Consider the following 55,051-nt stretch of genomic DNA (forward strand, 5'->3'; position numbering starts at 1 on the left):
CCAGCTGCTGTTAGCATAAAAAAGAGCTAGTATAAAATAGGAGCTGAGAAGGGCCTAGCACTTAGCACGTGCTCAGCGAGCAGTACTTTCTAGTGAAGGTACTTGACGTCACAGCCATGTCTGAGGTCTGTCCAGTTCTATATTTATTTACAGGATGGCCTTTGTCTCAAAGCCTCAGTTAATTCTTTTGTAAGACAGGATGTTAGTATCTATTCTGTAAGGTTGCTATCAATGTTGCTATCTGAGAGCTTGGCATTTGGGAGGCACCAAAGCAAAAACACTGGCCTTTCTTGTGATAAACAATTTCTCTTCTAAACACTGCAGAGAAATCTGTTAAATGACAATGCAGGACTTATTGACCAAATTCAACCCACTTAACGGGCTTGCTTCGCTATCTCACCTTGGGTCCCCTTCCTAATAATATTTCTTCTCAATGGTTCCAAGGCCTCTGAGGGCTTTCTTAGGGGAGAATGGCTCTGACATTCTCTTGACTGAGACTCTCCATTCTTCTCCAGAGAAAAAGGAAATAAATGTCTTGAGCCCCCAGTTGTGCCAAGAGCTTTACAACATCATCTTATCTAAATCCCATAGAAGGCTACAAGATAAAGTGTGATGTCCTTTTTAAATATAAGGAAGCTGAGTCTTTGAGGAGCTAACCAAGTTTCCCAAGAAGGGCTCTAAAGGAAATAAGCAAGATGTATCAGTTAGTTGTTGCTGCGTAAGGAACCACTGCATAATTTATTGGCTTAAAGCAATGATTGTTACTTAATTCATGATTCTGTAAGTTGCAATGTAAGCTGGGCTCTGCTGGCCAGTTCTTCTCATCCCAGGCAACCTCAGATAACTTGAGCTGGGTCTTCTCATATGTCTGTGTTCAGCTAACAAGTTGATGAGGGGCTGGCTGGCTAGGATGAACATAGCCCTCATCTGTGTGGTCTCCCATCCTCCACCTGAGTCACCTGGGTTTGTGCACATACTGATGGTTAGGTTCTGAGAGAGAGCAAGGGAAGGAGGGAAGAAGAGCAGGAGGGAGGGAAGGCAAGAGGGAACACTTGGGAGCAGAAGGACACAATTCCTCTGGAGATCTGGGCGCAGAGCTAAGACACCATCACTTCTGTCACGTTCTGTTAGTCCAAGCAAGGCACCTGGTCAGCCTAGATTCAGGGGGTGGGCCGGGGGGTGCAGACAGACTCTACCTCTTGGTGGGAACAGCTGCAGACTCCATATCAAAGGATATGGAAGGAGGGAGACTATTAATGACATCGATGACATTCATCTCCCACACAAGGTGATTGTCATAGAGGGTGGCTGGGTGGTGAAAAGGGAGAGGATGGGGCTACTTCCGATGAGGAAACAGGGAAGGCTTCTCTGAGGAGGTGACATGTATGCTGACGTATGGAAAGGAAAAGCCATTCCATGAGAGGGCAAGGGGCTTCTGCTAAGATGCAGTTATAAAATATACAGTCCCCAAAGCAAAATGTCCGTGTCCTGCACACAGACCTGTTAGATAGACATATAGTAAGTAAAGGACCTACCAGCAGACGCGGGAGAGCAGCATAGCTTAAACATAGCATCAGACTGCTCATCCCTTCCCCTCCCTCCCCCCCCCCCCCCACCAAAGGGCTGCAGAAAGCCTGAGGGGTTTTCAGTGGCTGATATTTTCATGAGGTGGTTTTGGTTCCTTAGAGAAAAATGTCCCTGAAAATAAGGATGTAAGGTCAAGGAGGAAGCAGAAGGAATATGAATGGGAAATGAAGACAGGAGAGAATACTAAGAAAGACAAGGGTAGAGAAATCTCCGGCATGTGGTGAGTCCTTGTAGATACTCGTAGAATCCATGAATGGATGACGTCACTGTCTGCAGCATAAGATAAAGCAAGTTACAAATAATCTAAGACAGAATAAGAAAATGTCATGAGCTAAATATATGTGTATGTGTGTGTATGTGTATGTCTGCATTCATGTAATGGAGGAATAAGGGAGATGAAGGGAAATGGAGACAGGCACTTCTGCCAATGGGGACAGAGAAGCTACCTGTCTTCAGAAGGTCCTGTTACCCTTTGAACATTAAGTGATGGACAGTCCTCCAAGAAGTTACATGGAAGCCTGAGGGGAGGAGATCGTGGGAGAGAAGGCATGATATTAGGAGGTATGAATGGCTTCAAGAATGCCCAGAGGCAGGAAGGGTTTGTTTCTGTTTGAATTTGGAGACGGAGTAAAGTGAGTGGGTTTGGGGAAGTATTCCAGAGTTAGGGGGACTTGGTAAAATATCTGCTGCAGGAGCTTTGGGAGGAGAAACAGAATTATTATAAGCAAGACTCTGTAAAAAAGATAGCAATTCAAACCTCCTCAGTGACAGCCTTGACTTATTAGCCATGTTCACAAAGGCTGGAAACACAGCCTACTCCAGGCCTGTCTTCCAAAATAAAAATGGCCAGAGCCGTTCCTCTCCAATCTTTTTAAACAAGATTTGACAACAGAGGGCTCAAGGGATGACGTCACACAGACCCAGCTCTTTGGCCCACACCACGCCCCATCTTTGGGGTTTATCCTTGTGGGTAAACCATGGGGGCTTATCCATGACTTCATCCACAGACATAGCAGAACCAGCTGCAGAGAGGCTGGGTCCCCCACCCCCTTCCTCCTTGGCCCCTCTGCGCCCCACAAGTGCCCGTTCTCTCAAGCCCCTAGGCTTCAGCTTTCACCCAGGAAGATGCCCTGTGGAGATAAGTTCCCCTGCGGTTGAGAGCAAGTCGGTGAGCCTGGGTCTGCCAACCCCTTCCTACCACCTGGTTGCTCCTCTGCCTCTGTCACTAGCAGCGTCGATGAGCCCCTCAGATAACCCCAGACAGGGGCCACAGACAGACGTCACTTCCTTAGGTGGGTAACGGATGAGCAGGAGCCCAGATCCCCAGCTCCTACCATAGGAAAGATTCCTGCAGGAAAGAGTTGGTCCTGAAGCCGCAGACCAAGCCCCTGCAGCCCGTGAAAGCCAGCCTGCGAAAGCCAGCCCACAGCCATTGGCTGGAATTGTCCTTCTTGTTATTAAGCGTCTGGCAGATCTGCCTCACTTTTCTGTCTTTCATCTTTGCCGTTGCAATCTTTGGGGGCTTCACTCCGTTTACTAAACATGTGTGGGTGTTAAAGTCACGCTATGGAAAAAAAACCATGCACGCACGCACACACCACAGGCTTTTTTTTCCCTCCATTTCTCCGCCAGTAGATACATTTATAGCTTTTTGCAGTCAAGCAAACTGTCTTTTGCTACTTGCTTTTGCAGTTTCTCTTTGAAAAGGTGTTCTGCTCCTACAAACTCAAAAGAAAAAGACAACCCAAAATTTAAAATGTGCAAAATTATGAAGAGGTAGCTCCAAGATGAGGGAAGACAAACACCTGACAAGATGCCCTAAATGGTCATCAGGGCCTGCAAGTTAAAGAACAACAACATTTTCAGCCTTCAAATAGGCAAATCTGTATGAGTTTAGTAGTGAGCATTGGGGTGGGGAACTAGATTGCCTCACACTCCTGAGAGTGTGTGAATTGGTTCAGCCATACTGGGAGGGGATGGCGGCAGGATCTGCTCATGTATAAAAGTTGCAGCAGTTCCTTTAGAGACTATCCATGAATGCTCTCAAGGAGGTATTGCAGCAAAGGTACTTGTGTTGGTGAAAATGGAAGACCACCCACATTCCCATCAATAAAGCAAGATTACATCAGTTCAGTTCAGTCGCTCAGTCGTGTCCGACTCTTTGCAACCCCATGGACTGCAGCATGTCAGGCTTCCCTGTCCACCAACAACTCCCAGTGCTTGCTCAAGCACATGTTCATTGAGTCGGTGATGTCATCCAACCATCTCATCCTCTGTCGTCCCCTTCTCCTCCTGCCTTCAGTCCTTCCTAGCATCAGGGTCTTTTCCAATGAGCCAGTTCTTTCCATCAGGTGACCAAAATATTGTAGCTTCAGCTTCAGTATCAGTCCCTCCAATGAATATTCAGGACTGATCTCCTTTAGGGTGGACTAGTTGGATCTCCTTGCAGGCCAAGGGACTCTCAAGAGTCTTCTCCAACACCACAGTTCAAAAGCATCAATTCTTCTGCACTCAGCTTTCTTTATGGACCAACTTTCACATCCATACATGACTACTGGAAAAACCATAGCTTTGACTAGAAGGACCTTTGTTGGCAAAGTAATGTCTCTGCTTTTTAATATGCTGTCTAGGTTGGTCATAGCTTTACTTCCAAGGAGCAAGTGTCTTTTAATTTCATGACTGCAGTCACCACCTGCAGTGATTTTGGAGCCCAAGAAAATGAAGTCTTTCACTGTTTCCATTGTTTCCCCATCTGTTTGCCATGAGGTGATGGACCATATGCCATGATCTTAGTTTTCTGAATGTTGAGTTTTAATTCAGCTTTTTCACTCTCCTCTTTCACTTTCATCAAGAGGCTCTTTAGTTCCTCTTCACTTTCTGCCATAAGGGTGGTGTCATCTGCGTAACTGAGGTTACTGATGTTTTTCCTGACAATGATTCAAGCTTGTGTTTCATCCAGCCTGGCATTTCACATGATGTACTCTGCATATATGTTAAATAAGCAAGGTGACAATATACAGCCTTGACGTACTCCTTTCCCAATTTGGAACCAGTCCGTTGTTCCATGTCCAGTTCTACCTTTTGTTCTTCACCTTCATACAGATTTCTCACGAGGCAGGTAAGGCAGTCTGGTATTCCCATCTCTTTAAGAATGTTCCACAGTTTGTTGTGATCCACACAATCAAAGGCTTTGGCATAGTCAATAAAGCAGAAATAGATGTTTTTCTGGATCTCTCTTGCTTTTTTGATGATCCAGTGGATGTTGGCAATTTGATCTCGGTTCTTCTGCCTTTTCTAAGTCCAACTTGAACATCTGGGAGTTCTCAGTTCACATACTGTTGAAGCCTCTCTTGGAGGATTTTGAGCATTACTTTGCTAGCATGTGAGATGAGTGCGATTGTGCAGTAGTTTGACCATTCTTTGGCATTGCCTTTTTTGGGAATTGGAATGAAAACTGACCTTTTCCAGTCCTGTGGCCACTACTGAGGTTTCCAAATTTGCTAGCGTATTGAGTGCAGCACTTTCACAGCATCATCTTTTAGGATTTGAAATAGCCCATCTGGAATTCCATCACCTCCACTAACTTTGTTCGTAGTGATGCTTCCTAAGGCCCAGTTGACTTCACATTCCAGGATGTCTGACTCTAGGCAAGTGATCACACCATCGTGGTTATCTGGGTCATTAGTATCTTTTTTGTATAGTTCTTCTGTGTATTCTTGCCACCTCTTCTTAATATCTTCTGCTTCTGTTAGGTCCATACAATTTCTGTCCTTTATTGTGCCCATCTCTGCACGAAATGTTCCCTTGGTATCTCTAATTTTCTTGAAGAGATCTCTAGTCTTTCCCATTCTATTGTTTTCCTCTATTTCTTTGCTTTGATCGCTGAGGAAGGATTATATAAAGATTACATAAAGATACAAGGTTATGTAAAGAATGGCATATGCATTCTGCTGAATACTGTGCATTGGTTAGAAAGGAGATGGGTCAATAAGTACTAACAGGAAAAAGTCCCCACAATATGTTTCTGAATGAACAAAGCAAATTGTAGATAATGTGTTCAATACAATGGTATTTCTAATAGAAACAAAACAGAACATCAGAATGACATTAGCTGTGTTTCTGGGGATGTGTTCATGTTTATAACTATAGAGAAAAGACCTTGGAAAGATTTATACCCAGCCGGCCACCACACTGCTTGCCTCTGGGAAGAAGTTGGCGTTGGTATGAAGTGGTTAAGGAGGAATTTAGCTGTGTCTGCAATCTCTGAATATTTTACAGTGAGAGTGTTCAGGAGTAAATTGCATAATTAACATTAAACATTTTAGGATTCTAACAAGGGTTTATATTGAGTAGCATTAAAAAAAAAAAAAACTTGTCCCATGTCTTAAATGTTAAGTAGCCTTTGTATACATGCAATTATTTCTCTTTAGAAAGTTATTCTAAAGTCATTCCATTTGTCAGAATCTCTCGTTCACCTGAGAGTTAAAAACAAAGCCAGATTCTCTGTCTTCAACCACAACCACACACATAAACAAACACACACACAAACACACACACACACACACCATCACTCATCCTGGGCATAGCAATTTCCACCCAATGCCACATTGTGCTAACTTTCAGGATATCTAAACCACATCCAAGCAGGCCTTTCTGATTAACTGATAGCTTTGTTTCCAGGCTTCCGTGCCATCTGATTGTCAACTCATAATTTCAGAGCTGCCAAAACCAAGAGACACCTGACTTGGTGGTGGTGCCTGGGTCTGTGGGCGTAGCCTGACAGTCAGGCACCTGGTTTCCTGACCCCAAACCACACAGCTCCCCATGTGGCCTCGTGAGCATCCTTGTAACATGCTGCCCTGTCCCTCCCACCAGTCTGAGCTTGAGAGTGGGCCCTGAGGAGATGGTGAGAGCCTAGAAGGCTGCCGGTCGGAGAATTCATCTCAGGAGTATCTTCATTACAATCCTCTGATCTGTACTCCATTGATTGAGGCAGCATTGTAGAATGGAAAGACATGGAGGAAAATGTAAAACCAAACATCCCTGGGATTCATCTGTTTTTGTTGGCATAACCACTCCCTCCGTCCATGGGTCAATCCAAAGGAGCAGCCAAATTGTAAACCTGTAGGAAATGCTTTTAGAGCAGAGGTTAGAAGATGATGTAAATGTCATCTTGGATTCTTCCAGACGGTAGGGGTGACCTCATCTTTCTGGATGAGACATACGTAAATTCCTCTTTATTCCAATGAGATGGACATTTTAGGGCTCCAGAATCAAAGCTTACCTGGGATCTTCATTTCCCACCAGGCCTCCTCCAGGCGTTATTCACACGGTTTCTGGCCACCTCCCACTGAGGAGGGGCTCATCTGTGGTAGGAACTATTGCAGACTCAGAACTGGCTGAATTTCGTTGAGCATTACAGGTGAGAGGAGGTTGGCTCCTTGGCAGGCCTGTGTGCCGTCCCCGACAGGGGCAGATAGAACTTGTGGGCGCAGGGTGACATCCAACCACTTCCTCCATCGGAGACGTTGACCGTGTTCTCTGGGAAACATAAAAGAATAGGCACATGGGCCTTGTCAACGAAAAGGAGCTTTACGTTGATACCTGGCAGACATGACATCTTCTTCGCCCTGTCTTCAAGGAAGGTCTTCATGAAGGCTGACAATAAAAAGGGATCACAGCCTGCCTATCCCAGTAATCCAGTGGTCTCCCATGATCGACGTGCAGTGTCTGCAGACCTGGCTGCCTCACGTGTCCCTGGCTCAGCAGGCCTGGCCTTGCCCCTGGCCTTTAGCCACAAGCCTCCACCCCTGAGCTGCGCTGGCCTTGTGTCTCAGTGGGCCTCCACTTTGCTCGTTTCTCTGTCCCTCCCTGCCGGACCAGCCCGCTACAGTGCACACGTGCTTTCTTCAGCTCTTCAGTCAGTATCACACAAAATGGACTTGCATGGGGGACACTGTCTTCCCAGTAACTCCGCTCATCTCTGCTCATCACTTGATGGTTGACTTGATGAGAGGGCGTTTCAGACTTGAATGTGCCTACCAGCCACCTGGGGACCTTGTTCAGATGCAGGTTCTGAGTTGGCAGGGCTGCCTGGAGCCTGGGAGCCTGCATTTCTAACAAGCTTCCAGGTGGTGCCCCTGCTATTGGGCCATGACTGCACTTTGAGTAGCATGCCTTCAGAGGACAGTCTTATTTCCAGGTCTGGGAGATGTGGAGAGAAGCCCTGCCTTATAGTAGTCACCCGAACAGCAGAGGATTGTCAGGGCCCAAAGACAAAACGTACCTAGAGAACCTCATAAATTGTGGTGTGAGGGGAAATTTTTGGCTGTTATTGTACTTTATATTATATAAATTATATACTTACTCTGGATTTCACTGCATGAGGGTTGAGCCAGTCAGTCAATCTCAGTTTCCTTAGCTGTAAAATGGGACAATATTATTTAAGGAAAGATACATTTGCAGATATCCTGAGTGAATGTAGTTTCTTATTCATCTTCTCTTTGTGAGCTTCCCAGGTAGTACTAGTGGTAAAAAAAAAAAAAAAAAAAAAAAACCACCTGCCATTGCAAGAGACTCAAGAGATGTGGATTTGGTCCCTGGGTCGGGAAGATCCCCTGGAGGAAGAAATGGAGCCCACTGCAGTGTTCTTACCTGGAGAATCCCATGGACAGAGGAGCCTGGCGGCTACAGTCCTTGAGGTGGCAAAGAGTTGGACGTGACTGAGCTACTGAACAGATACACACACTTCTCTTTGTAATCAAAATGAACAAAGGGTGTGTGTGTGTGTATTTATTGTGTGCCTATGTGTGTGTGTTTAACTCACTAAACATTTCTGCTAAACGCTGAGAATCTGGAACCAGCACTTGGCTAAAAATCCACTCTAAAACTGTTCAGTCAAACAGCTCTGTTAAGAGCCATCTGGTTGTCTAAGGTTTGCAGAGCTTCTTAAGGAACCCAGAATGATTTATGGCTTGCTACCACAACTCTGCGAAGCTAGCGGTTTCAACCAAATTTCACTTAGCCCTGAAATTCAGCGGAAAGCTAGGGAAAATCCACTCGAAAAGAAAATTGCTCCTCTGAATCTCACTGATGACCAGAGCTATCAGGGCCAGAACTTGGGATCCATTCCACTGGGACCAGCCTTTATCTTTGGCAGAAATGAGTTTTCTAAAGAAGTACTAAGTAGTCGTGCTTGTAATTTTGTCTTTCATTCTTATGTAATTGCCAGATTTTCTGTATTAAACATGTATTGATCTTTTAAAAAAACAGATTCATCAAGATATATAATTGGCCACAATAAATTGAACCTATTTAAAGCATGCCTGCATGCTCAGCCTGGTCTGACTCTTTGTGACCCCATAACTATAGCTCGGAAGGTTCCTTTGTCCATAGGGTTTCCCAGGCAAGAATACTGGGGTGGGTTGCCATTTCCTTCTCCAGGGACCTTCCCAACTCAGGGATCAAACCCACATTTCCTCTCTTGGTAGGTAGGCCAATTCTTTACCATGGAGCCACCTGGGAAGCTCATATTTAAAGCATACAAGTGGATAAATTTTGATGTACTGTGCATCATTGAGCCTGTCTCCACATGAAGGTGATGAGCTGTCCCTCATCCCCAAAATTCCCCTGTGCCCTTTGTGACCCTGACCACTCATCCCTCCCCGTTCCAGCGCCAAGCTGCCGTCCCTCGTTGTTTGGTTTCAATTTCTAGAATCTTACATAAATTGAAGTATATAGCACACATTCTATTTTGGCCCGGCTTCATTGTCGTTCTGAGATCCATCCAAGCCGTGTGCGTGTCAGTAGTTGTCTAGCACTGTTGAGCAGTATTCAGTTATCTGGCCACAGCGCAGTCTGTCCTCCAGTCACTGGGTAGTGGGCATTCCGGTTGCTTCCACTCGTTTTTACAGGTAACGCTTCCATAAACATTCATGTCTTTATGCCTGTAGATATTTCATTTGTTCTTGTGTAGACAGCTCTGAGTGCAATGGCTGGGTCACACAGTAACTCTTTAACTTTTGAGGAACTGCCAGATTGGTTTCAAGTGAACTGTTTAACATTTACAAGTGAACACTTTTACATTTCTACCAGGAGCATGTGAGACCATCTTGCTTTCTTTTTAAACATTACTTGAGAAATAAGTGACCATCTGCTGCTTTAAAGGGACGATTCAGAAAAGTCAGAAATATCTAGCGTGAGAGAAGTTAAATTTCCCTTTCATTCCGTTCCTTTCCTAGCTTCTCATATATACTTGTCATTAAGAGCTCGGTGAGTGTTCATCCCAAGCCTTTACTTTCTGCTTGGGCAGGCATGTGCCCGCACACACATGTATTTTTATGTGCAGATGCGGGTGAGTGGATTCTCTGGTCCTGCTGCCCTAGCTCTAGCGTCTTTCCTGCACAGTGAAGCCTGGAGACCTCCCTTGTTGGGTGCCTGTGGCTCTACATCAGTCTTTTGAATGGTCAACGAGCATCATACTGTAATCATCATGGCAGGAAAGAGGTTTTTAACGCAGTGAGAATTTATTTACCTGTCGTGTGAAAGAGGTAGGCCTCTTGGAAACTGTAAATGAATGTGAAGTTTCTTTTTCTTCTCACACTGAGAAAGGGCCACCGCTGGAGAAGGATTGAGTTTCTTGCAGTCAATCCTGGTCTCCTGGTTAGCACCATAGGCTTGACCGCCCTTCTGGAGGGTGAGAGAATATTCTATGAACATTTACTGGATGCCACAGATTTAAACAGCTCTGCCCCCGTGTTATGTGTATGCATATCTCGTGTCTGTCAGAGCAGGATTGCCTTTTCTGGTCCCCAGCGGGGGGAGGCTTTGTCAGTGAGGAGGTGCACATACATTTAGTCATTCTGAGAAGGGCAAAAGGGCTTCAACTCTTCAACTTTCAGCTTTGGAGATGAGTAAAATGAGGAGTTTCTTTTTTATCATGTGAGAACATTTACCACACCTGCCCAATGTGGTGAGAGAATTTACTCTCTGGTTTAAAACAGACAATAATGTAATCTATGCCTGATGAACTTGACAAAAAGGCAGAACACAGCCTTCTCCAAGTGTATATATTTTTTTATTATTATTTTAGCAGTCCAGCGTTGCTGGGAATACATTAAATGATTCCTCTTTATACCTCTCTCAACTATTATCTGGAGGCTGAGTCACTTATACATACATAAACTTAGGACTATCTTATAATACAGCTATATACCCTGCACTTAAATTTATATCATAAACATGTTATCATGTTATCAAATATCAATTCAGAAGTTAAATCCAACTGTTGGTAATGTCACAATATTTCAGATATGGATATTCCATGATTTTCTAACCATTCCCTTGTGACTGATTGATTTTTGCTAATAGATGAAGATTTTAAGTACCACTAAGTGAAGAAAAGTTATGAAAACACTCATCATGATTCTTGGAAATTAGGTTCTGGTAGCTATACTGTTAGCTATCAAGTCTTGAATTTTTTTTAACTCATCTGATGATGATGCTTTCCTCATTATCCTTAAATTAAATATTTTATGCTACTCTTTTTTAACTTTACTCATCTTAAAGACTTCAGTCTTTAGAAAATGTACAAAATCTTTGCTCATTATTGGATAGCAGCTTCTCATCACACATTACTTGCTAGTCTGTGATAAGTGTGGTGGGTCAAAGGTCTAAGTATTTGTGTGCAGCTCTTCGTCAGGGACCTGCATGTCATAGTCTGTTTCACACAGGATGTTCCACCGTACGTCATCTGCAAAGAATAAGTTAGAGACATCATGACATTACCCCCTGTGGTGGTGGTGGTATAGTCACTAAGTCGTGTCTGACTCTTGGGACCCCATGGACTGTAGCCCGCCAGGCTCCTCTGTCCATGGGGCAAGAATACTGAAGTGGGTAGCCAGCCCCTGGGTTGCCAGGGGCTCTTTTGGACCCAGGATCAAACCCACGTCTCCTGCGTTGTAAACAGATTCTTTACCAACTGAACCACCTGGGAAGCCCACATTACCCTCAAATCACCTCAAAATGCATTTCTAAAAAGTAAGACCACTTTCCTATGTAACCAAAAATAATATGATCACACCAAAAATTAATAATCATTCTTTAATATTATTTTTTTTCTTTAACATTATTTAATAGCCGCATAAATTCAAATTCCACAAATGTTCTCCCAGATATCCTTTATAGCTTATTTGTCCAAACCAAAAACAAATTTCAGATCATACATTATACCTGGTTATCATGTCCCCTTGGTGTCTATTAATCCAGCCTCTACTTTCTTTAGTCTCTCTCTTCCCTGAACCTTTTTACTGCAACCACTGGGCCTGTAGAGGTTCCTTGCATCTCCGTGAGTCATTTAGCTGGCTCTTCTTTCCCCTTCATTTCCGGGAAGTTAACACCTACAGGATGACTAGACCCCAGGTAAATATCCTCGGCTAGATTGCATCCCAGGTGATGCTGTGATTCAGAATGCATGACACCAGGAGACACATAATATCTGGTTGCTCCACCATTTCTGAGGCTAAAATCAATTCTTAGTTTAGGCTGATGGCAGTCTGATCGTCTGTTGTACAGTTAGGTATTTCTCCTGACGACCAGCACCATATTGTTGCGGTTTGACTTTGGTTCCATACGACTCTCCCAGGCCCCATCTGATGTTCCCCTACTGTCTTCAACACAAGTGGGTAGTCCTCACTTGGACCTGCCTTCCCATAAGGAGTTGCAAGATTATGATTGTCTAAGCCTCTCATCCTTCTGCACTCAACTAGCATTCTTCTGTGAAATAGAGCTTTATCTCATCAACTGGAACTATTTGGTTACCCGGCAACATAGTTTCTACTGGAAAGGGAGTAAATGTATTTTCCCCTTAATTACGTAGTTTCCAAATAAGAGGTTGTGAACTAACTGCCTCAAATGAGTTTCTTCTGATTTTCTCTTTTTAAAGTATCATTATGGACTCATGACTTTTAATATATTCAATGGGTGTATTTTTATTGAATTATTTTTGGCTCCCGTAATAATAATATTCTCATCAGAAACCAATGAGCCAAAACTGAGTGTCATTTAAAATAAAGTTTCAAAACAAGAGTGGTTCCAAGTATAACCTTCACACATTTTGGAAAGAGGAAGTGCTACTCTCTAAGAGAAGGATGGAAGGCAATTTAATTAATTATTGTTATTATTATTCACATTCGTGTTGGCTCCTCATCTTCAAGATGTGGGAGAATTCCAGATGTGCACCTGACGGACGGTCCCATTCACCGATTGTCAGCGAGTTAGGTGTGTATTGTTACGGAGGCAGCACAGATGAACTTGTATCCAAGGTCAGGATCTAGTTGACTGGCCTCCACTTTAAGAGGCTCCCAAGACACAAAATTTTTAAGATTTTTCTCACATGCAGCTGAGGGCCTGACCTAGGCTCTCTTTTTTCCTCACGTAACAGCATATAGAAACAAGATCAGAGTCCAACCCTCAGAAAGGCATGGTTTCCCCACCTTAGTTTGCAGAAGCAGCAAGGAGGAGACTCATGTTGTTATTGTTAAAAGGCTGTTGAGGCAGGTGTGTGCACAGGGTTCCCTGCCCTCGGTGACCTCCACGGTCCTGCAGGATGCTGTTGATCGACTTTGGCCTGTCTCACTCCTGGCCTTCTCCCTGCGGAGCAGATGCAGCCGGGGAGAAGCCAGGGCATCCCTGCTCCCCGCTGGTACCCGGCCCTGTTGTGGGCGCTCTCGGCAGAGGCTGAGGCACGCTTCTGGGCCACCTCTTGTGCCGTAGCGCCTCAGGTGGGAAATGCAGAGGCTCCCATTAATCTGCAGGTTTCTTCAAAGGAAGAACAAATGTTTATACTGTTTTTAATAAGTTTTGTTAATTATAATTGATTTACAGTGTTGTGTTAATTCCTATTGTACATCAAAGTAATTCAGTTATATGTGTGTGTATATATACATATATATATATATATGATCTTTTAAAAATATTCTTTTCCATTGTGGTTTATCATAGGATGTTAAATACAGTTCTCTGTGCTGTACCGTAGGACCTAGCTGTTTATCCATTCTGTATAGAAAAGCTTACATCTGGTAACTCTAACCTCCCACTGCATTCCTCCTCCAACCCCTGCTTTGGCAACCACCATCTGTTTTCAGTGTCTGTGATTCTGTTTCTGTTTCATAATATAGTTCATCTGTGTCATATTTTAGATTCCATGTATAAGTAATGTAATATGGAATTTGTCTTTCTCTTTCTGACTTAACTCACATAGTATGATAATCTCCAGTTGTATCCATGTTGCTGCAAATGGCATGATTTTGTTCTTTTGTATGACTGAGTAGTATTCTGTTTTATATATATGTACACTCGTTGTTGTATAGTTGCTAAGTCGTGTCCAACCCTTTCGTGACCCCATGAACTCTACAGGCTCCTCTGTCCATGGGATTTCCCAGGCAAGAATGCTGAGTGGGTTGGCATTTCCATCTCTAAAGGATCTTCCCCACCCAGGAATCGAACCCGTGGCTCCTGCCACAGCTCCTGCATTGCAGGCAGATTCTTCACCACTGAGCCGCCCTGTACACATACAAGAAGGTGTGGTGTATATCACCACATCGTCTTTATTCGTGTGTCGGTGGACATCGACGCTGTCTCCGTGTCCTGGCTGTTGTGAACGGTGCTGCTGTGAACATAGGGCTGAATGTATCTTTCTGAATTATAGTTTTGTCTGGGTGTATGCCCAAGACTGAGACTGCTGGATTATATGGTAATTCTATTTTTAGTTTTCTGAGGACTCTTTTACTGTTTTGCACAGTGACTACTCCGTCTTCCATTTCTTTCAGTAGTGTAGAAGGGTTCCCTTTTCTGCCCACCCTCTCTAGAATTTGCTGTTTGTAGACATTTTAACGATGGCCATTCTGACTGGTGTGAGGGGGTACCTCATTGTAGTTTTGATTTGCATTTCTCTAATAATTGGCAATGTTGAACATCCTTTCATGTGCCTATTGGCCATCTGTATTTGGAGGAACAAAATTTTCGAACCAAATTTTACAGCTGTAAGACTCACTTTGAAGGGGGTGACAGAGGATGAAATGGTTGGATGGCATCATCTATGCAATGGATATGAGTTTGAGCAAATTCCCAGGAGATAGTGAAGGCTAGAGAAGGCCAAGGCACTGTCGTCCATGGGGTCGCAAAGAGTCGGACATGACTTAGCGACTGAACAACAGGACTCACTCTACCTCGTGAGGGTAGAGACTGTGTCTGTTTTCTTCATCAGTGTGACCCCAGAGCCTAAGATGGTGCCTGTCATATAACTGTTTCACTATCATTTGATGAACAAATAAATGAACTTGATAACCAAAAGTCCATTGCTGGCCATACATAAATTTTATTTTCTCAGGAAAAAGAACAGTGACAGTGGCAATGACCACCAGGTGGGGAAGGAAATGCTGTGACAGCGCCTTCTGTCTCAGGCAGGCCCTGGGGCTGTTGTGGATCTCGGTTGTCCCCAAGACAGGTTGTAGTAAACCATATGCATGTCCCTCACAGCTTTCAGTTTCTAAAAATAAATTGCTTTTTTTAGGTAAAGGGTCAATAAGTTCTTGCAGTTAGTTACCCTGAGAGATGTAATTGGTGAAGCATAAGAAACTGATGAACCTCAAATCACTTGTGCACTTTAGCTTGTGATGGAACACCAGTATGTTCTCATGAGGTCTGACCTGTGATTTTGCTTCTTGTATCTGCAAATAATCAGGCATGACAACACACACACACACACACACACACACACACACACACACACACACACACTTTTGCAAATACAGTTCACTCATAGGCAGGGTCACCTTACCCATAGGACTTTCTTCAGTAAAGCTTGTCCCATCCCCACCTCCCCACACATACACAAATGTACTAGCTGGGGTAAATGGTTTTATGTGAGACTAGCAGCCAGTTAAAAAAACCTTTTAGGAATAAGACAGATGTATTCAGCAAGCGTCTGGTTCAGGAAAAAACAAACAGTCCGCAAACCAAATAGCACTTCTGGGCTTTCTGAGCTTTTGACATTTTAATCAGCGTTCTTGATTTTACTCATAATCCATCTTCCCTTTTAACAGTAAAAATAAATCCTCCCTTGAACTTTTGCCCTCTAAAGTTTTGATCTCTGAAGGCATTCTTTCATAATAACTCTACTTACTACCCACAAAGGGTATCTGTCCTGAGATTAAGCAGGTTTGGGATAAATGCTATTCCCTGGCCTGCTCTGGTTTCCCAGAAATGACGCCTATCTCTCTGGCCTAATTAAACTCCTTCCTATAAGGCCAGTGTACATGAACCTTGTGTTAAATAGAGTTACATTTTTTTTTTCGTTCTCTCTTAAAACAATCCCAAATAGAAGACCCAGAAGAAATATGCCCAGATGAGAGTTAAGCAGGAAAATGTTGGCAATGGACCAGGTGTCAGTTCAGAGATTTGAACTGAAAATCCTAGTAGCAGAAAAAGAGTGATTTTTAAAATCAAGGTGGGCAGGCATGTCACTCAACTGTTCCATCTTTATTATACCCCTTGGCTGAGTTTCCTCATTGTGCCAGTGTTGATGAGACCAGATGAGAACCAACCTTTTCTACACTATAAAACTCCCCTGGAGCTCTGTCAGGCCTTTATCATCCATTTTCCAGATTATCCTTGTGTTCTGCCTGCTCTGAAAGTCACATAGTGCCTTTTACTGAAAACATAGGCACCTGGCCTAAGTATTTTGACAAAATCTAAAATAAAAAAAGACTGGCTTCCAGGAAGGAAAATCTTTACCTGCCAGTGAGAACTCCAGAATTCTGTTATGAGAAAAATTATAGTTTTTGTTGGCTGATGCTATTATTTTTATCACCTACAAAAAGCATTTATTAAGATCAGCTCCTGATAAATGCTAATCCACCATCAGAATTATTTTAGGACCTCAAAGTCCTTTCCTGTTCATTTCTTTTCCTGCACACACACACACATACCCATACATTCATGCATATACATATAGACACATATGCACCCATATACGCATATGCACACACATCCATATACCACAGAGATATATGCACATATATACACACATACTGGGCTTCCAGGTGGTGCTAGTGGTAAAGAATCCACTTGTCGATGCAGGAGATGCAGGAGACACAGATTTGATCCCTAGGTCGGGAAGATTCCCCTGGAGGAGGGCATGGTAACCCACTCCAATATTCTTGCCTAGAGAATCCCATGGACAGAGGAGCCTGGTGGGCTACAGTCCAGAGGGTAGCAGAGAGTCGAGAACAGCTAAAGCAACTTAGCACACACACATACACATATACCATATACTGTACACTCATGGACATACTCTTTCATTCTCTTGGCATCATTTCTTGAATCAGTTATCACTTGCAGCTGCAAATTTTTAAAATATATATGAAATCTTCACTTTCTCCCTCAAAAATAACATTGGCTGTTCATCATCCTGTGATGCTTAGAGGCTACCAGAGCCTTATTCTCTGATTGAAAGTGAAAGTGAGTTGCTCAGTCATGTCCGACTCTTTGTGGCCCCATGGCCTGTACAGTCCATGGAATTCTCCAGGCCAGAATACTGGAGTGGGTAGCCTTTCCCTTCTCCAGGGGATCTTCCCAACCCAGGGATTGAACCCAGGTGTCCCGCATTGCAGGCAGATTCTTTAGCAGCTGAGCCACAAGGGAAGCCCAAGAATCCTGCAGGGGGTTAGCCTATCCCTTCTCCAGTAGATCTTCCCGACCCAGGAATTGAACCGGGGTCTCCTGCATTGCAGGCAGATTCTTTACCAGCTGAGCTATCAGGGAAGCCCCTCTATTCTGTGATTAATATATGATTTATATGCCATTCCAAGGTTCCCAAACGCTTACTTTTCAAAAAGGAAGTGAACTTTATTTCAGTTCTTCACACCATTTAATAAGTACTCAATGTAATATTCCTTGTGAAAGATCCACATTCATTCACCTATCACTTTTCACCATTTGAAAATGAGAACTAGACAGCACTGGTGTTTCTTGCTAGTTAAAGATGAAAATTCCAGCATAAATTAGAGGCCTGGAGCGGGTCAGACATTTTTCTGATAGGTGTGAATGGATTAGAAAAGTTAGACCAGACTTCTAGGTTAATTACAAGATTAAAAATTACCTCTGCAAAGCAATTTTTTTCAATACAGAAAGCGATTAGTTTCCATTTCTGCCCCACATCTTGTATTATCAACTTGTGCTTTCCAGAGAAGCAAGATCCTGCATTTTGCTTTTAAGTCCAACTGCTAGAGCCATACTTTTTACCTGTAAAATAACTCGTTTAAGGAGCAATGCCTCCAGCTGTCACTTCTCAGAGAGCTTCCTGGAGGCCTGCGAGCTCCCAGCTAGTGGGAACAGGTTGGTAAAGTAAATCAGCCTTCTCTGAAACCCATGATTTGTAACTGTAAATGAACAAATACTGATTGCTACTGTAAACATCCCATAGCAAACATTTTCAACCTTGAGCTTCAAAATGACAGCTTTTAGGATTATTTTTTTAATAATGACGTTACCAGAAAACTCTTTGCTCTTTCAGTAAACACAGACCCAGCTTTTTGGCGAGATAAAATATGAGTCCATGTTTAACAGAACTGACTATCCTTTTCCTTTATATCTAAATAAGGTATTTTCAAAGTAGTCATGTCTACAGCTTCTCATTCTCTCAAAATTTCTATTTTTTTACATTGAGGTTGCTTTTTTGTTTTTATAGTATATATAGCATATAAATACAAGTTATAAAATACGCCATCTGATTTTAACTTTAACAAAGGAATTTTTTTAAAAGGTATTAGGTATAGTAACAGATTATCTCCAAAACTCTAGGTAAAAATGTAAGTAAGTACATTTAGTTTCCCTGTCACTTTGAATGCTTCTCTGTGGCTGTGTTTACTCCCCAGCAGTATTGTACCCTATAGCTCCCAAATCTTCCCTTGACCTCAGAGGTGATGTTGAAGCGCTGATTCATATTTTGGCTAAAGTACTTACAAGCCTGTCAAGAATATTTCAGAGTAAAGAAGAGAAACATGAAATGATTCTTTCGTGAAACATTGGTGTTTTTTTCTTGATGGCACACCCTGACAGTTAGAAGAGCCATGTATGGAAGCATTTATTTTTAACCTACTGTTTATATCCTTATTCACTATTCCTGGAAATAGATGTATTAGCCAGTATTTTTTTTTCCTGAAAATTGAGTGCGTAAAAGTGTGAAATACCTGGAAAGGCTTTTTTATAAAACAAAAAAATGATGGCTGTTCATTTAATCCATTTCACAAGAAAAGTGCAAATTTAGGCAGTATTCAAACTGGTACATCTTCGATAAAATTATCATGATTAACCAATTCACCCCAAAACTAAAACTCACAAAACTATTTTTTTCACATCAGAACTGAAAACTAAAACTAGATGTGTGAGAATCATCACTTTGATTTTCCAAGTCACAATTAAATTTTTACTTTTAACTCCATTTCATGGGGAAGGATCTGTACCCCACCCACCCACCTTCCACAACTTTTCTATGAGGCTGGTCTAAATGCCAGTAGATAAGAGCTCTGTAAATTAGTACGTGCTTTAGACAGATTAGAATTATGGTCTGGTTTTGTTGACATTGTTTTTTGGTATTATTCGAGTTCAGAGGAATAAGACTAGGGGAGTAGCTGTTAGAATGAACAAGAGAGGGTCAGTGATTTTGCAAGTTATTTCAGGAGATGTAGTCCCAGGATATGCAGGAGGAGAGAATGGAGAGGTCATGGAGGATTCTGAATCATCTCACTGGTGATGGAACAGAACTAAGACAGATTGGTGGATTATCAGTTCTCTTTAGATGTGTTGAATTTACACAGCTTTGGGGGCACTTGGAAAAGCCTAGAAATGTAAATTGTAAGCTTCTGGAAATATAAGTTGGGTATGCAGGTGAGAAGCATGGCTTAAAGGGGCAGGTTTGATGGTCATCCTCCTACGTGAGAGATGAAACCATAGGAATGAGTGAAATTACACAGACGAGGAAGGTACAGTGTGAAGACAAAGCAGCTGAGGAGAGACCCCCACAGATAGCACTTTTCAGAGGGGAACAGATGAGGAGTCAACCGTGGAGAGCACGAAGAAGCAGGAAGGAGAGAGAAGAGCAGCAGAAGCCAAGGAGAGTATAAAGAAGGAAGTGGTCCGCACTGGGAAGTGCTGCCGAGCTGACTCAGACAGGTATGAGGTTCAGCAAATAGGAGCTCATCTGATGGCTTTTGAGAAGTCTGTTCCAATAGGGAGGAGGACAGCAAAGCCAGACTGTGGGGGTGACTGAGCTGTGACAGTCATCAGGGAGTACTCTCCGCAAAGAGGTTAGCAGTAAAGAGAAGGAAAGAGTTAGGGCAGCCGACGAGAGGAGAAGTTTAGACAAAGGAAGTGTTGGTCTAGGGTTAATATTTGTTATTGTTTTGTTTGATTTTTAATCTGGAGGAGACAAGCATAATTTTAACCCAAGGGAGAATCAAACAGAGAGAAAGGGAATGAAGATATAGGAGCTAAGCATTTATATATGTATATATAGGAAAGTGAAAGTATTTGTTACTCAGTCCTGCCTGCCTCTTTGCGACTCCATGAACTGTAACCCTCCAGGCTCCTCTGTCCATGGGATTCTCTAGACCAGAATACTGGAGTGGGTAGCCATTCCCTTCTCCAAGGGGTCTGCCTGACCCAGGGATCAAACCTGGGTGTTGTGCTATTGCAGGCAGATTCTTTACTGTCTGAGCCACCAGGGGAAAAAATAAATATATATATATATTTATTTATTTATCTATCTATTTATTTATTTATTAAGGGATAATATTAAGGGAGTTGACCCGGCAGAGGTAGGAGGAGGTGGATGGGACCGTGAGATCTGGGTCATATTTAGCCTTAGACAAGAGTTTCTCCTGAGAATCAGTAGGGAAAGAAGTTATGTGGGTGTTCTAGAAGGTGAGGTAAGAACTTAGATTATGTAGCCAGCCCCTGAGATACTTTGCATTTAATGACTTTGCCCTCTCTTTCTGGAAAAAAAAAGGTGGCAATAATAAACCATGATTGATAATCACTGATCACTTTGGTGTAAGTCACATCAAAATGGATATGCACCTTTGCCGTAAAAGGTGTTACATGTAATGCAGTAAGGAAAATGAACCTAATGCTTTTACTGTTCCTGTATAGTGCATCTCTGTATCCAAAGACATATGCTGGTTTCCTGTTTAATTTTGTTATAAAATATCTGCTCAGCCATCTGGAGAAAGAACAAAAGAGAAAAAAGAGGAAGAAAGCTAACAGCAGCGGGCTGCAACCAAAGTGAAAATATCTAAATGTTGGCCTAGTGTTTGGAGTGACCACCTTTGGGTGGTCTCCATACAGGTCTGCTGATATTTCTGCCTCGTTTCTTGTTTACAGAGAACAGACTTGAGGCTTGACCTTTAGAAGGAGGGTGCCTTGATTGTGGTGGGCACATAAAACACTGACAGATGTAACAAGGGTGCTTTTGTATTGGCTTTTATCTTATTTTCTCTTTATTTATATCGCTAAATTATAAAAGTAATGCCCACTTAACACATTATTGACCAGAGACATATTAACACATGCTGGACCTTATTGACTGGAGTGTTTCAATATTCACTTACAGAACAAGTCATTGGCCACAGACATTAGTTTCAAAAATCCCCCAGTGAATAAAGAGTTAATAATGAAATTAAAATTACAGACATACAATGTATAGTGTAGGGATCAACCACAGCACACACCTTTCCCCATTCTATTACCCCAACCTGGATTTGAGTATAAGGAGTTTGGTGCATCACCTTTATGACTATGTCTGTATTTATAACTGCGTTTATAACTAAGTGGAATCTTTCAATGACTGCGATTCTGCAACTTGATTTTGTCACTTTATTCTATATTATGAATATCTTTCCATGTCAGTGCCCATGGATTCTTCGTGGGCACTTTGACAGCTGCAGAAGACTCCACTTTATTGCAGCATAGTTCATTTAGTCATCCCCCCAAAAGAGGAACATATAAACAGTCTCAGGGTTTCTACCACATCAAAGCCACAGTAAACATCTCTGTACGTACTTCTTCACCCTCTTGTTTTTTTCTTAAATAAATTCTTAGAAGTGAAGACAAATCACTGGGTCAAAGGGTGTGTGCATTCTCAGTTTTGATACTAATTTCCAGTTTGTCCTCAAAAAAAGAGAAGACCTCCTTCATTCTTTATCCTCCAGCCGTTTTAAAGCATGTCATTTCCTTATACCCTAGGCAATACCAAGTGTGGGTAATCTTTAATATTTCCTCACTTACTGATGAAGACAATGGGAGCATGAATTCAGGAACTTCCAGGGAGCTTACCCTTCTAGAAAAGCTGAAGGGGATCATCTGTGGGGGGTGAAGAGAAGGGAGGGGAATGATGCTCGAGGACTAGGAAACTTTAGGGGACAACCACTTGGGTCACTTGGAAGAAAGCTGAGCCAGAATATCTCAGCAGCTGTAAAGGCCAGAAGAAATTGAAAAAAATAGTTCAAAAGTTTTTATGAAGTAAATACAGTTAGTTATGTGAATTCTCTGGTTTTGGAACAAGAACAACAAATAGATGGCTGGAAGGATTAAAGGCTGATCAAGCTGGTGTTGTAACAGTCAACTGGTAGGAAATAGAAACTTCTCCTTGTGGAGTGATGACCTGAAGAAATGAGTCAAGGAGAAGAGATGCTAGACCAGAAGGACATAGAAGGCTCACAAGGTCACAGTTAGGTCAGAGGCAGGCCAGAGGTAAGGTTTAAGGAAAGTGCAGGAATTGGAGCAGCTCAGATAGTTGGGGGTCCTCTGATGGCTCAGATGGTAAAGAATCTGCCTGCTTTTCAGGAGACCGGGGCTCGAGCTTGGAAAGATTCCCTGGAGAAGGGAATGACTACCCATGCCAGTATTCTTGCCTGCAAAATTCCATGGACTGAGGAGTCTGGCAGGCTACAGTCCATGGGGTCGCACAGGGTTGGGCGTGACTAACACTTTCATTGTTCAGAGCTGGTGATGATCAGAGAGGGTCACTTCTGAGCTGTCAGCATGGCAATGAAGCAGCTTCGGGCTCAGGCAGAGCCAGGATGTAGGGGCACCAGCCAGGTCATCCTCGGGTGTGCTTGAGTGCACGCGGGATCTGCAGATTGGTGGGAGATGACTGACGGGAGACAGGCAGCAGCGGGTGACTGCAGACAAGAGATGACTGAGGGAAGGGTCAGTAAGTGGCTGAAGGAAGTGGTCCCGAGTAGTCCCTGCAAGGGTCTGTGTGTTGAGGGGCACAGTGGTGGGGAGAAGGAAGTATTTATCTTCTGGGACTGCTTTGAGGATTAAACTAAATATCACATTTTAAACATGAAGCATTTGGTACTGAAACACAGTTCACTGTGCAAAAAATTTTGACAGCTATAATGACACATTATAGAGGGTTTTAAAATACATACCTACTTTAAAGAAGCAGATCTTTACACTATTGTAAATTCTAACTGAAAAATACATGGGGCCTATGGACAATCTCTCAACACACAGAACCTTCTCTGTGGATACAAGCAGAGATCCTAGGGAAGAAACTAACTCCGTGGTTTTAATGGTTTCTATCACACAATATCAGATATATAGATTCACACTGAATCTCTTATAATGCAAAACTTTTTCTGTCCTATACACGCGGCTATTGATGTCTAAGTTGTCTTCTGACTTATATTCAGGTCTCGCTATTTTTCAGTAAGACCAGATAAGAACAGTTAGGGACCACAGATCTTTGCTTATGTTCACTGAAAGTTTCAGTTCTATGAGTGTTAGACGTTTGGAGTTTACCCTCCACAGGTTTGTTCAGGGATGTTTCTATAAAGTCCCAACCACATTTCTCCTCCACTGTACCTGCTGGTTCTGGGGAGGGTTTGCAGGCTGACTGAGTGCAGGCCAGATAAAGACACTTCAGTCCTGGACAGACATCCTCCCCTTAGGGTAACACCAGATGGGATACCCATTGTAGCAGTAAATCAGGTACATTACCTTTTTCTTTTTTTGCATTTTAAAAACCCTTTTAGTTGAAGTGAAAGTGTTAGTTGCTCAGTCGTGTCTGTGACTCAGTCGTGACTCTTCGCCACCCCATGGACTGTAGCCCGCCAGGCTCCTCTGTCCATGGGATTCTCCAGGCAAGAACATTGGAGTGGCTTGCCATTCCCTTGTCCAGGGTAGCTTCCCGACCCAGGGATCGAACCCGTGTCTCTTGTGTTTCCTGCGTTGGCAGGTGGATTTTTTACTGAAATATTTATACACAAATACATACAAATTTGTATAGGCATTTAAATTTTCAAAGACTTGATTGAAGTTATACATATAGAATATAACTCATTATTTTTCACAAACTAAAAATACATAACTTGTACACAGATCATGAAAACAGAATAGTACCATAACACTAGTACCCCAGAAGTCACCCTTTGCTCCCTTTTAATCAGTAACAGATAAAGAGCTATAACTTATCTCTATATCCCTTTGGTTTTTAGAGTGTTGGGTTATTTTTTTCCTTGTGAAGTTAGTTTTTCTAGTCATTACTTATTCACCAATACTTTTAGCAAAGCAATGACATTTTGGGCAACAGTAACTCCTACACTAGATGCTAACATATTATTTACGCTTTGTTAGGAATTCACACACTGGACTGTTTGAGGTTTGTTGTGCTTCCTCTACCCTCTCTGCCTTGCTTTCCCAGGCTAACTCTTGCCAATCCCTCAAGATTCAGTTCAGGGATCTTCTCAATGGTTTCTTTGAAGTCCTAGATTGAACTAAGTGCCCCTTATCTAGTTTCCCAGAAAGTGACCAGTTATATGAACGTGATCTTCTAATGGGTCTAGCTCTTTTGCTACACAGTTAGGAGCCTAGAGAGCAGGGGTTTCAATCCTCTTTGCTCTCCCAACATCCAACAGACATTTAAGGCACAGGGCCCAAGCCCTATTAAATATGTGAAATAAAATACTATGGATATTATATAATATATATTAAATATATAACATATAGTATGATGATAAAATATATAATAAAATAAGGGTTTCCCACCTACCAATGCAGGAGACATAAGAGACTCAGGTTCAGTCCCTGGTGGGGAAGATCCCCTGGAGGAGAGCTTGACAACCCACTCCAGGTGGTATTCTTGCCCGGAGAATCCATGGACAGAGGAGCCTGGTGGGCTACAGTCCATGATGTCACAAAGAGTCAGACATGACTGAAGTGACTTAGCATGCATGCACACATAATAAAATAATGTGAGTCCATGACAATGAAAAGAAAACCATATACCTAAATTAGTAATAGTTTTATGAGATATCTTCAAAATGCATCATTAAGTCAACTGATCAGCTAGAATTCAATTTGTAGTTATATAAAAACATAAGGGTTAAATCACAAGAACTAAATAATTTGTTCTCGAAGACTCATAATTATGAAAGTTATATAAACCAAACTCAAAATAACATTTAACACAGGAAATAAGGATAGTTTGATAATATATGATGCATGTCCAGGAGAAGGTTTGCCCAGAGCAACCCCTCCCTACCCCCCAACACACACAGTATCTAGAACCCAGCAGGAGCTCACAAATGTTTGTTGAGATGTTCCTGTTTAATTTCAATTCAGTTCTTCAAGCATTGCTCAGGGGTATTATAGCCCAGCCCTTGCTGGGGGCAGGGGGAGGGGGCAATTCAGGTTCATCATGTAATAAAGATTCCATCCTTCAAGGAGCTTGAAATATAGCAGTGAGAAAGAGAGACAAGTATAAACCAACCAAGAATGACACCCACCCCATTGAGAAAACTTCCATCCATGAACACAGCTGCACTAGGCGATTCAGACTTTGCAAAGGGACTTCAGAGCCCTATCTTTGTGAGCAGAACTTCCTGAGCAAATCTAAGTTTTCCATTGTCTAAGATGGAATGCAGTTGGTAAACATTTCCATTGACATTAGTCCAGATAAACATGTAGCAAAGATCATAGATCTAGGAAGGCCCACATTCCTAAATAAGATACTAGAATAGCTGCTCCATCACTGTGTACAGTGTGTATCTCTTTTTGCAGTTTGACTCTTGAAATAACAAATCGAAAAGTGCATCTCTGGACAGTGTTACTGCCTCACCTGATGAAAATTCTGGTTCCTTGCTCAGGCCAGCCTTCTCTCCCTCAATCATCATGCTCACCCACAACTCTTACACACACCTTTTAAAGACCAGCTGGAATTCTTCTGCCTCCTGAAAGACTCCTGAACTTCTTTTTACCTTCAAGTGAGTTGACTTTCTCTTCTCTGAACTCCCATTCCCCACACTGCCTGCTCTGAGTTTGCTTTGCAAGCTTGCGTCTTCCCTTGACTTGCTCATAAGGCCCTGTTTGAGACAAATCCCATCTTGCTTATTGCTCCCTTCCCCAGAGTGTCTGTTGTATATCAGGTTTTCTACAAACAACTGCTGAATACAGGATTGAGTTTGTGGGTCTGTCTCAGATGCAGACATGCGCATGAGGCTGTGGAATGAGGTTTGGTGCATATCATTGTATTGACTCAGTGGGTAAAGAATCTGCCTGCAGTGAAGGAGACCAGGGTTCAATCCCTGGGTCGTGAAGATCCACCCAGAGAAGGAAATAGTAACCCACTGCAGTATTCTTACCTGGGAAATCCCATGGACAGAAGAGACTAGTGCGTTACACTCTATGGGGCTCACAAGAGTTGGACTTAGTGATTAAAACACCACCACACCATATGTACAGTAAATTATTCTTGTACTTCACAAGGAGGCATTCCTAACCAATTCCTAACATTTGTTAGGTAGTCTTAAGTTTTTGATGTTTTTGGTGTTTTTTTTCCTTTGGGTTGTTTTAGTTTTGGAGATTTAGATCAGTGACACTAATCTATCATTTGGGCTAAGACATTACCATCATCCACACAGTCTTAAAGGGAGTTGTAGTATTTTATGGTGAACCACTTCCTTGCCTGACCTCCTTTAAAACGTATGATATTTATTTCACAAATCTAACTTGTCAGCACCCTCTAATACTCTGGTCACCTGGAGCGTTTTGAAACCAATTGATTGAACGAGCAAATAGAAGAACTGAAAATAGCCTCATGCCCACTAGTTACCGTTGTTGTTAGTAGTTAAGACATGTCCGACTCTTTTGTGACTCCATGGACAGGCAAGAATACTGGAGTAGGTTGCCATCTCCTTCTCCAGGGGATCTTTCCAACCCAGAGATGGAATGCATGTCTCCTGCATTGGAAGGCGGATTCTTCACCACTGACCCACCAGGGAAACCCAATCAAATGCCATAGTTCCCGTAAAGACTCTTTGAATCCTGCATTCTTCCCTTCTCTCACGTCTTGACTACTTTCTCGGTTTGTAGTTGGATAGGGTGGGGGGAGTTAGAGAGGACCCTGGTAGTATCACACGGACAAAGCCACACTCCTCCTTCAAGATAATCCCCTTCCCCTGAAATGAGTCTCCCCTACCATTTCCTGCCTACTACAGAAGAAGTTCGGTGTTTTGTCAAACGTTCCTTTTCCATACAATCTTCAAGATTCATATTTTTTAATGATTTTCTTTATTACTTTCTCTTTTAAGTAGAGCATCACCTTAGTCCCTCAACCCTACCCAAAGATTTTAGAGTAGGGGACTCTCGGGCTTCCTGAATCCTCCACTTCTTCCCTGAGATTCTATCTTGGCCATAGAACCTGGCACACAAAGGGGGCTCTGTAAACAGTGGCCGAAGGAGTCACTATATCAAGACCAAGCAAATCTGTCACCTTCCCGTTCCTCCTTTTGCCTAGGCTAGGTTGTCAACACCCCCACATTGGTGACCTGGTGTTAAGACTAGTCATTTATAAACTCATAAAAGTCTCATTTTGTAACAATCTAAAAAGACAAGAGTTGATCTTTATTTACATTGAGCTCTGCTAAAAGGTGGACTTCCCAGATGACTCAGTGAGAAAGAATCTGTCTGCCAATGTAGGAGATGCAAGAGATGTGGGTTCGATCCCTGGGTTAGAAAGATCCCGTGGAGGAGGAAATGGCAACCCGCTCCAGTATTCTTGCCTGGAAAATTCCATGGGCAGAGGAGCCTGGTGGCTTTAGTCCATGGGGTTGCAGAGTGGGACATGATTGAGTGACTGAGCATGCATGCTGCTAAAAGGTATATAATAGCCTTGGTTGTATGCCTCCCATCCAGTCCTTCCAGAGTGACACTCATGTGTGCACACACACAAACACAGTTTTTTAAATTGTCACAGTGATTGAAAAAAAAATAGAAGGAGGCTGAGAAACTCACAGCTAAAGTAGGGTGGAGCTCTTTTCCTTCACAGCTCAAATTATTTGTTCTGGTAATCAACACAAGCTAGTAAGCAGCACGGGTTCAGCCTTTTCATGAGCCAGATTCATCACTTTAAGACCAAAATACATGTTCATATTTGCTGACTCTATTTAGACAACTTATGTAATAACACTCAGCTCAGCTGGATAGATGGGCTAACAGTGAAATTGTTAAAATCCTTGGTACAGAAGATTTTAGATTAAAGTAGAATTTTAAGTTAAAATCACTAGCTGATGCAGCTTTGCAAAACAACTTAAAAAACCACCAAGCCCCAGACATATTCGCCAATGAAATATTTGCATTATCCACCCACTGCTTTGACTCCCCTGCATTAATAGCACTCAGTAAGCATGGGAATATGCTAGCAGGAAAATACACTTAAGTTTCCTTAGAAATGCAAACTGGTGAACAACTGTTTACTTAAATTTCTTAAAAGTGTTTATGAAACTCCTTCTTTATCCACAGCATCTAGTAAAGTGACCTTCTCTCTAGGTGAATTCAGTGAGTACCTATTATAGGAAGAAAAAAAACTAAAGATTTTGAGGATTAATTATGGAAATGGAATATGTCTAGCCTAGTGTAGGCACTAAAATAATGGCAACTCTTATTATCAAATTTGACAAACACTCATTGAACAGAAATGTAAGGAATGGCATAGCAAAGCAGAACTTTAAGTGATCTTAGAGGGAGTCATCATGCGGGGGGCGGGGGTGGGGTGGGTCTTGGAATGAGAGCCTGCCTTCAGATCCTGCAGGGAGACAGAGGTTCTGCCCAGATACTACTGGGAGGCCAGTCAAGTTGCGCAGAGCCAAGCCAGTGGTGCCAGGCCATCCTTCCCTGCCCGGGAATGCTCCAGGGACACACAGAGCAACCTCTTGTCCCTGAGGATTGAGATCCTTCCATGGGCAACTGCCTTTATATCATTCCTGGATCATCCAAGCAAAGGACTCCTAACCATGCCCCCGTCCAAACAGAAGAACTTCCCCTTCACCCCCTGCTGTTCAGCAGTCATGGGACACTCAAGATCCCCTACACAGAGGGTGAGGGCCTTATGTACAGAGGGGTGGGGATAACTTTGGAAGAAAAAGCTCTGTCACCTGTGTTTGGGTGGAACTAAATGGTCAGGAAACCCTTGCCAAGAAGTCAAGAGATTTGAATTCCAGACCTGGTTCTGCTGCTCTTATTCCTGGCCAAGACACTTTACTTTTCTGAGCTATCTTTCCTCATCTGAAAGTATTATATCCTTCTAGCTCCTACTTTGTCTCAATTTAAAATTATCCATTTAAATTACTTCCATTTTACTGTATGGACCACTTAACTACTAAACGTTTTCATTGCTCCACCTTTTTTTCTAAAGACATCATCCATTTGTAAGTAAGCTTTATTCTACAGAATTTATCTGCTACTACTTTATTCTGGCAGTTAAAGTGTCAAGTTAAAAAAGTATTGAGCTCAGTCCTTGGGAAAATTACTAAGCTCTGTACATAATTTACATTAAATAAAACAAATATGGTGATAAATGAAAAGAAAAATGAAATTCTTGAAACCAGAATATGATTGAATATGCACCATACCAGAATAGTTCACACCTGCTTTCTGGTTTTGCTGTTTAGAAACATATTTGTATTAGTTTCATCACTGACTCAAGCTTCAGATGCCCCCACCTAGTCCTCTAAAGCCTTGGACATGTGACCTTGGCTCTCGATCTCTTCATCTATAAATGAACCAGGTGGAACCAGCTCTCTAAAATCCTGTCTAGATTTTTAGGTTCCAATTGTGATTTTTTTTTTTTCAACTGTGACCCATATTAAGTTGCACTGTGTAGTAGCCAAAATCAACCTAAGCCCCCAAAGCATTATCTACACCAGCTTGTCTGTTCCCGAGATAGGGATAATGGCAAACATCCTCCCCCAGCTTTGAGTGTCCCAGGTTCTCAGAAGGCTTCTGGTTCTGTGCTCCTTCTCATTTCAGTGTCTATCATGTGGAGCTCACTTTCTAGTTTACAGGCTGCCTCCTCAGTGATTGTATTTGCTTGTGTTTCTGCCTTCTGAGCCTCTGCAATGCCCCCTGAATGGCCTAGGCCCAGTCATTGGCTTTCACCCACCAAGCCCAACACTCCCTCCACCCCGCTGACATAATCCATCTCTTTCTAGACCTCTGCCTCTTCTAGAACAGTGGTTCTTTTTTGTCTTCTTGGCCACACCATGCAGCATGTGGGATCTTAATTCCCTGACCAGGGATAGAACCTATGTCCCCTGATTGGGAGTCCAGAGTCCCAGCCACTGGACCACCAGGGAGGTCCCTAGAATAGTGCTTCTTAAAGAGTGGTCCACAGTCAGCCCTGGATGTCGGTAAAAATTGCATATTCCAAAGACCCAAGGTTGACTTCGTGATTCAGGATTTCTGGAGGTGAGGCCAGTGAAGCATTTGTACACACATTCCCTGATGATTCTAGGCATAACAGTTTGAAATGCACTGCTCTTTCACCAGTTTCCGTTTGCGGTTTTGTTGTTGTTTGTTTTTTAAGGGGAAAAGCGCTGTATTAGATATTTTTTTTTTTTACCAAGAATGTAAGAAGAAAAAATAGCAGTGGGGAGCGGGTTGTTCAAAGCTCTGTCCAGGAATATGGCAGCTCTGGTGCTGGTAGCCTATTTCAGCCAAGTAGGAAATCTTGGAGAGGAGAGAATTAAGTCTGGGACGCCCCACGAGACCGTTGGAAGGTCAGGAGTCAGCAGTCAAGGCAACGGCCATTCGTCCGGGCCGCCAGGCCACAGAAAGTGCTGGGCAAGGCCGGAGCAGCAAGGCTGGCTAGGATGCCCCGCGGTTCTTGATTGTGATTGGGTGCCAGGCAGCCGCGCCTTTCCCGTTGCCGTTGGCAACGGCGGCAGCTCCAGAAGTCGGCGTGGCGCGGGAAGGCGGGACTTCCCGCGCCTAGGAGCAAATGTGCATGCGGCGGTTGGCCGGTCACGAGGCACTTCCTGTCGCGTGATCTTGAGAACCAATCAAAGTGTGTAACTCCCTAGTCACGTGCGTCTGTTCCCGTTAGCAACGGTCCTAAACAACCTGCCCTGCCTCCGCGAATCTAGTGTCTGGCGCGGTCTAGTGTTTCTCTGCGACCCCGGGCCTGGTGAGGCTGAGCTTGGCCTCTCCCGCTTTTCCAGACCGCTGACTGCCCCCCGCCTCAATGGTAAGTAGCCGGCCTGTCGGCGCCACCGCGCGCCGAGGAGAGCCGCGGAGCCGCGGCGTTGGAGTGATGGCGTGGCCTGCGGCGGAACTTAGTCCGGCCCTGGGCCTCTCTGAGGAGAGGACGCTGCGCCGGGTGCGAGAGGCTGTTAACATTGGCCGGAGCCCTACCGGGATAATCCTTGGTGGAGCCCTCTTCTAGCAGCCGCCCTCCGCAGCGTCACGTCATTCCTCGCTCCTGCCGGAAGGGCTTAGGCCAAGTCACACCTCAGGTTGCTGGCGAAGAGAGCTGGAGAGAATCGTCTGCCAGCAGAAGGCGCAAAACGGGTTTCTCGTTCCATTCCAAAAACTCCCAAGTTTATACGCGCTCGAGCACACACTCACACACATACCCCCCACACACACACCATTTGGCAGTATTAATTATGTTAACGAGCCAAGGAGGAAGAACGTGATTGAATATAACTTTCTTACGTGAGAGTGATACGAGAATCCCCAGGCCCCATTTTATACCTGAGAAAACTTGAGTGACAGTCCTTGTGTTTTGACCTGTTCAAAAGAAGGCATGTTTTTCCTGGATGCTAGAACATAATCCCGTTTGTCATTCCAGCTGATATAGAATGCCAGCTTAAACAGCAGCGGTCCGTAGAACAAGACACAGTACTGAAGTGTTGAGGAAAAAAAAAGATGAATCCAGAGTTGGGGGCACCGCCGAAATAGGCTACTGAAATACTTAAGCAATCAGAATTCCTCTTTAGCCCACGGTGTTTACCAAGCACTCTTGCAGCTGAGGGTACAACAGTTAACGAAACAAACCATCTCCTACCATTCTTGGAGCCCGTCCCACACATTCTGTTGGTTTCCATAAAATATCATGAAAAAATTGAAAAAATGGTGGTGACGTCACAAGAAAATTGCATTCTGTTCGCATTCTTATCTGCCTGTCATTTCATTTCCCAGGCTAATGCTATTTCTGCTACTGAAATCAGCTGCTTATTTCCGCTCCCTTTCTTCACTCCCATCCATTTTAGATGAACTTTTCTGTCTTTTGTTCTGAGTTTCATTCTCAGTTTCAGTAATTTTTTCTTCTTGGTCTGGGGACAGTCTTTACTTGACAGAAGAGCATAGATATGCATTGGGCACTTATCTCTGCACAAGGCACTATGTGAGGAAACTGTATGGTGTAAGGAATGATTCATGCTGTCATGAGCTTACAGTTTACTTGAAAGAGCAACACCTAAGGGAAAAAAAAGACAGATAATAATTTTTGTTCAGTTTCTAGGTCATGTCTGACTTTTCGACCCCATGGACTGCAGCATGCCTGTCCTTTATTATCTCCCGGAGTTTGCTCAAATTCATGTCAGTTGAGTCGTTGACGCTATCCAACCATCTCATCCACCTGTGTGCTTATTTTTGGAGGAAGGCATAACTAGAGTTAATGAGGACATGTTGGGAAGCTTCACAGAGTAGGTAAAAAAGGTTTGCTCTTGAAGGATGGGTAGGAATTTGGTGGTTTTCTGGAGCATGCGTATACTTCTGAGAGCCAGTTATATGCATTTGTTCTCACCTCTGCAGTGCAGTGACATGTTGATAGCTTGAAACCAGCCATGCTGGGAGTTTTTACACTGGAAATTTGCAAGGGCTGCTAATCAGTTTCGTACCCCCACCCTCACCAATGCCCATTAAGCATTCACCAGCACACCCCTGGGTCGGATTCAGATTCTTGAATAGGAATGGAGAGGTGCTTTTAGTCAAGGATTGGGGTAATGAGAGTGAAAGTGTAGGATGTTCAAGGCTGGTAAGCAGACCAATTTGACTGAATAGGAGTGTTCTTAACAGTAGAATCTTGGGAAATGGGGTTAGAGAAAGGGTTTGGGGAGTGGGGGGCTTATGAGTATAGATTTAATACTGTAAGCAAAAATAATTGAAACTGAGATTTTTTTTTTTTTTTTTTAGCAAATTGTGGCATCATTTTGAGATTTCCAGTTGTAGGATATTCTTGCTGACACTTCTCTGAGTATAGAGATAACATCGTTTCTAATGTAGGTATTGAGGTTTATTTCAGATGCCTGGTGGAGATGTGTCTTCTTGTGAGTCACGACTCAGCTGTAACATATCTGTGTTCTTTATTTACTTAAATTCTGCCATTTTTCCAAAAAGGATTTGAAAAGCAGTGTGGACTTCAGAGTTAGATTTCCTGGTTCAAATCTCTGCTCTCCTACTTGCCAATTCAATAGCATAGAAAAGAAAATTTCTTTGTATCTGTTTTCTGTCTGTAAAGTAGGTTTATATTTACTTTTTCATAGGGTTGTATTCCATACGGTTGTATTGAGGACTAAATGAGATCATGCCTGGCACTTTGTAACTTCTGAATGACTTTTAGATGTTGTCATCGTTACTGTTTCTAATGTTTAACATTAGAAATTAGAAATTTGACATTGACATTTGAAATAGTTCGAGGAGTTGGCTGACAATCCATGTAAACTAAAACATAAGAAACTTCTTCCTTATTTCTATTCACATTGTCTATCCCTAAGGCAGAAAGTTAATTACCAGTTTAATCAAATAAGATAGAGTCAGGAAATGTAAGTACATACCACAAATGTGTTGGTTTACATTGGCCAAAATACCTCACCTGATTGCTTTGAAGCAGTTTGCTGCTGCTGCTGCTAAGTCGCGTCAGTTGTGTCCGACTCTGTGCGACCCCATAGATGGCAGCCCACCAGGCTCCTCCGTCCCGGGGATTGTCCAGGCAAGAATACTGGAGTGGGTTGCCATTTCCTTCTCCAGTGCATGAAAGTGAAAACTGAAAGTGAAGTCACTTAGCAGTTTACCGGATAGGTAACCATTAGAGAGCGTCATGGTATCTTGGGTAATTCTTAACTTATTGAACTTTAACAGAAGTATTAAAAATAACATGGGGGAGAAAAAGACTTGATAGAGCCATTCATGTGATTGGGAGTACTGGTTTGTAGGCCAGCCTGTGATACTTGAGAGATGCTTGTAGGTAACACTTTGAAAGAGATGATGTCATCCGGGAGAGGATATAGAGTGACAAGAGAAAGGGTCTAAGGGCAGCATCCTGGGAAATGCAGCTGCTTAAGAGGCAAGCTCAAGAAGAGAAGGCTACCAGTGAGATCAAGAAGGGAAAGTGGGGTTAGCAGGCAGAGAATGGAGCAGGTCAGCAGACAGCAAAGCCTCAGCCACAGTAGTTGGACTTGTTATTAAGTTGCTGGTGAGCTTTGCAAAGGCGGTTGGAGCAGCATATAGAGTGTGGAGGTACAAGAGCAGAAGAGAGCTAGAGAACTGCAGTGGTAGCTGGAGGGGACCTATGGTTTTGTTCTGGTTTCACACGAATGAGGTTTGTGTGCAGCCTTCTCTATAGTCTGAAGGGACGAAGAAACCTCTGTAGAGTGTTGAGAGGAGAAGTGATTGGTTGAAGTCCCCCAGGAGTTTGAAAGCGAACAGATTAAAGCCATGAATGACCTTCAAAAGAAAGAGCTCTTTCAGTTCATTTGTCAGGCACGTGTCCACTGTGTGCCAGGCGCTGTGAGGAGTCCTGGGGCTACTCAGGGAACCAGAGGGACAAGGTCACGGCCCTTGTAGTCTTATGTTCTACATCTACAGGTGACGATGTGTGTAGATGCAACAAAGCCGCGGTGAGGGGCTTAGACGGTGAAGGAGATCACGCCCAGTGACCTTCGCGGTGTCCTCCACAGTGTTGGAGGCAGCCCCGTGTGCTGAGAGTAGGAGATAAGCCTGGAAAAGAGGACTGCAAAATATACCTTTGTCTCCCATAAGAAGGCTGTGACACATCAAATTATTCTTAAAGATAATTCTAACTTACTTAGTCCCCTGCATTAGATGTTCAATTTTATAATTTCCTTCTGTAATTTTCAGTGTAGCTATAACATGGAAAAGAACTTCATCAGTCTCTAGCTTATAGTTGTCAAGCTCTCATCTGGTTGAAAATCAAAAGCAATTGATGGCTGCTTCAAAACCAAATATATTTTTTAAGGCTATGTGAGATGGAATAAGGTTAAGTTGCTCTAATAGAGATTTTTTTTTTTTAATAAAATGTGCCTTAAAGAATACAGAAGTTTATCTCTCTCACACTTAACAGCCTTCTCACTGCTCATGTCAGGTATGTGGGTCTGTGCTGCTCCATGAAGTTATTCGGGGTACAGTTCCCTTTCGTCTTGCTCCCCCAGCCCCGAGGCCAACGTGCTGTCTGCATGGTTCAGCAGAGTCTCACCTCCAGGTTTCAGAGAAATAGGGTGTGGCAGACATGTGCCCCATGTCTTAAGGCCCAGGCTTTAGAAGTAGCTTTCATTCTTCTGTTCACATCTGTTGCTGAGAAGTAGTCACGTGATCACACCTGACTTCAAGAGTGCTGGAGAGTGTTTTCTAGTTGGGCAGTCAATGCAGGAGATGTGGGTTTGATCTCTGGGTCAGGAAGATCCCCTGGAGAAGGAAATGGTAACCCACCCCAGTATCCTTGCCTGGGAAATCCCATGGACAGAGGAGCCTGATGGACTACAGTCCAGGAGTCACAGAAGAGTTGGACATGACTTAACGACTAAACAACAACCATGCGTCTGGAAAGATGGAAAGAACAGCATTTAGTAGACATTTAGCAGTCTCCACCACAGAAGAGCCTGTATGTTTTCATTGCTGGTTCCTTTATTATATTTTCAAGACTAATAAATTACTTCTCTCTTTCAGGCAGAGTTGGGTCTAAATGAGCACCATCAAAATGAAGTTATTAATTATATGCGTTTTGCTCGCTCAAAAAGAGGCTTGAGACTCAAAACTGTGGATTCCTGCTTTGAGGACCTCAAGGAGAGCAGGTATCAGAGAATGCTAAGGAGACCCTTAGAATGCTAAGGAAGTGACAGTCATCCTTTCTGGTGGCCAGTGTGGGGCAGCTGTAGCAGAGGCCATACAAACCACTGCTAGGATACAATCAATTATCCATTGCAAGCAGCTACATGTAAACAGATATGTGAAATTCAAGAAATCAGATTGTGGTGGGGGCAATCTGATATTAAACATGCACATAGGATAGTTAAGGGATTGCAGAGTTTCAGAAGGGCAGACAGGAAATTGTTGAGTGCTGCTGGGTTAATAATTGGCTTGCTGTAGTAGAGATTCCAGAACTTTAATTACTTGAATTATGAATTAAAAGAGTAGAGCCTTAAGACATGGCATTTAGCAAGAAAACACCTATAGAGTTTTATATTGAAATAGAAGAGGAGAAAGCAGCAGGAAACCATGAAAAGCTTGCTAACTAGTACCAAAATTGTTAGCTGACTTGTCGCAAGAGGTGATAATTTGTTTGGTTGGACCAGTAATGAGAGATAATAAAAATCCATAGAAAATGTAGTGATAGAGGATAATGGGAAGCAGTCAAAATGACTGAATAATAAAGAGACCTCAGGGTGCTTGGGGGTCAGATTTTGGCACACCTGAATGTGAGGATATAAATAAAAAAGGTCTCCAAGTGACCTGCAACTGTGGTAAACTCTAACATCACTCAGTAGCAGAGACCATCAGCTGTAGACTTATCTGTTCAATTTATTAGTCTAGTCTGATAATCTGACTTCCTGACTCACAGCAGATAAAAGCAGCAGTCTGATTGGTGAGACTGTGAGATAGCCAAAGAAGGTACTTCATTATTCACTTTACACATTGAAGTTTGGAGTACCTTAATTGCTGTTCGTAGTAATGAACTCGGGTTGCTCAAAAATCAACATATTTTTAAGCAGATTTAGTTTGGTTTATTAAAGAATATAGAAAGATTGTTAATATATTTAATAGGGACTTGAATCTGAAATAACTTCTGGGTTTTTAAGAGTGGTTAAATTCCTTGGGTTGCTCAAAAAAAAAAAACCACAAAAAATATTTTTTAAACAGATTTAGTTTGTTCTATTAAAGAATACAGGAAGATTGTTGATATTTTTAATAGGGACTTAAACTTCTGGGTTCTTAAGAGTTGTTAAATTCTGTTTGGTAAGCAAAACATTAAAGCTTGGTAGATGAAATAATTTTAGTTTGAGTATAACTATGAGAGGAGTTTGGTGTGGCTCCCTGCATTGTGTCCTTGTGGACACAACGTGTCCTTCTTCTTTTTGGAGTAAGGGAGGGGATGACCGGCATCAGGGCTGTAGCTCTTCACCCACTGAGTGTCTGAGGATAAAGGACCTTGGGGATGGAGGTAGGGAGTGGGGAGGACTGTTGCTGGAAGACTGTCACTAACAGTAGGAGGCCTGGATGGATGCTTTCTCACGGGTTCAGTTGTCGGGCATGTTTCCGAGATTACTGGAAGTGACTGTGAGGTTGAGTCACACCCCAGTGGGACACTGGGCACATCACCTCCACCTTCTGAACCTGTGTTCCATCTGCGAAGTGACGGGATTGAAGCAAATGCCTCTGGGGTTCCCTTCCAACCCAGACATTCTCTGTGAAAGAGTGGGGTTTTAATACTTTTGATGATGTTCGTTTTTATGGAGCTTTAATTAAGTTCAGGGTATTTTTTTTTTTCTTTCAGGTCTCAAGATGCTAAGAAAAACAATACATAATTACCACTAATTTTCTTATAGGCATTTACTAACTTGTGAATAGCTTATAAGGTCTTTGAAATGCTAGACAACTAATATAAAGAAAGGGAGGAATTACACCTCTCAGGCGACTTATGAAATAATTGAATGTGATAAAGCTAATTTTCACCAAAAAGCTAAAGGAGAATTAGATAGTTTGGGGCTTGTTTCTGAGCACATAACTTGTATGAAAGGATGTGCACATTTGAAGAGCGAGCCACAGTTTAATCCTTTAACCAGCCTCAAAAACTAATTGAATCTAAACTATTTTCAAACTGTTTTACGAATAAAGAAGCTAGTTCCCAGAGAGACTTTCACTGTAACCTTTTCACCCCTTCGATGACACACGCTGGGGGCTTCTTAGTTTTGTTTTCATTGTAAATGGTTTTTGTTGTTTACGCGGAGGTTTTGGACCGTGGTTGTTTTTCAGGCTTGTGGAGGAGACCTTCACCGTCGATGAAGTCTCCGAGGTGCTGAATGGTTTGCAGTCTGTGGTCCACAGCGAAGTGGAGTCTGAGCTCATCAACACGGCCCACACCAACGTGCTGCTTCTGCGGCAACTTTTCTCACAGGCCGAGAAGTGGTACCTCAAGCTGCAGACAGACATCTCTGAACTTGAAAACAGGTAGTAATATCTTTTTCCACAGTTGTGACCATAGAGGCCCAAGCATGAACTTGAAAGCTCGTGACTGTCTCTGCTGTTGTTTTTCTTGAGCGTAGTGTGTGAGAAAATTTGGGTAGGATGACAGCAAAGCATCCAGTTAGTGAGTCATCTCCTAGGTGCCCCGCAGAGTCCTCTTCAGAGCGCCCTGCTTCCACTGTTTCTAGGTGTGATGAAGGCCTCTGAGGTCTATGAGATTGCTCTGAAGGTGATTAGTAATTATTCCTTATAGTAGCTTTGGTTAGCCTGATCAATAGCGTAGTAAGTTTTTAGAGATAGGTCTGCTAAGAAGTAGAGGTTATGAAACAGATTTGAAAAATTAATTCAACTAGCATCAAATCACACTTAGTAGTATGGGAAGTTTACTTCTAAATTAATTGCATTAAAATTATATACCAATCTTTAAAATAGGGAAAGTTTTCTTGGAAAGTTTTCTTAGAAAGATTTGTAATCTGAACAACATCAAAAAGCTCCCTTATATTTTAAAAATATGGTAAAATCAGTGAAACTGATACTCTGCGAAAAGTCATGCCAGGCATCTGGAAAGACTGACATGAGCCCGGGGGCTATTTGGCTAAGCACAGATGCAGCGCGGCTCACGGTCTGTGCTGAGCATCCCTGGCTGTGGCCTCGGGTGGGGGAGGAAACCATCTAGCTTCACCAACTGTCAGTAGGTAATCAATGAGAAAACTTTGAGAAATTGACCTGTTAAGAAGCTTAAAAGAGTAGTTACCACCATTCACTATAAAAGCTTTTGTATAGTCAGCATCCACATACTTTTGCAAATAAGAGGAAATGTTCAGGTGGAAACCATCTGTCTTGAGAATTTACCATACTCAGTAGATGTGAACTAATTCCATTTTTCCAGGCTATTCTATTAAAACCAGTGTTCCTTGAACCTCTACCAGATAACAATGTATATTATATTAGAGCAGTTACCCTTTGAATTCAGTTCAGTTGCTCAGTCATGTACGACTCTTTGCGACCCTGTGGACCATGGCACGCCAGGCCTCCCTCTCCATCACCAACTCCCGGAGTCTGCTCAGACTCATCTGCATTGACTCAGTGATGCCATCCAACCATCTCATCCTCTGTTGTCCCCTTCTCCTCCTACCTTCAGTCTTTCCCAGCATCAGGGTCTTTTCAGATGAGTCAGCTCTTCGCATCAGGTGGCCGAAGTATTGGAGTTTCAGCTTCAACATCAATCCTTCCAATGAACACCAAGGACTGATCTCCTTTAGAATGGACTGCTTGGATCTCCTTGCACGCCAAGGGAGTCTTCTCCAATACCACAGTTCAAAAGCATCAGTACTTTGGCGCTCAGCTTTCTTAATAGTCCAACTCTCACATCCATACATGACTACTGGAAAAACCATAGCTTTGACAAGACGGACCTTTGTTGGCAAAGTAGTGTCTCTGCTTTTTAATATGCTGTCTAGGTTAGTTATAACTTTCCTTCCAAGGAGGAAGCGTCTTTTAATTTCATGGCTGCAGTCACCACCTGCAGTGATTTTGGAGCCCAAAAATGAAGTCAGCCACTGTTTCCCCATCTATTTGCCATGAAGTGATGGGACCAGATGCCATGATCTTCATTTTTTGAATGTTGAATTTTAAGCCAGCTTTTTCACTCTCCTCTTTCACTTTCATCAAGAGGTTCTTTACTACTTCTTCACTCTCTGCCATAAGTGGGGTGTCATCTGCGTATCTGAGCTTATTGATATTTCTCCTGGCAGTCTTGATTCCAGCTTGTGCTTCATCCAGCCTAGCATTTCTCATGATGTACTCTGCATTTAAGTTAAATAAGCAGGGTGACAATATAGAGCCTTGGTGTACCCTTTTCCCTATCTTGAACCAGTCTGTTGTTCCATGTCCAGTTCTAACTTGCTTATGACCTGCATACAGATTTCTCAGGAGGCAGGTCAGGTGGTCTGGTATTCCCATCTCTTTCAGAATTTTCCACAGTTTATTGTGATCCACACAGTCAAAGGCTTTGGCATAGTCAATAAAGCAGAGATAGATGTTTTTCTGGAACTCTCTTGCTTTTTTGATGATCCAAGAGATGTTGGCAATTTGATCTCTGGTTCCTCTGCCTTTTCTAAATCCAGCTTGAACATCTGGAAGTTCACGGTTCATGTATTGCTAAAGCCTGGCTTGGAGAATTTTAAGCATTACTTTACTAGTGTGTGAGATGAGTGCAATTGTGCGGTAGTTTGAGCATTCTTTGGCATTGCCTTTCTTTGGGATGGAAATGAAAACTGATCTCCAGTCCTGTGGCCACTGCTGAGTTGTCTAAATTTGCTGGCATATTGAGTGCAGCACTTTCACAGCATCATCTTTTAGGATTTTAAATAGTTCAACTGGAATTCCATCACCTCCACTGTCTTTATTCATAGTGATGCTTCCTAAAGCCCACTTGACTTCACATTCCAGGATGTCTGGCTCTAGGTGAGTGATCGCACCATTGTGATTATCTGGGTCATGAAGATCTTTTTTGTGTGGTTCTTCTATGTATTCTTTTTTTTTTTTTTTTAAATATTATTTTATTAGTTGGTGGCCAATCACTTCACAACATTTCAGTGGGTTTTGTCATACATTTCTTCTATGTATTCTTGCCACCTCTTCTTAATATCTTCTGCTTTTGTTAGGTCCCTACCACTTCTGTCCTTTATTGAGCCCATCTTTGCATGAAATGTTCCCTTGGTATCTCTAATTTTCTTGAAGAGATCTATAGTCTTTCCCATTCTATTGTTTCCCTCTGTTTTCTTTGCACTGATCACTGAGGAAGGCTTTCTTATCTCTCCTTGCTATTTTTTGGAACTCTGTATTCAAATGGGTATATCTTTCCTTTTCTCCTTTGCTTTTTGCTTCTTTTCTTTTCACAGCTATTTGTAAGGCCTCCTCAGACAGCCATTTTGCTTTTTTGCATTTCTTTTTCTTGGGAAAGCTCTTGATCCCTGTCTCCTGTACAATGTCATGAACCTCTGTCCATAGTTCATCAGGCACTCTATCAGATCTAGTCACTTAAATCTATTTCTCACTTCTACTGTATGATCATAAGGGATTTGATTTAGGTCATACCTGAATGGTCTAGTGGTTTTCCCTACTTTCTTCAATTTCCCTTTAGCACTTCAAAAGTACAGTGTTGACTACAAACTTCAGACATGTTATATTAACATTGTAGTTTATTTATGGCAATTATATTGTACACTCAGTAAGTACAAAATAATAGGTGCTATGGAAATTCAGATTTTAGTGCATGGAACTTCATTCGTCTGCGTTTAGTAACTATACCATTTTTGACGTGACAAGGTTTTGTTCATCTTGCTCTGTTGTCTCTGGCATATAATAGGTTGGTACCAGTGTTTTTATTTGTCTTGTGTGTATGATACAAATCTATTCTAAACAATTATTTTTTTGTATTTTCTTTTATCTTCAAGAGAATTATTAGAGCAAGTTGCAGAATTTGAAAAAGCGGAATTTACATCTTCAAATAAAAAGGTAATTTTTGGTCCATATCTTAATAGCCACTGTTTAACATCCTCAAATTGCTTAGAACATTCAGATGCTGAAGTGAGAACTCTGAAGGAAAAGCATTCAGCTCAAGACCAGAATTCAAAAGTTCCCTTGTGGATTTTTAGGCAAAAGCAAAGCTTTGGAAGTTACTATGAAGAACTTGTTTTGTCTGCTCTCTCACACACATGCATGCACATACTCACAACGCCCCTTCAGCCCCCCTGCCTCCCAGTTGTGCAAGCTCTTCACTCGGACATCCAGGCACTGTCACTCCCCAGCTATGTGACTGAGGCGACGGAGTCTCGTTCTCCTCATCTCTCAAGTGCAAACAGTACTCATCATGACCTGCTTCTCTCTTTAATCAGTCTTATTATCTGCAGCTTCTCTCTTTAATCAGTCTTATTATCTGCAGTCTTATTATCTTCCATTGTGTGCATGTACCACGAATACTCTGGCGTTGCATAGTAAAATACCACCGAGATGAATCCATGAACATACACATACAAAACAGTTTTCTGATTGTTCCTTGGGAACTTAGCTCTAGCTAAGTTCTGGTTCAGAGGACATGAATTCTTTTGCTTTAATACATATTGTAGAATGTATGTATCAAGCTGTGTCAAGTCACTCATCAGCAGTGTAGTTTACCTAAATCCTCATCATTATTGCAGTTTTGGGGAGTTCGTGCAGAAATCTAGCTTCCAGCTCCCACAGTATAAAACCTCAGTCCCCAGGTACTAGGATCTTTATCTGCTCTGGCTTTGACTACCATCCCTCCCACCTTTCTCTTCTGCCGGTTTGTTTTGTTTGTTTTGTTTGTTTGTTTAAGATACAAGGAGGATGGGTTTCATTTTTATCTAACTTTCGTTGGGCACTGTAGGCCAGGCTCTGTCCTAAGCACTGGTCTGTAGTAGAGAAGCAAACCAATGAATGTCTGGCTGACATCCCTTTGATAGGTTTGCACAGTGTCTTCCGCTTAGAAAGTACAAAGATTCAGTGATTACAGGTACTTTATTTGGTGGTGATTTCAGTTTGGTTTTTTTGTTTCATTTCAGTTCATAGACAGCATGAAGCCAAAACTTGCTCCACTTCATGAAGGTGGAGCAGCAGAACTCCTGAACAAGGTAATGTTGCCATCACTTTGAGAAATGGGAACTCTAAGGATGTATGCTGGCTGCCTGCATAGCTCTAGGTGGAGACTGGGGTGGAAGGTCCGGCTTCTGTCCACTGAGGGTAATTAGTCTGTCAAAAGTAGTTGTCCTTAATGGTACTTAGTAAGAGGTTTATAAAAAATAATTACCAATATACAGCTATTTGTCATGACTCTTGTGTTTTCAACATTATGCTAGATGTTGTTACATAAAAAGAAAAGTAATACCTGGCCTTTTGCCCTCAAAACCTTCCGGTCTCATTGGGAAGGGATAACTAACATTCTAGAAATGGAGGAGGAGACTGCTAACCCCTGTGCCACAGGGCGGCAGAGAAGACACAGTGCCATGTGGATGAGAGTGGCGGAGGACTGGCTCTTGGGTACGGTGGTACCCAGGCTGGGCTGGAAGGCGAAGATACAGTGAATTGTCAGGAGAGAAGGGCCAGGCGGGGACAGAGTGGGCAGCAGTCCAAGGCAGAGCGGAGGCTGGCATGCCTTGGAGCAGAGTGCAGACTCTCTGCTGGGCAGCGATGTGTGCTGGGGCATGATGAGACTGCATGGACAGGTGACGTTCGTGGTGGGGCTGCTAACGAGCGAGGGCCTTGGGCCTCCACTCATAGACACCGTTTAGGGGCAGGACACAGGGTGTGGATTGGTGGTGGTTGTGTTTTGAGGATAAGTGGCAAGTGCCATGCTGTGTAGGCCAAGAACAGACCAAGAGTCTCAGGATCAGCTGGGTGAGAGATGGCAGAGAGGGGACTTTGGGAAAAGGCTGAGAATAGAGGGCTGAAAAAAGTCTGAGAGACTGTGAAGGAAGGAACTAGAAGTCTTAGAGCCAGAGATGACTCATAGATGTTGAGGCTGGTGGGCTGGGTAAAACTGGGATGTTACCAGTAGCCAGGGCATGCAGACTCTGGAGTTTCTGTGTAATTTAAAAATTAAATGTATGAGTGAAACAAGTAACTTCAAGGATGAAAAGTACTCTGGCTAACATAGTAAAACTTGAATTTACTCACAAAGGAAATTATAAGACTTCAAGAAGAGAATGAGAGATTGAAGTCAAGACTGAAGACCATTGAATCACAGGTAACTGAGAAATACTTAAAAGAAAAGTATTGAAAGCATTACTTACAGACTAAATATTGAATGTTTCCTGTTTACTCTTGATTTTAGGCAACAAATGCGTTGGATGAGAAATCAAAGCTGGAAAGAGCACTGCAGGATTTACAGCTTGAGCAGGGGAATCAGAAGGTGAAATCAGTCTCAGCTTTCTCACATTTTCCAGCTAGAATCAAGTTATAAGCTTACATGAGGTCTTAGTTACTATTATGCCCCACCACCGGCCACTCCCTGAGGCGGAGGCCACCACCGTTGTCCTGCATCGAGACAGACTTGCCCAGGAAAGGCCACGTGAGCGCCTGCTGAGGGCAGTGGGGGCACATCCATGGCTCACGTGCTTCACGGTCCCAGAGCCCATGGGCATCTAAGATTTGCTTAATTTTTTTAAGTTCTTTTCCTTTCAGTTTCCCATTGCAATTCCAATGGGAAAGAGAGAAGAATGGAAGAGTTCTTAGTTAATTGGATTTGTTATTGTGGTTTAGTCGCTAAGTCCTGTCCGAGGCTTTGCAAGTCCATAGACTGTAGCCCACCAGGCTCCTCTGTCCATGGGATTTCCCAGGCAAGAATACTGGAGTGGGTTGCCATTTCCTCCTCCAGGGGATCTTCCCGACCCAGGGATCAAACCCCAGGTCTCCTGCATTGACAGACGGGTTCTTTACCACTGCACCACAAGGGTTTTGAATTTGGGTTTTATTACACAGAACTTATTTCTACTTAAATTTCCCTTCAGGAGTATGATAAAATGAATTTATTAGTTGTGCATCTTCAGATCCATCTGTATCTAGCAGGGCTTGTGTAAAATAGTGAAATTCAGTGTTAAAGTTCTCCAGGTTTGTCTGAGTGGAGTGACCGAGCCCGGCTCCACCCTGGTAGTCATCGTGGGCACCGTTCTGCCTCATGTGGCCTTTGCATCGAGATGAGATGCTGTGGTAGGACCCCGTCAGCGGGGCTGTTTGACCGAATCTTCATTGCAGCACTGACTTTCCTCGTGGGCTTAGTGCCATTGTAAATGTCTACTAAACAATCCCTAAACTTGCTTCATTAGATGTTGGTTACCCTTTTTCTGTGGAGAATGTCAAACATGTAAGAATAGAGAGACTAGTGTAATGTAACCCAGGTACTCATCACTCAGCTTTACCACTCAGTCACCAAGGCATGGCCAGCCTGTTTCATGTTAACCTCCACTTTCTTCTCTTCTCCCCCGTGGTTTTTTGAAACAAATTTCAGACATTACATTATTTCATCTGTAGATAGTTCTTTAAAATAAAAGGATACTTCTTACATGGCTAAAATGTAAGGAAATATATATGATTTTCAATCATTATATACCAAGGACCATAAATTTATAAAACAGCTGAATACTCTGGAACAGTTGTGTAATTTCTCAAAAGTAAAACAGTTGCATTTTTGTATGATAAATTTGTTTTACAAGCCATTGAAGACTTTGCTCCAATCTTACTTTTTAAGATTTGGCAAAAGGAAAATGCATACAGAGACAGAGATACAGTGAAATAAAATCTTTTTCAAGACCAGGTTTTAAAAATAAGGAATTTTTCTTTTGTTGATACTAGTGCTTCATCTTCATAGTTAGCAATTATAGACCATTTTCCTGTCTTATTAATATTGCTCTTCTTTACATAAAAAACTGTATCTGGTAAAAAGCATGATCTAAGTAGAGAGAAGATCCAGCTGCTTATATTACACAGGCAAAGTGTACGAATATGTTTATATCAAATTAAGATAAAAAACTTAGTCTTATAAATGTAGCAAGCTATGTACTCAGTAAGCATTAATTAGGCTCCCATAATACTGTGAAACATGTCTATTACATTTTTAATATAAATTGATTAATTTTATTATGTTTCCATCTGTATCACTCAGAATTCTTCACCAGGAGTTTTTTGACCGTGCTGTGTCTTCACTGAGGCGCGGGCTTTTCTCTAATTGCGGCGAGTCAGAGCTGCTCTTGTTGTGGAGCTTGGGCTTCTCATCGCAGTGGCTTCTCTTGTTGTGGAGCTTGGGCTCTAGGGCATGTGGGCGCAGTAGTTGCAGCTCCCGGGCTCTAGAATTGTGGTGTACGGACTTAGTTGCTCGGTTACGTGTGGGATCTTCTAGGTCATGGATCGAACCCCTGTCTCTTGCATCGGCAGGCGGATTCTGAACCACTGAGCCCCCAGGGAAGCCCCTCACCAGGGTGTCTTCTACCTTGACTTTTCAGTAATGAAACCTGCTTGCCACCCCAACTGTGGGAAACACAGCCTTGTCCAGTTTAGGATCTCACCTCTCTTGTTCTTCTTTTGGAATCCCAACAGCTCATAAATCATATTTGACATACTTGGAAATCAGTGACCGCTGGGTGACTGTGTGTGTGTGCAGGACACCATGCACTGGGTGCCGAGTGACCCTCAGGACTGCAGCGGCGAGGGAAGCTGGCGTGTGTATGCAACACACGGCCTCCTCTCTTTCCATCGATGAGGTGTTGAATCTAAAGCTGTTACTATTTAGGATGTCAGCCTGAAATTATGTGGATGTGCATATTTTTCATAGGATTTTATAAAGGCCCAAGACTTGAGTGACTTGGGAAACACAGTTGCTGCTTTAAAGAGTGAGTTTCAGAAGACACTTAATGACCAGACAGAAAACCAGAAATCCCTGGAGGAGAATCTAGCAACGGCCAAGCATGACCTACTCAGGGTGCAAGAGCAGCTGAGCATGGCTGAAAAGGTCAGGTTTGTCCGTCCACATCCCATTAAGTGATGAGTGCAGTGTAACTAAGGGAAATGTGAACAACTGCAGATTCACTTTATTTTTTCTCAAGATACTAGGCACTTTGTGTTCTAAAAGATTTACCACTTTTGGTAAAAAGATTGTTCTTTGACACTTGAATATCTGTAGTAATAAAAAGCCTGTACTCCTTCCTGTTGTATGCCTACACCCACCACCCTGCACCCCCATGTTGCTTTTCCTAATCATGCCATTTATAGTCTGGCAGAGGAGTGGGTGGTGTTTTTCTGAAGGGGTCTGTCCCTGTTTCTTAATTTACAAGCAGTATGCAGAGAACTATTCTTTTCACGTTAGGGATTAGACTCTTAAGAATGTAATTAAAGTTAAAATCCTCTTCTTAAAATACTGGCACTACTTTGGGATTTAGAAAGAAGAGCTTGTAGACAAGCTCAGATAGATTTTATCTGAAAATGAATTTACTGTTTCAAATAGATTTCCCATGTCTGGGGCATAGTATGTTTGAGTTATTTGTTAATATTGTACTTGGGAAATGTTACCTTTTTATTGGCTTCTCACTTGAAAGAATGTATTTTTAGTTTGAAACAGTCTTAATTTTATATAAATACATTAGAAATAAATTAGAAAATAAACAGAGTATTAGTAAATGAGGGCAAAAATGTATATTTTCATCAGATGTGTTCTTTCTTTCCTAAATATTTCTTGTTAACGGATTGAAATTTTTCCCTTTGCAGGAATTAGAGAAGAAATTCCAACAAACAGCAGCTTACCGAAACATGAAGGAGATTCTTACCAAGAAGAATGACCAGATCAAAGACCTGAGGAAACGTCTGGCGAAGTAAGCTGTGCCGACCCCGCCCCTTGGATTGTCCCCCTGCTGGGTTGATGTCTGTCCTTCATTAAGTCTAACCTCGTGTCTGGAGAGGTCAGGCCAGTGGGGACTTGCTTTGTCACTCAGTCCGGCAGCCTGTGTTTGGGGAAGACAAAGGGGCTCTGGCCAGGCCTCACTCGTCACACCCACTGGGGTTTCTTCTCAGGTTCAGCTGGACCTCTAGAGTCACTCAGGGCCACACTGGGCTGCTTTTGCCCTGGATTCTCTCGGCTGGATGTTGGACAGACACCTCAGCAAGCGCACGGGGCCGTGCCAGGCATTTCTGCTCAGCGGTGTCCTTGCTGCAGCCCAGGGTCTGTTCATACTGTGCTCCCACGTGACTCTTTCATTGTTTAATTAATTGCTCAGTTGTGTCTGACTCTTTGTGACCCTGTGGACTGTAGCCTGCCAGGCTCCTCTGCCCCTGGAATTTTCCAGGCAAGAACACTGGAGTGGGTTGCTCTTTCTTTCTTCAGGGGATCTTCCCAACCCAGGGATCAAACCTGAGTCTCTTGCACCTCCTGCATTGGCAGGTGGATTACTTACCATCTGAGTCACCAGAGAAGCCCCCACATGACAGTTCAGGTGCTACAAAATGAGATCCGTGTGTGGCTGCCAGAGCCAGCGTGCCTTAGAAGTCCATGCCCCACGCAGGAGCGGTGTCTCTGGTACAGTTAGGTGATGCTCTGGCAGGGATGTGTCCAAGAACTCACTGCACATGGGGAAGCCTAAGCCCTGGTTTCTGCCGTGGATGTATGGTTGGCCACAGTTCTTGTGGTCCAGATGGAGTCTTCTAATCAGGGTCATTTCTGCCATCAGTGGTTCTGCCTGGAAACTCAGCTGACATTTTACCTTTATCAGAGTTCCGGGGCACCAGAGCTGAGAAGTGAATCCCAGATCAGACTTCTCCTTAGAGAAGGGGGTTGGTTAACCTTGTACTCACAAGGCCACATCAGCTGTTTGTGTCCATCAGACCTTCGATTAGACAACAGTCTACTAAGCTGACACGGGTGTAGATGCCACATGTAGTAGAGACTTGGAGCCTGATGGTATGTCAGTGGTTATCTGGTCCATTCTCCAGCTGCAGAAGGAATCATCCTACTCACCCCCATCAAGCGTTGAAAGAATCTGACTTGTACCACAGCAGTGATTTTAGATGAAGGATGCAACGTTACTGGCTTAGTCACTGGAAGTGTTTCAGGTAAACTCATTTGGTACAACAGTTGACATTATGCTCTTAATTAAATACATATCTCTTTCCAGATATGAACCTGAAGATTAAAAACTGATGATTTCATCTGGAAGCTGCCACAATATGAAAGTACAAGCCCTTTCTCACCTCAGGCATGTATTTGAAGCAGTTTGTTATATTCCCTCTGTTTATTTTTCTAAGATTTAGACTTTGCTTATGATATTTAGAGCTAGAGTGCCTATTTCAGTTACCTAATTGAGAAGAGAGAAAACCTCCTGACTGATTCTGGCTGGTCGTCCCAAACTCCTCTCTGCGAGTGCTCCAGATTCTTAGTTCAAATGCAGTGAGAATTCTTTATAGTAAAGAAAGACTTATTGTTTTGCATTCATATAAAGAGTACACCTTTTCAATAAATGTTAAAGCTAGCTTTGTCTACAGTTGTGCATTCCCTAGAATAAAAATATAGAATTATTAAAGATAGTTTATTATAAATAAACCTTATTTTTAAAAATGAAATCTAAATTGTTTTCTCTATGTGATCATCAAAAAATATATATAAATTTGTTGAAAATGTGAATGCCATCTATTATAGGCATCATTTTTACCAATTATAATGAAAGTTAAAAGTGAACATGAGGATTTGATTAACTCTTCAGTCAGACATTTTTTGCAGCATACCTTATCATAAGTCTGTGTTACTGATGAAGAAGACAGAGGCATCCTTGTACTTCTACAGTTAATAAAGTATCTGGACTCAGAATAAATGTAATCTTATACTTCAGTTTACAGAATATTCTATGAAATTATGTGTTGAATGAGAACACTTTTTAAAAGATCTCTATTCAACATAGAATCAGTTACTAGACTTGAGATTCAACTTTTGATTATATTTACTTAGGTACATCTATAGTAACTTCATTTTCAAGAGGTTTTGATTATATTTCCATTGGCCTGCTTTTTCTTGTTTATGTTTTGGGATAAATCATTAGAAATTAGGTATCTGTACTTGCATAATGCAACAATATACTATAAGGATAAACAAAAATAACATTCATAAAGCATTAATGCTTCAGAAGGAAAGTACTTACTTTTAACACATTATTTAGAAAGTAATCATTCCCACTTCCACAAGATTCTGTTCACCAGGAAGAGTTTACTGATTCGAGGAAAAGGTTTGTTATTTTTATTCAAGCTTTTAATACTAGCCTTGAATTTGTTGTTTTTCTTGTAGGTTTTATATTAAAATACTGAAGGAGCAAATGACAAAGGGTAAGATAACGTCCCCCTGAAAGGACACAGAAGGCAGTCTCTAAAAGTTGGCTGAGTGAGGGGAGTGAGGGAGGAAGCCCGTCCTGAGCAGCCCCGCCTGCGTGGTCACTCCTCGCCTGGCCCTCGCTGTGCGGGCACGCCCTGGGGTCTGGGTCCTTTTAGAGCTTCCACTGAGTATTCCAGTCACACACCACACTTCTCTAGGCCAGAATTCACTCTCTCTCCAAAAACTATGCCATTATTCAATGGGCCAGAATGCTCTATTAAATTCAGAAACAGACTCTTTTTTAAATGGCTTGGTATCTTTTAAAAACCATGTATTTTCTTCTTACCTTAGTTTGATGCATAGGGGAGAAAGTTATGTTGAAAAACCTATGTCACTAGGTAGAATTTCAGCTTAGTATTTTTTTCTTTTTTGATAGCACCTTTGAAATGTTCTGTATATCCAGCTCAATAATAAATCAAAAGTCTTTATGATACCATAAAACCTAACTATGCCCTGCATTAAGATAAACAAACGTGACATTCCTTGGCATAAATTAACAGGATGATTCTTCACCATATAAATACTTTTTGTGCCTGCTTGTGTCAGTGTTTGTGAGTAACTCATGTGCTTAGCAAAATGCAGTAGTGAAGTTTTTTTTTCTTAACATTTTCCTAGTCTTATCTCATTTAACTAAGACAGTCTTTTTAGTTGTTGTATTTTGCATTTGTAAGAAGGTCGCCTCAAGCCCTGATTGAACTTCCAGTGTACTAAGCTCTACAGACGGCACAGTGGCTGTCACAGTGCAACTTTAGTTTAGCTTAAATACTCAAGGCTCCTGCTAAATTATGACTCAGACCTTTATGGACAAAAATAAAATGTAAAGGGTTTTTGTTGCTGATTTCCTCTGCTCAGAATTTAAGTGTTCATTTTTTCCTCATAATCCATTTTGAGTCATATTAGTGTTTAATGATCATTTGTTTATGGCTTATATAACTCATAAGGAAAATACTGCTCTACATTGAACTTGTTATCCTATGTGATAAAACCTTTGCTATTTGTTATTCCATTCTGATGAGTTGAAAAGAGTTTATAGAAATGTTTACTTATTTAATGTTGAAGTATAGTTGATTTACAGTGTTGTGCTAATTTCTGTTATACAGAAAGTGACTTAGCCACACACATGCGTATACTTTTTTATGTTCTTTTCCATTTAATAGTTTATCCCAGGAGACTGCATACAGTTCCCTGTGCTTTACAGTAGAGCCTTACTCACCCATTCTAAAGGCAATAGTTTGCGTCTGCTAACCCCAAGCTTCCAGCCGTCCCTCTCCCTCCCCACCTCCCCCCGGCAGTCACAAGTCTGTTCTCTAAGCCTGTGAGTGTTTCTGCTTTGTAAGTTCATGTGTATCATTTCTTTAGATACCACGTATAAGTGAGACCATGTGATACTTGTCTCTGACTTACTTCACTTAGTATGATAATCTCCAGGTCCATCCCTGTTGCTGCGGATGGCATTGTCATTCTTTTTGATGGCTGGGTGATACTTCATTGTACGTACGTACCACAGCTGCTTTCTCCACTCCTCCGTCAGTGACATTTAGGTTGCTTCGCTGTCTTGGCTGTTGTAAACAGTGCTGCAGTGAACCTTGGGGTGCTTGTATCCTTTCAGAACCATGGTTTTCTCCGGATATACGTCCAGTAGTGGGATTGATGGATCTTATGGTGGCTTTTTTTTTCTTCAAGGAACCTCCATACTGTTCTCCACAGTGGCTGTACCAATTATATTGCCACCAACAGTGTAGAAGGGTTTCCTTCTCTCCACCCCCTCTCCAGCGTTTATTGTTTGTGGACTTTTTGATGATGGCCATTCTGACCGGTGTGAGGTGATACCTCATTTTGGTTTTGATTTGCATTTCTCTACTAATTAATGATGTTGAGCATCTTTTCATGTGCTTCTTGGCCATCTGTGTGTCTTCTTTGGAGAAATGTCTGTATAGGCCTTCTGCCTGCTCTTTTGATTGGGTGGTTTGTTTTTTCTTTGGCATTGAGCCATGTGAGATGTTTGTAAATTTTGGAGATTAATCCCTGTTGGTCACATCATTAGCAATATTTTCTCCCATTCTGAGGGCTTTGTGTTACAATTTTCTCCGTTTGTGGATGGATACTTCGGTTGCTTCCATATCTCAGCTATTGTTAGTAGTGCTGCTATGAACATTGGATGCATGTGTCTTTTTGAATTAGTCTTTTCGTTTTTTTTCTGGATATATACCCTGGAGTGGAATTGTTGGATCATTGGGCAGTTCTGTTTTTAGCTTTTTGAGGAACCTCTCTATTGTTTTCTGCAGTGGCCACACTAATTTACACTCTTACCACAATACGTTCTTGCCATGTGTTTTGGTACTTAGAAGTAACATCTTTAGACCTGCTGCCGAGTCCACTTAGATCATTATATATTCTAAACAAATAAGCCACCTTACTTTTAATCACCTTATTGAGGTAAACTTGACAGCAATAACATACATGCATTTTAAGATCCTGTTGGATGGATTTGGGTTGATGCAGTCACCTGTGTATGCACTACCACAGTTAAGATACAGACATTTTCATCACCTGCAAGTTCCTTCCTGCCCCTCTCCAGTTAGTCTTCTCCACCCTGGGCCCTGGGAAGCCACTGATGTGCTTTCTCTCATGATAGGTTAGATTTGCCTTTTCTTAGAATTTTCATATGATCTCACATAGTGCGTCCTCCTCTATGCCTGGCTTCTTTTACTCAGCAAAACATATTTAAGATTATCCATGTTGGTGTCTGTATCAGTAGTTCATTCCTATTATTGTTGAGTCATATTCCATCATAGGCTATCTCACAATTTTGTTTATCTACCCAACTAAACCTTAGAATACCTTAACCAGTATTTACTGCACTTCACTTGGGAGTTGAAGATTAGATACTCTCTTTACACAAATTCGAGATGCCTCCCTTCCCTGACCTCCAAATGGGGATTTGGGTAGTTGGTAGACATACAATACAAGTCCAAACATTAAGGTGTGGTTGGGGCTGAAGCTACAGTGTCGTGAGTTACAAATGTAAAGGTGGCTTTTAGAACACAGTTACGAAAGATACAGAAGTGAGTGTAGGTGAGAAACCCAGGGCCCTCCAGTATCACAGATCATGGAGAGAGGAAGAAGAAGCTGAGGAGAGCAAGGAGGGAAACCGGAAGACAGTGCCGTCCTGGCAGCAAGCCTGCAAAGGCCCCCCCAGGAGGAAGGAGTGATCACCTGGGTCAGACTCCGCTGGGTGGTCAAGGGAGGGAGGCCTGAGAACTGGCCGCTCACGTCAGCCACGTGGGGGGTCATCAGTGACCTGGACAGTTTTAGTTAGAGCGGTGGTAGCCGGCCTGAAGCAGGAGACTGTTAGAACCAATGGGAGAAGAGAGTCTGGAGACAGAGTGGATGTAGACATCTCTTGATGAGTTTTCCTAGAAAATAAAGTAGAAACAGGGCAGAGGCCAGAAGGAAAAGTGGGATCAAGCAGAGGGATTGTTTTTCTTGAGATGGAGAAGCCACAGGCTATATTCTTACCAGAATGCCTGCCCTACAGAGCTGGGGTCTGGGTTGTCCTGTTAACTCATACCTTGCCCAGTACCTAGAGCAGGGCCCACCCAGCACAGGGGGACAATCAGTAGTTAACTCTAAGTAAACTGACGAATCAGACTTGATAAACCAGAAACTCACATTATATGCTAAATGGTGATAAGGGCCAAAGAGATTGAATGAAGCAGGCAAGAAGGGTATAAAACGGGGAGGTGGTGGTTGACCTGTTAGCTAAGCTTATCTCTGAGGCCTCAGGAGAAGGTGACTTTTGAGCAAAACTCTGAGGAAGTACAAACAGCTATAAAAAGAAAAGAAGCAAAAGGCAAAGGAGAAAAGGTAAGATATACTCATTTGAATGCAGAGTACTAGAGAATAGCAAAGAGAGATAAGAAAACCTTCCTCAGTAATCAGTGCAAAGAGAGGAAAACAATAGAATGGGAAAACCTAGAGAGCTCTTCAAGAAAATTAGAGATACCAAAGGAACATTTCATGCAAAGAGGGGCTCAATAAAGAACAGAAATGGTATGGACCTAACAGAAACAAAAGATATTAAGAAGAGGTGGCAAGAATACATAGAACTATAAAAAAAGATCTTCATGACCCAGATAATCACGATGGTATGATCACTCACCTAGAGCCAGACATCCTGGAATGCGAAGTCAAGTGGGCCTTAGGAAGCATCACTACGAACAAAGCTAGTGGAGGTGATGAAATTCCAGTTGAGCTATTTCAAATCCTAAAAGATGATGCTGTGGAAGTGCTGCACTCAGTACTCCAGCAAATTTGGAAGACTCAGCAGTGGCCACAGGACTGGGAAAGGTCAGTTTTCATTCCAATCCCAAAGAAAGGCAATGCCAAAGAATGCTCAAACTACCGCACAATTGCACTCATCTCACACACTAATAAAGTAATGCTCAAATTTCTCCAGGCCAGGCTTCAACAGTACGTGAACCATGAATTTCCATATGTTCAAGCTCATTTTAGGGAAGGCAGAGGAACCAGAGATCAAATTGCCAACATCCGCTGGATCATCGAGAAAGCAAGAGAGTTCCAGAAAAACGTCTATTTCTGCTTTATTGACTACGCCAAAGCCTTTGACTGTGTGGATCACAACAAACTGGAAAATTCTTCAAGAGGTGGGAATACCAGACCACCTGACCTGCCTCTTGAGAAATCTGTATGCAGGTCAGG

General features: G+C 42.5%; 1 protein-coding gene across 4 annotated transcripts; it reads left to right on the forward strand.

Annotated features, from left to right (window-relative positions):
• The first annotated feature begins 31,032 nt into the window (after positions 1-31,032).
• On the forward strand, positions 31,033-51,307 carry LZTFL1 (leucine zipper transcription factor like 1). Of its 4 annotated transcripts, XR_010663015.1 has the most exons (11): positions 31,033-31,174; positions 35,896-36,020; positions 38,200-38,394; positions 41,868-41,938; positions 43,003-43,064; positions 44,111-44,176; positions 44,264-44,341; positions 46,757-46,933; positions 47,686-47,789; positions 49,086-49,166; positions 50,246-51,307. XR_010663015.1 is itself a non-coding variant. In XM_065933876.1 (10 exons), the coding sequence occupies exons 1-10, from the start codon at positions 31,172-31,174 to the stop codon at positions 49,102-49,104; spliced, it is 900 nt and encodes a 299-aa protein (XP_065789948.1). In that variant the 5' UTR covers positions 31,033-31,171; the 3' UTR covers positions 49,105-49,658. The 4 variants fall into 4 exon arrangements, 3 of the variants coding, with proteins under 3 accessions (XP_065789948.1, XP_065789947.1, XP_065789946.1); XM_065933876.1 differs by lacking the exon at positions 50,246-51,307 and having other exon boundaries at positions 49,086-49,658; XM_065933875.1 differs by lacking the exons at positions 49,086-49,166; positions 50,246-51,307 and adding an exon at positions 47,989-49,059 and having other exon boundaries at positions 41,868-41,928; positions 42,996-43,064.
• Positions 51,308-55,051: the final 3,744 nt, after the last annotated feature.

Source organism: Muntiacus reevesi, chromosome 4 (assembly GCF_963930625.1).
Source record: "Muntiacus reevesi chromosome 4, mMunRee1.1, whole genome shotgun sequence".
In the NCBI taxonomy this organism is placed as follows: domain Eukaryota; kingdom Metazoa; phylum Chordata; class Mammalia; order Artiodactyla; family Cervidae; genus Muntiacus; species Muntiacus reevesi.

What these genes read in the sequence shown, in the direction of transcription:
- LZTFL1 (XM_065933874.1), top strand. An exon ending in AAATAAAAAGGTAATTTTTG is followed by an intron (nt 41,939 to 43,002) that starts GTCCATATCTTA and finishes TTCAGTTCATAG; the next exon opens with ACAGCATGAAGCCAAAACTT. An exon ending in CAGCAGAACTCCTGAACAAG is followed by an intron (nt 43,065 to 44,110) that starts GTAATGTTGCCA and finishes TTACTCACAAAG; the next exon opens with GAAATTATAAGACTTCAAGA.